Genomic DNA, 72,089 nt, shown 5'->3' with positions numbered 1-72,089 from the left:
TTAATCCGTGAAGGTAAAGGAGTTATCGTTTTACTATGTCGCTTGCGAGTTGCGTAACCGGAAGAATACCGAAGAATGCCTGCATTGTCAACATTTAAATGACCATTTATTAATTGATAGAAAAACTTAAGCCGGCAAGTGCGGTTTCTGTCCACAACGGGTTGCAGACCGCTTTTTACCAATAATTCAGATACGGATGTTCTACCGTAGGAGTTATAAATAAAACGTAAGCCCTTGTTCTGCACTTTTTCTAATTGATTAATGTTACGTTTAGTGAATGGATCCCATATTATTACAGCATATTCCAACATTGGACGAATGAGTGTTTTATATGCCAACATGCGTACAGACGGGGTAGAATATTTTAAGGATCGCTTTAGAAAAAAAAGTTTCCGTAGACATTTACCTGTAGTTATATCGACGTGTTTGTTCCAGTTTAGATCATTAGTTATCCATACTCCAAGGTACTTGTATTCTACAACTTCTGTAAGATTGACGCTATTTGTGCCGTACTGATAACATAAAGGATTTTTCTTTAGTGTTATTTTCATATAAACAGTTTTGTTGTAATTAATTGACATTTGCCATTCCTGGCACCAAGAGACGACCTTGTTGAATTGATTATTGAGCCTTATCTGATCTCCAGCAGTTGATACCTTCGTGTATAATACACAATCATCAGCATAAAGCTTTACACTTACAGAAAGGTCATTCATTATATCATTTATATATAATAGAAAAAAAAGAGGTCCGAGGACCGAGCCCTGAGGTACGCCGGAATCCACAGGTAGTTTGCTGGAACAACTGTCATTAAATGAAACAAATTGTTGCCTGTTTTCAAGATACGCTCGTATCCATGCTATAAGTTTCGGATTTTTCAAGATATATTGTAATTTATGAAGTAATTTTTTATGTGAAACTTTATCAAAGGCCTTTTGGAAGTCCATAAAAATGGCATCTAGCTGTTCACCTTCATTTAGTGCGGTAGCAAAATCATGGATGGTTTCAACCAGCTGTGTAGTGGTAGAACATCCACGTCTAAATCCATGCTGCGCTTTTGTTAGTACTTTGTGTTCATCAAGAAATGTAACAATCTGTTTGTGAATTATGTGCTCGAGAATTTTACAAGCTGTAGAGGTTAACGAAACTGGTCGATAATTTTTTATTTGAGTTTTATCACCTGCTTTGTGTAGAGGCTTAATTCGGGCAATCTTCCAGTCCTCAGGGAGTACACCTTCGTTCAAAGACCTAGTATATAACACACACAAATATTTCGCGCACCACTCTGCGTACCGTTTTAAGAAGGCATTCGGTATCTCATCTGGTCCAACAGATTTCTTAACATCCAGATTTAGCAATAAATTAAAGATACCCTCTTCAGAAATAGTGACATCTGATATTGGTGGTAGGTTCGCATCGAAAGGTGGGAGATTATTATTATCTTTTGTATAGACGCTGTTGAAATAGTTATTAAAGGCCGTACAGACAGCTTTTTCATCACTCTCTAATTTTCCATCTAAAAGAAATACATCGGTAGAGCACGTGCCCGGAGTGACCTCTTTCCAAAATTTTCTTGGACACGTTTTAATAAATGACGGCAATTTTTCGTTAAAATACTTTTCTTTGTCACGAAAAGATTTTTCTTTAATTTCTTCACGTATATTGCAAATAGTTGTTTTTAAATTAGGACTGTTAGCCTTGTTCGACCTTTTTTTTAACCGTTTCAACTTTCGCTTCAGCTGTAACGTCTCTCTTGTTATCCAGGGATTGTGATTCTCTACTTTCTTTGTAATTAAAGGGATAAAACGCTGCACACAATCTTCAATCATTCTCTTAAAGCAAAGCCACAGATCTTCAACGCTACGATTACTTACATTGAAATGATCATATTCAAAGGCCAGAACATCAATTATAGATTCATCATCTGCTTTTGAAAAATTGGGAAATTTCTTCACCATCCTCTGCTGACTAAGTTCAACTCCCTTTAGCTTTAGTACCACAGCCTTGTGATCCGATATGCCATTTGTGACGCTGCACAACATGCTTTCTTTTATATTGCCACTTACAAGATATATATCTAGGATAGATTTCGTCCCCTGATCTATTCTGGTAGGGTCGGTGACTATTTGCGTCAAATCATATTGAAACATGATATCGGATATTTGAGTATCCGCAGCTTGACATGGGTCTGATATAAACGTTTCCCAATTCATATTTGGCATATTAAAATCTCCCGCTATGATTAATTTATCTTCGGTTTTTACGTGACAATGAAGGTAATCCTTAAGCTTTGCGATAACATCAAGGGAAGCATTTGGTGGCCTGTAAACGACACCAAGAAGATATTTAATATTGCCAATATACACTTTACAGAAGATGCTTTCTATGTCTTGAACGTCTGGCATTTTTACGACACGTGTATTATTCCTAAAAAGAATAGCAACGCCCCCTCCCCTCCCATTTCGATCCTTACGGAACACTCTGTAATTTTTCGGCACAAACTCACTATCAAAAACATCATCTCGTAGCCATGTCTCAGTTAGTAATACAATATCTGGGTCATGTGCTAAAAGCATGCCTTCCAACTTCTCAGCCTTATTAACAATACTGCGGCAATTTACATTTAACACCACTAAGCATCGTTCATCTAGTTTCCCCGAACCTTAATTTGGTTAGATAACTTATATCTTGTATTCTTATTATCATCCCAGCAAAAAAACTTTCCATCAATGCTTATTTTGTCAAAAACTAACTTCACTTTAGATCCACTTGCACGCTCGCGCGACGAACTTTGCCACAACTTTTTTCTGATATCACGTACACGAGCGGAAAAGTCTTCACTAATCGACAGCTCGGTGCCCTTCAGCTTGGAACACCTCTGCAGAATAGCTACCTTGTCTCGGTAATCGAGTATTTTTATAATTACTGGGCGTTTTTTGCCATTCTTTTTTCCCAATCTGTGACATCTTTCTATGCCCCTGACATTCACTCCCAGCTTTCCCTCAAACAAGTCCTTTTTTATTGTTTCAGTAAGGTCAGCAGTCGTTTCATTAGCTTCTTCCCCCAGGCCAAAAACAGTCAAGTTATTTCGTCGACTTCTGTTCTCTAACTCGTCAATTTTTTTGACCGCGAATTCAAAGTCTTTCTCAAGCTGTGTTGCTCTTTGCTTTAAGTCGTTTACATCTGTTTTCAGTTCAATCAAAGGTTTTGTCTGTATTTCGACGGAACTCATCCTTTCAGTCAAGCTAGCAACTTCTTTTTCGATTTTTTCTTGTTTTGATAAGACACTGTTCATCATATCAGTGATGTGTTTTTGTCCTGAAAGAAGCTGCTGCAGTATTTCTTTATCTGAAGGGCCTGGGTTTGCTTCAATATCCCCGCAAACTAACAAATCCACGCCAAAAGCACAAATGCATGAAAAAAAGCTACCAAGTGGGCGTGGCAGCAACACTAAAAAGCGGTTTTCACTGCGGTAACATGGCGTAGGCAAGTAGGAACTAACCTGCACCACAAAGACGAATGGTTTGGTGAGCATTTCGCCCTGAGTGCCGCTGCCTGGCCCACTGAAGTTCGACGGAGGTACGTGGCTTCTTATAGCCGTTGGAAGGTCCGAGGTTGCTGACGTCACCGATGTTGGCGCATGCGTCGGAGTCGGGACTAAGGAAAGGGCGGCTTCTTCGATAAGACAACGGTGACCACGCAGCGGAATCTCGATGCCGTGAAGCTCCTTCCAGCCATGTGATGGGTCTGTCAAAACGGATTTATATTCAGCAGCTTCCGTTCCGAAGATGGTCGCCACAACCTGCACCACAAAGACGAATGGTTTGGTGAGCATTTCGCCCTGAGTGCCGCTGCCTGGCCCACTGAAGTTCGACGGAGGTACGTGGCTTCTTATAGCCGTTGGAAGGTCCGAGGTTGCTGACGTCACCGATGTTGGCGCATGCGTCGGAGTCGGGACTAAGGAAAGGGCGGCTTCTTCGATAAGACAACGGTGACCACGCAGCGGAATCTCGATGCCGTGAAGCTCCTTCCAGCCATGTGATGGGTCTGTCAAAACGGATTTATATTCAGCAGCTTCCGTTCCGAAGATGGTCGCCACAACCTGCACCACAAAGACGAATGGTTTGGTGAGCATTTCGCCCTGAGTGCCGCTGCCTGGCCCACTGAAGTTCGACGGAGGTACGTGGCTTCTTATAGCCGTTGGAAGGTCCGAGGTTGCTGACGTCACCGATGTTGGCGCATGCGTCGGAGTCGGGACTAAGGAAAGGGCGGCTTCTTCGATAAGACAACGGTGACCACGCAGCGGAATCTCGATGCCGTGAAGCTCCTTCCAGCCATGTGATGGGTCTGTCAAAACGGATTTATATTCAGCAGCTTCCGTTCCGAAGATGGTCGCCACAACCTGCACCACAAAGACGAATGGTTTGGTGAGCATTTCGCCCTGAGTGCCGCTGCCTGGCCCACTATGACGACATGCTGTCTTTAAAGGCGTCTTCGTCATCATCGGTCTAGTGTAACCGGGGGTTATGGCAACTTCGTCGACGGGTGACTCGTCGGCCGATGGTGTGCGTCTGCCTCGTGTCTTCGTCGGGCTTGGGTCAGTGTCGTGTCACTCTAGTGTACTAGCTCATTTACCCGTTCTATTAACGTACTAACACGCAGGTGAGAATTCATTTTTCTTTGCGATTTTATTTGCAGCGTCATTAGCAGTAACGACTTAGTCAATTTTAGTTTTACGTTTTTCATAGCTGACGGCGAAGTGCCAACGTTAACCTGCACTATAGAGGCTAGCGTGAGCGGAAATTACAAACACGTTCCAGCGGTCGTACTTTTAGGCAAATGATGCTGACTAGCCGACGCCAAACACAGATTACAATCTTGGGGTCTGCAGCCATCTAGAGGTTACACGACACTAAAGAAGCTTACCGAAGAATTTCCGCACGTAGACATAGAGGACACCCATGCCGTGTCTTAATAAGGTACCGTGTGCACGAAAAGTCTTCAATCGCTTCGTTTACGGCAATTTTTCAGTTCAGTATTTTTTTCTTGCTAGCTTGTCTAGAACTGTGTACTTGGCACTTTATTGAAATTGAATGCGCTATTCTCAGTGTGATTTTACATACCTAAGCTGTAACGCGCCTGCTAAGTAAAAGTTTCGTTGCGCGTTACAAAACCAGCGTTGCCGCCACTCTTTCTTGTAGGGTCTCGATAAAAATGAGTAAAAGAAAAAGTTTAGGTCGTACCCCTCTCCTTTGTGGCATTTTAAACGCAACAGTATTATCGTTTCATGTGTTTTCTTTGGGTGCCTTTCCCCGCATTTGACAGTGGTAGCCATCGCCACCTTACTACCCGTTTTACTACAAGGCTGGCGCGGTGGTGCAACGTGGTAGCACAAACTCCAGCGCGGGAACTTTCTTAGCAAAGCAGTAGTTTTTGTGCATTTTTCGCACGATTGGACTGCCCGTGAAAACGCTTTCTCTCGGGCTTCCTTGTCACCAACGAAATGTCCATTGGTGACAATTGTTGCCCCCCCCCCCCCAATCTCTCCGAAGGATATACGGCTCTACAAGAAGCAAAGTGACAAATATTTTTCTTTTTTTCTGTGTCAGTACAGAAAATGGAGCGAAGGCAAAAGGCTGAAAGCCTGACAAAGGGCCTTTGCTCCAAACACAGTGAGGCCGACACTTACTTATCACTAACTTATCACACTTTAGACACTTATTAATCACACTTTGAACAACGTCAAATATACAGGGTTCCCCGCATGCAAGTTCATGTTACTGGCGCTCACTAAAAACCCTGAAAATTAATTTTTATGAACGATAAATATCTTGCATTTGTACAGTCCAGCACAGCTCCTCATGTTCCGGAACAGAATGTTTGCTTGGAAACTTTTATTACACTCAGTGGACACGGGAATGCCGCCGAAGTTTCTCTTCAATTCAGTTTTATATTTCTTTGCTTGAAGTTTCCTGGTAAAAAAGAAAAAGGGTGAATTATTGTAGGTTTAGAAAGTTATTTTTTTGTTTGTTTCAATGCACATGAAAAGCGTCGCCCTGGTGGTCAAATTGTGCACTTTTTAGCTGCTCTTGCAGACGAGAGCGGCAAGTGGTAGAGGCGGTGCGGGTGCGCATCACTGTAACAAAACCAGTGTTGGCGGTAACGCGTTTCAAGTAACGCCGTCCTTGGTATCGCGTTACTTTTTTTTTGTAACTTAGTCAAGTGCTCGATGCGATTTCAGAACTGCAACAGGTAACGGCCTTACGTTACAATTTTTCGGTAACCTGCGAAGAAACGTCCCTCGTTACTTTTTTTTATCTTGTATAGTGCCATAGTGCTACTTTAAAACTTATGCCTCCGCCTTCGCTACTATAAAAGCAAAAGGGAAAGCGGGCCAAAAACACGACCTGATCTTCGAAGAATATTTCTACCGTAACAATACCTTCAGGTTTTCATTATTCCCTCGCGTAATAAGGGAGTGAAGTGCGCTTGATTGAGCTACTGTAGCACAGCCAACACTTCAAAAATTTTTAGAAAGAGTTGGAAATCTCATGTCGGTGCCCCCAAGTTCTATGTGCTATCTTAATTGCATACGTGTGAAAGCACCCATAATCTCACAATTTATTTTATTTTCTTTTTGTTAAATCGCTGCCCATCCACAAGACAGTGGGCAACTTAGGGGAGCACTGACATCAAATTTCAAGATTGAGATTCACCCATCATTCGATCGCTTGGTATGCTAAGGCCTTCTTTGCCAAATTCAAATGGCATCCGTCACGTGCAAGTCATTTTAATTCAATGTCAAACAGCGTGGAAAAGCCAATGAGAAAAAAACAAACGGGAAATCGAATGTCCTGTGACATCGACACTACTTCTACGTGTTCGGTAATACTTTTCACAAATACCATCTTGAGTGACGATGCCCTAGTAGTAATGACGTGTACAATCCGAGTGTTCTTATCGTGGCGCCGACTGGTGCCGAAGCACAGAAACGCACTCGCTCATCGCCCCGGTTTGAATGACTTCGTGAAATTATCAAGATAAAAGCACCTTTAAAAGAACGGTGAAAGAAAAAAGCATGATTAAACGTGTGCTTGTCGGTTGTCACAGACCGAGCGCTAAAAATGGGCGCGCCGCCAAATTCTTGCGATAACGGGCGGGAGAAACGCCGCGAGGTCAAAAGAAAAAAAAAGAAAACAAACATCCAAGGCTCGCCGGGCGCGCGCTCTCCCCTCGGAAGCGTGGCTTCGCCGACGAACCTCCTCACCCCACAGCGGCGGCCAGGCAAGCACTGGAAAGTTCCAGAAGGAAATAGGCGTGATCATACGGAGATGAGTCATCTGTCGGGAACGGCCCCCGTACAGTCTCGCGCCTCTCCCCAGCCTTCGCTGCGTATCGCGCCGACGAAATGACGAGAACTTTCTGGAATGTGGCGCGGAAGGTATTTAATCGAGCGGCCAAGACGAGAGAGCAGGAGAAGACGGAAGTTTGCGCCAGAGCGCGTAGGGTATACCGCCGTGTAGTCGGCGAAGGTTTTGTCCGTAGGGACGAAGCAGGAGACGAAGAGGATTTCCACCTGAGGGGTGAAGGCCCGAGCTACAGGCAAGAGAGTGTGTTTACCGCTATCGAGCGAAGACGCGTGGCAACAGCTGCGTGTGTGAAGCCGACGTGTTTCGGGCGAAGAAGTCTGAAGCTTGGAGAGTGGCCTATTGAAGACGTGGAGTTTCCTGGAAGAGAAACTTGGGCGAGGTTTTCTGGAAGAGGAACTTCGAGGGCTGTGGAACAACAACAACAGTGGACTTTGAGTGAGTGATTTTCAGAAGAGTATCATCTAGACTTTGGTCCCAAGAACTTCGGACTGAATAGGTTTTCTATCCTATTAGTCTTTAAGTGTCTTGGTCGTTCAATGCATGCGACTGCATTGTAGTGCGTATTGTTGTATGTGTCCGTTGTTTCGAGTGTGGCTGATTGTACTGTGTAGTAGGTTGTTTGTTTGGTGACATATTGTAATCAACTGTTGTGGAGTGTGCATTTTTGTGTAGTGTTTTCGATCTGCCATTATTGAGAATATAATTTTGTTTGTTTATCAACTCTCGGCTCTGACTTGTTCTTTGGGCCACAGCCGGCGTTCGCTGGCGCGCCAAAAAGGACCACTTCTAAATGGTCCACGCTTTCGTGGTGCGGTTCGGGGGGCTGATACTTCGGCCCTTGGAATTAGCCCGGCGATAGCCTCCCTAATTAACGAGACTCTGTGACATCGGTCAGCATGTCGGGAAATCGTTGTGACTTGCACGTTAGTTGCAGTCGTCTTGTTCGAAGCTCAGAAAAATCACAATGAGGTTGTCTTTTCATATCACGTATGTGTTACACATCAACACGACCACAAGCTATCGAAAGTTGAACAGCGTATAGTCAGATATATCGCTAACAAGTAAACAAGAGAATACATATGTATCATGACTTGGCATGAACATGAAAAGCAAAAGTCAATAAGTAGAGTGACCGAAATTCCGGGAGATCTACTATTCGGGAAAGTGAATTAGCTGGACTAAGCATCTAATGTGGCGATTTCGATTATTTATAATTACGTATATCTACAGCGCTATAGTTGGGAATCAATCGTAAGAAATTAATTATACATAATATTATAATGATGTGTCAGAAATCATCAGGATCAAAACTATACACTGATACACATAGACATCACAGTAAAAGATACAATACAGTAACAAGAATTATTAAAAATGCGCAAGACAGCCAATCGTAGTTCTCAAAGGCAGAGGGAAGGACCAATGGTCAATGTCTTCGTGGTTTAGGTGGCTGATAGGTAGGGTAGCCTGTAGGACCATGTTAATCGTAAACGCTTCTAGGAACAGGTAAAACACACATTTAATTATTCGTGCCTGGTGAGACAAACACTTGGGTTTACGTTTATCTTAGCAAGATAGATTATGGTACTACAACTATGTTTAACGAATGCTTTATGACATGTCAGTTATAAGTACGAGGTTTATTAAAAATATATTGTGGCTTCCGCAGTGAGGGTGTATTGATTCAAACTTCTGATCTTGGAGTATAATCGATAAAGAACCCCAGGTGGACCAAATTTCTGGAGCCCTCCACCACGGCGTCTCTCTTAACCATATGGTAGTTTTGGGACGTTAAACTAAACATATCAAGGTCTTTTCAAGAATGGTTTTCAGAGATGAGACTTTAAAGTGCTTAGGTGCCATGTACTGCCTACACTTTCTCGACCAAAATGATTTCACCGAAAACGGGTCACCACTACTCAGCGTGGGAGCAATTTTTGTGGAGAGCGGAGCGCGCTGTCTCATTTGTCTCCTCCGCAAAGTTACCAAGGTGCATACAGCGCCCCAAGCGGCATCGGCGCGCTTTGGGGACCGGTTTCGGCGGCCGCTTTTCACACCTCGCCATTCTAGCCACCCTAGCGTCGACATGACCGCGAGGTAGCGCTGACAGCACTAGAACTTGGCAGGCTTTCGACCATTTTGATCCAGGTTCGATAGCAGATAGATAATCAATATTACAGATAATCATTCCTACCTCATATGCGTTTTAGGTCGCAAATTGCTACTATGGGGACGATAGCTACTTGTTGACGCAAAAATCTTGACATGAGTAAATTGTGATGTCAGTGCTCTTTTAATAATGTTGCTCAGTTGGTCCTGAGAAAACTTTACTGGAGACGATTTCATGCAACGAAGATTTCTTCAATGTTTTCTAAATGCCACTTGTACAAAAACGATGCTGCTGTGTTGCCTAAAGCCGAAAAAGGTCAGGTGTTCTTATCAAAACATTGTCATTTGCTACCAAAGTATATTATTAGGGTGTAAAGCTTCAAACTAAACTCTCACGCCCACTCATGCACTTTGTGCAGAGGATTGGGAGGCGAAGACCATCTTCTGTTTCTTTTCAGCCTATCTATCAATCATGTCCAGGACTCCCTCCTACAGTTGACTTTCGGAAGGAGCCTTGGCACTTTGCACTGCCTTTTGCATCGGAAGCATTAAAAAACTTTATGCAACACACTTGGTTCTGCACTGCTTTCGTGATTGGCTCACCTTTCGTCCAAAGGCGACGTGGTGCTATAAGGTTATAATCAGACGTCATGGTGACGTAGAACATTCGGCAATATAGGATGTCCTTATGGCATCTTAAGACGACGTAATTCCGTCACTACTTTGGCATCTCTCTAATTGACGCCACCGAGGAAAACGCTCACTTTTTGAGTTATATGAGTTATCTAAGGTTGTCGCCCTGATATAATGAAGATTAGCGCATTGATCGAAGGAAATGAATAAGGAGTTGGCATACATCGCAGAGCGCATAAGATGACGGAAATAATCGGTAACGAACCTGTGGCTTTGGAGTCTGCCACCATATTATTTTGTGATGGTAATTCACTTGTGTTAGTGTGTGTGTCTGGGGGAAGGGGGGACTGTCACAAAAAACTATTTTATTTGCAGGTAGCTTTGTTTGTTTTCATGACCTGGCATCACTAAAAAAAAGTTTTCTGTCATCATTACCTGTATAACTTTAGAATAGAAAACACTATGCAACGTTGCAATAGTTTACATAATTTCATTCAGTAGGCCCGCAGAAGCATCATGAATGACCATAGATGCGCGTTACGCTTATTTAGACTGATCGATATTGTGCAGCGTAAACACTGCCTGATGATAAAATAATTACCTTGCTAATCATGGTGGCTTCCTTCAGCAGGCTTTCTACACTGGCGATATATATTGCATCATCAGCACAAGGTGGCTTCAGAATTCTCGCGTGCTTCAGACCTCCGGTTGCTATGCAATTCATCATGACTTCAATTGAATTTTCGAACACTGCAATAAATATGCATTGAGAAGCCTCATCACTGTATAGCATTTGCCATACGATTAACATTGTCACAATCGCCCTTTAAAATCTTTTGACATAGCGTTTTTTTTTTCATTCAGATCAAATGGTGTTCACTGCAAGTTGGGGCCTCTACGGAGGCAGGGCTTGTTCCTGGCTCACCACACGCCACAGAAATTGAGAAAAATTAAAACAGCAGATGGCATGTCACTAGGTGCAACACCAAATGTGCAAGTAGTCTAATCCCTCATTGTGGAGAGCAGTGCTGGTTTGTTTACGTCAGAACACCACATATAGGTCACACAATGTATCCAAAGAGACCGTAAAGTATGCAATGACATCAGTATTCAGAGATTTTCAATAGTATTAGCAATGTCTGTCACATTTAAGAGAACGCTCGTGAGGTATTGTAACAAAGCAGGACAAATTAGGCAACATGCTAACACGAGAAGCGCTATCGAGTGCATTCAAGTTTCACTCACCTTTGGATAACTTGACTAGAAAATTCCTGGCGAGAACCTAACGCTGATTCGCTCGGCAGCCACCAAGAAACATACATTTACCGGCAATATTTGGGTGACTTCTCAGTCTCCCATGCATTGCACTGGCTTAAGTTTCTTATATGCAACCATCCTGTACAAAAAGTGTATGTCAAGGAAGAAAGACACTTACGAGTAGACTTGTCAGTTTCCACGGTCCGATCAGGGGTCTTCAATGTGCATCCAACGCTGTATGATGCACTGGTCTTGCAATAATGAGCGGTGTCGCCCGAGTGGTCGTTGTCACCAGCGAATGCATAGGTAAGTTGCCCCAAAGGGCTGTCGCACAGTCCGATAGCATTTCCTCGCAGGACTGACTGAAGAGTGGTAATGACACATAATTGATTGCCCAAAACACGGACGAAGAGTTGCGATGTGCTACGAATGACTTGCAAGCAGATGACGTCATGCGGTGCTGACTGCCATGTCCTACTTGTGGCCATGACGCACGCGTAGATCATCCCTCCACTCTCGATCATTGCGCTCGTTGTGTGACCGCCTGGGAACTGCAGCGCCGATTCCAAGCGCTCATGAAGAACAAACTTCCCAGTCAAAGCATCATTCGCAGGAGCCACACGATACTCTCTCCATGGTGTGAGGAGATTACGCTCTGCCAAGCAGCAATAAAACCAGGCCAAGCAGAACGCTCGGTTCTCGTCCACTGAAATAGCTCTTAGGGCTCCTAGAATAAGGTTGATGGTCTGCATCCGCGGCATGCCTCTCAAATCCGGCAGCCACCAGATTTCCGTTTCGCCAAGGGACTGAAGCGATTCGAGCGACAGTTCACACAACGTGATACGGAGTTCATCTAAGTCGGGCTCTGACATTATGAACAACGAGTACGGCTCTAATGAAGAGTAACACGCAGAGGTTTAGAAGGATGTGTGTTGGTTGCAGAAATACCAGAGGAAGTAAAAAAAGCGTCAAAAAGAAAAAAGTGGTTGTTGGAATATTTGTGGACAGACACGTGAGGGGAAAATAGAAGCGAGAGAGTAAGCGAGTGGACACGGCGAGATGGGAGATCAAGGAACTTTGTTTGGGTTATTGTTACCTTACACAAGCCATATCAAAAAGGGTGAGCAAGAAATGCTGGACTTTTTTCGCCAACTTCGTGTTCTCTACCTTCACGGCCACCAATGACATTGATAGTACGCCCGACGACCGTCACGAAAGTCAGTAGAAATACCTTCGTGTCGTTCTACGAAGAGCCGTTGCTCCCAGGTGAGTCAGGTTTTCAATATGCACCGAGGAATGTTCAAATAAGATCATATAAGATAACAAAGCAGACTTTTCGCGAAAAAGAAGCAAGAGAAGCACTGGGTGTGATGCCAGCTTTTTTTCTTTTTTGCATTGGGGTGGGTGGGGGGACACTCACAACACTTCAGTTTTTTTAGAGGGCGGAGAAGGAGTTAGGCAGCGGACAACTTATTCGTTGTTAAAAGGGTGAATCGGCGAAAATTTTGTGTCAATCGCATGCTTGGGCTCAAAACCAGCGATTACGTGGAGTATCGGTAAGCAGGCAGGACGACGGCCTTCTTGGCTGCGCGCATGACGACTTAAGAATGCATGGTTGCTGCCGGATAGTTTATGCCGGTTCAGAGCAGCACGAAGTCTTTGTGTGGCTTCTGTTACTGCGAGGGCCAAAAACATAAAACCTGCCTCACCGAACACCATGACGAGTTCGTTGCCCTTGTCAGCCTGAAGACCGGATGTCTCTCAGCAAGTCTGGTGGTGCAATGAGTCAGGTGATGAAAAACGGGCTTATTTTTGCAGCCCTTGAGTCAGCTGGGTGTAGGGTCTTCAGAAAGAAAATACGGGGAACCAAAGAAGAGGGAAGCGTGACTGGAGGCAGTCACAGACTATGCTGTGTGAGCGCACAAACGTGCCAGCTAAGTCCTTTTGCTCTCTTTCAAATTCTTGCCCCTCTCTGATTCACGGATGATCGCCAATCAGTACACCACTCCTTACTTGGACGTCCACAGAAAACAGCAACATCCATAGGCAAAACTAGAACCGCAGCCGGTGTGGTGGTCCACCGACCTCTAAGCCAGCCGTGCTAGAACGTTGTTGTAAATGAACCTCCAAGACCCGAATTTTCATTTTAGTGTCTGTATATATTTACCTTTATGTTATTAAAAGTGTCACGCAGTTTATTCACGTACAGACCTACTGGAAGGCCGAGGAACGCCAGAAGAGCGAGGAACGCCAACAGGCCGAAAATACAAAACAAACGCAAGCTCGGGTCGCGCGTGCACCAACGCTGTGGCTTGCCGTTTCATGCTGCTTCTTCGTCGTTCGCATAGTTCCCTACATTGGCCCCCGGTGAATAGCGTAGCCAACCTGGTGACTTAAGGCGTAGTCACTATAGCGGGGTCGTAATACGGCTTCAGGCGACTCACATGCACAATTTCTCGGCCACGACGGCGTAAGTCATGAGACTGTGTCAATGGCTCAATCTCATAATTGATGGGTGACGTACGGGCGAGAATGCGGTAGGGCCCGTGGTATCGTGCCAGTAATTTCGACGAAAGGCCAGGAGTGCTCGGTGGAACCCAGAGCCAAACGAGAGCACCAGTCGTGAAAGTAGAGATGTCGGCCGGTGTCAAGCCGTAGCTTCTGGTGGCCTTGGTCCTCGGTTGTCAGAGAACGGGCCAATCGTCTGCAATCTTCTGCGTACCTGGCAACATCAGAAATTGCAGTGTACTCAGAGGAGTCGGGCGTGTATGGGAGGATAGTGTCTAGCGTGCACGATGGTTCACGTCCGTACAACAGAAAGAAAGGGGAGAATCCTGTTGTCGCGTGCGTAGCGGTGTTATACGCATACGTGACGAATGGAAGGGCAGTGTCCCAATTAGTCTGGTCTGAAGCTGTGTATATTGTCAACATATCACCGAGAGTGCGATTAAATCGTTCTGTGAGGCCATTCGTCTGCGGGTGATATGCTGTCGTCAGGCGATGAACCATGTTGCACTGAGCGAGCAACGCTTGAATGGCGTCAGACAAGAAAACACGCCCCCGGTCACTCAAAAGTTCGCGGGGAGCACCATGGCGAAGAACAAAGTTGCGCAAGATGAAAAACGAAACTTCCCTCGCGGTTGCTGCGGGTAGTGCTGCTGTCTCCGCGTAACGCGTGAGGTGGTCCACGCCGACAATTATCCACCTATTTCCAGAAGACGACGTGGGAAGTGGTCCGTATAAGTCGATACCAACGCGGTCAAACGGACGCGCTGGACAAGGCAGAGGCTGAAGTGTACCGGCAGGGCGTTGAGGTGGGACTTTACGTCGCTGGCATGCAGTACAAGCACGTACGTACTTGCGGACAAATGTGTACATGCCGCGCCAGTAGTACCGCTGACGTAGATGGTTGTACGTTTTGAGAACGCCAGCGTGAGCGCTTTGCGGGTCGTTGTGGAAAGCAGTACAGATTTCCGAGCGCATGTGGTTGGGTATCACTAACAGCCACTTCCTACCTTCAGACGTGTAATTCCGCCGATAGAGTAGGTCGTCTCGAATAGCGAAATGTGTGGCTTGACGGCGGATAGTTCTTGACACTAAATTAGCTAACGGATCAGTCAAAAAGGCGAGGAGTTGGGAAATCCACACATCTTTGCGTTGTTCCGATGCCATGTCTGTGAAGTCGATTGGTGTTATGACAGCTGAAGAAGGTGACGAGGAGGCTGGGTCAGCCGGTAGCGGCGAGCGGGATAGCGCATCAGCGTCGGAGTGCTTGCGGCCGGATCGGTATACAACACGAATGTCGTATTCCTGTAGGCGAAGCGCCCAACGACCAAGGCGCCCCGACGGGTCTTTGAGCGATGATAGCCAGCATAGAGCGTGGTGGTCCGTAACGACTTCGAAAGGGCGGCCATAAAGGTATGGGCGGAACTTCGTCAAAGCCCAGACAATTGCGAGGCACTCTTTCTCCGTGACGGAATAATTACACTCGGCTTTCTTGAGGGTTCGACTCGCGTAAGCGACCACGTAATCTTGGTGCCCTGGTTTTCGTTGAGCCAATACAGCACCAAGACCGACACCACTGGCGTCGGTGTGGACCTCCGTAGGCGCATCAGGGTCAAAATGTCGTAGAATTGGAGGTGATAATAATAACCGCCGAAGCGCGGTGAAGGATTCGTCGCACTCTTTTGACCAAGCAGAAATGCCTTTGGAAGTTGTCAACAGGTTGGTAAGAGGCGCGATGACGGAAGAGAAGTTGCGCACAAATCGACGAAAGTATGAGCACAGGCCGATAAAACTTCGAAGCGTCTTGATGGAATTGGGCTTCGGATAGTCGGCCACGGCGCGGAGTTTCGCCGGATCCGGGAGAACACCCTCTTTGCAGACGACGTGACCCAGTATGGTGAGCTGACGTGCGGCAAAATGGCACTTCTTGATGTTAAGTTGAAGGCCAGCAGAGGTGAGACACGTGAGAATAGCACGAAGACGAACAAGGTGAGTGGAAAAGTCGCGAGAAAAAACGACGATATCGTCTAGGTAGCAAAGGCACGTGTTCCACTTGTAGCCGCGAAGGATGGTGTCCATCATCCGTTCGAAGGTAGCTGGGGCGTTGCAGAGTCCAAACGGCATGACGTTAAACTCATACAGCCCATCAGGTGTTACAAATGCAGTCTTCGATCGGTCAGGATCAGCCATTGGAACTTGCCAATATCCTGAGCGTAAATCTAAGGAGGAGAAATATTCTGCCCCTTGCAAGCAATCGAGAGCGTCGTCGATGCGTGGCAACGGGTACACATCCTTCCGAGTTATCTTATTGAGCCGGCGGTAGTCGACACAGAATCGGATAGACCCATCCTTTTTGCGCACAAGTACAACAGGGGACGACCAAGGGCTCTGCGATGGCTGGATGACACCACGCTTGAGCATATCGTCGACTTGTTCGTTGATAATACGGCGCTCTTCCGCTGAAACTCGATATGGTCGTTGGCGTAAGGGAGCATGAGTACCGGTGTCAATGTGGTGCGTGATGTTCGCTGTGCGACCCAAAGATGGTTGAGCGCAATCGAAGACAGAACGGAACTCTCGAAGAAGGGACAAGAGTTCGCTTCTTTGTGTCGGCGATAGCTCAGCGGCAACAGAGGGCTGGAATGAGTCTGGCGCGGGCACTGTGGCCACAGGTGGCGTCATAGCATTGAGCTGGAGGTGAGGTGCGTGTTCGGCGAACTCTAGAGGGCGCAAGAGGTCAACGTCTTGTATGTTACCCAAACATTCTCCGCGAAGTAAGGTAACTGGCGACGATAGCGAGTTCGCGACGAGCATGGCGGTAGCACCGGATTCCACGGTGAGTACGGCAAAGGGCAGGTGTAGGCTACGGCGGCGGGTAAATACGTCAGACGGAGTGAACAAAACAGTTCCGGCTGGAGCGGCCGTACAGGTCAGGGCTACAAGGGCGGATGTTCTCGGAGCTATTTCCGTGTCTGCAACAACGACAAGTTTGTAAGGTTCAGGAAGAGAATCCACAAAACAAGAGGTTGGCAGCGGTGTAAGGGCAACTTCTGCACGTGAGCAATCTATGATGGCCCGATGACGCGAAAGAAAGTCCCATCCAAGAATGACTTCGTGGGAGCAGGATGCCAGCACAAAAAATTCAATGGCATAAAGTTCACCTTGGATAATGACACGTGCAGTGCACACAGCTGTAGGTTCTATGCACTGCGAGTTGGCCGTGTGGAGCATCAGGCCCGAAAGAGGCGTCGTCACCTTTTTCAACTTGCGGCATAAGGGCTCACAGATTATGGAAACGCGGCCCCTGTGTCGATAAGCGCTTGTGCGGCGGTCCCTTCAACATTGACGTCAATAACGTTTTGCGGCGAGAAAGATGGAGGCCTTAAGCAGTTCGAATTGTATGCAGCTGTTGCCTCCGGAGCTGCAGCGATCAGTTTCCCTCTTCCGTAGCAGGTCGGCGACGCATAGGTGACAGGGAGCGTCGTCGTGGCGATGGTGACCGTTGGTTTGCGTAGGGTCGAGGACCGTCAGTGGTGTACCTTGATGGCGTCCTAGACGACGACGCCATTGGCCGGCCCACGGCGTCGACTGGAGGGGGATCTCGGCGACAGTGGCGGGCGACGTGTCCAGCGATACCACAGGTGAAACAGATGGGCCTATTATCTGGCGTCCTCCAAGCGTCTGAGCGACGATAAAATGGAGCTGGAGATCTCGCGTAGGGATACGGCGCCGCAATTGGGGTTGTAGGCACGACATAGGGTGGCGTAGCAGGTTGAGCATACGGCATACGCTGTTGCGTAGGCCGAGCAGCGACGGCGGCGTACGTGAGAGGCGTTGTGACTGGTGGTTGCTGATGCACCGGCGGAAGGGCTTCAGCGACTTGGGTCCGAATGACGTGTTGGAGGTCCGGTGCCAAAGCTTGCGTGGGCTCATGTGTCAGTGGCAGCAGTGACAGCTGGCGCGCTACCTCTTCGCGGACGAAGTCCTTGATTGTCGAAAGCAGCGGCTGCTGGTCGGTAGGATGGGCAGCCAGGTGCAAGCTTGCGAGCGTGTCTGGCGTCGTGATGGCTTGACGAGCAATTGTGCGCTGCCTACGCAATTCATCGAAGCTTTGACAGAGGGAAACGAGGACAGCAATGGTGGGGGGATTTCTCGCGAGCAACATCTGAAAGGCGCCGTCGTCAATGCCTTTCAATATGTGCCTGATTTTTTCTTCCTCAGGCATGGTAGAGTTGATGCGGTTGCATAGATGCAACACATCTTCAATGTAGCCCGTGTAGGTCTCGCCTGGTTGCTGTGCACGGTGACGTAAACGGTGCTCGGCTTGAAGCTTGCGTGCCGCAGGTCGTCCAAAGACGTCCGTAATAGCCGTCTTGAATGCAGACCACGTAGTAATGTCAGCTGCGTGGTTATTAAACCACAGCTGCGCGGTGTCCGCAAGGTAGAATGTGACGTAGCCAAGCTTACTTGGGTCGTCCCATTTGTTACTTGCGCCCACTTTGTCGTACCTCGCCAACCAATCTTCGACGTCCGACTCAGTGGAGCCCGTGAAGATAGGAGGGTCTCGTTGAGGATACACGGCACCGCAAGTGACATGGACGGTCGAAGGTCCCACCTGGAGAGGCGTCTCGGTGGCCATGTTCGTGTCACGTAGAGGGGGAAGCTTACGGGAGCGAAGTTCCAGGTTTGTACGGGAGTCCACACACCTCCACCAGATGTCACGCAGTTTATTCACGTACAGACCTACTGGAAGGCCGTGGAACGCCAGAAGAGCGAGGAACGCCAACAGGCCGAAAATACAAAACAAACGCAAGCTCGGGTCGCGCGTGCACCAACGCTGTGGCTTGCCGTTTCATGCTGCTTCTTCGTCGTTCGCATAGTTCCCTACAAAAGTAGTAATATAGACACGGGGAGAATACAGGCCACAATAGCTTTCTTTTTTTGCATTTCACTAGCATGGTGCTATTGCTGAATATCATGGTGTAAGAACATATTGCTGCTGATACGTTCTCGTCAATATCATATTCTCTTCAACATCTGTAAGCGATGCATTGATCCAAAATAGAAAGCCCGCCTGCAACTCGCCTAATAAATTTATTATAAATACCGCCTAACATATACTTTCGTCATCGTTGGCTGCTTATGTGTGTGCAGTGTCGACACCTGAATATTCTTACGACATGCTCACTATGTGGTCAAGGCGCAAAGAGGGTGTTCAGGCCCATTGAGGCAATGTTTACAAACGCATTCAGCTTCCCGCTATTTCTTTCTGGCCAAGCCAGGGTATACGCCCAGCGTTCGCGTGTTCGTTGAATCTGCGTGATCAGTCAAGACGACAGTTCAGAAGGAGCATAAAACCTAACCGTGCAAACCTGATTGTTCCCAGCCTCGTGATTTCAGTTGGTTAGAATAAGGGGGTCAGTGTGGGGAAGAGACACGGCCGAAGCTTTGGCTAACTTTTTGCGAAAAGACAGCTGAAGGGCACACTGAGCTTAAACCACACCACTTAGGGAAATGCATGTGCTACCCATGATTTCATTCCGGCTGAAGCACCAGGAAGAGAAAGTGAGCGTGAGGAGAGGGAAACACGCTATTCCTCTAAACCTAACAGGAAGTATGTCTCAGTGTCTGCAAACGTTTAAAGCAAAGAGAATATAGACAGGAAGAGTCGAAAAGAACAATTAAGAATAGGAATCAAGGGCTGAGAACTGGGAGAGCGCCCTCTAACGCCGGTAGTCTGGTCTAGTGTCCGAAAAGAATGAAAAACATCCTTGGCACTTGTGTCACAATTTTCTCAAGTGCAACTTTAAGAAATTGTGGACAGCCCCGCCGCGATGATCTAGTGGCTAAGGTACTCGGCAGCTGACCGGCAGGTTGTGGCATCGAATCCCAGCTGCAGCGGCTGCATTTCCGATGGAGGCGGAAATGTTGTAGGCCCGTGTGCTCAGATTTGGGTGCGCGTTAAAGAACCCCAGATGGTCGAAATTTCTGGAGCCCTCTACTACGGCGTCTCTATAATCATATGGTGGTTTTGGGACGTTAAACCTCACATATCAATCAAGAAATTATGGACACTCGGAAACTGTGCAACAGAAGAAGGGAACATCGCGGAACTTGCGAATTCGTTGCGCTTTGGTATGATTCACTGGGCAACAGATAATGCACGACTGTTCGTAGATCTGTTGGGAACACTTTATCGGCTGCTATATTGAATTGCTCCGACGGGAACGCTCTTTATTGTGGTCATCAAGTGAATGTAAACCGATATTTTGACCCTAGCTAGGGGAATGCCGATCTTGATCAAACAGGTTACACGTTGTTTCACAACGAAAGAAAAAAAGCAACCCATGCAAATGAATACGGTATATTACCGTAATATATAACATTCAAGAAACGGATGGCCCTCGTGTAAACAGTGCGCTGGGTCTCCGATTAACAGAAAAAAAATGGAAAGAGGAATCGACGTTAGCTGTCAGGCCCATAGCAGACTAGGGGGAGTAGGACTAGAGGCCCGAGACCTCTCGGTGTCTAGATGGAAAAGTGTTTTACCAAGGAAAAGTAATTGAAGAAAGTCGGTGTTTTTCAAAGTTTTGAACAAGTGCCCCCCCCCCCAACCCCGAAAAAAAAACTCCTGGCTACGGGCCTGCCAGCTGTGTATAGTTACCACATTGCGCCAATGCGATGCCGTATAATGCAATATGTACACAAAAAGGTTTTATTTACGAGAAATATTCGCAGAATAAGGTTGGGAATAAACAATGTCAGTTACACTGATGAACATTGCTGACACCTGGATTCGACAAGTTATAATAATTACTTGCATAGAAACGTGACAGACAAACACCATTCACTGTTAAATTTTGGTACGAAGAGCAGCGTGAAGAGCTAATTTCATAATGGCAGTAGCCACAAATTCATTCCTAAGGAACACTCGTGGCACAAGTATCCCGTGCAAAAAAAACAAAAAAAAAACAGTCTCTGACGAGGAAGTTCTTAACTTTCGTGTAGTCGAACTTCACCACACGTCTTGTCACGGTATGCGGCAGGTATGCTTCAAATTCACTGGTTTGCGATCGCCACAATAAGAGCAGATTCGAGATCAGCGTAAGTCCCACAGAGAGACTTGTCAGCGTTACCGAAAACAGATTTCAGGAGGTACGAATAGGAGGCGCCTTCCGCGGCGTGGTAGGCGACGAAGGGCAGTCCGGGCCACACGCAAAAGCACACTGGCACGTACTCCGGTGGACCGCGGGCCTCGCTTGCCATCAGGACTGTCACAGAATAGCAGGATCCGGTGTCGACAACGCCGATTTCCGCGCAACGACCGCTGAACTTCACAGCTTCCTCCAGACGTTCACCGAAAGCGCTGACATCCGACGCGGCTTCGCTGGTGTTCAGGCGATAGAGGACCCATGGTGCGAACACTCCTCGCGGCACGAGCCAAGCATACAGCTTGGCCATGCAACACAGGCGCTCTTGTTTCCCTTCGATGGTCACGACGCTGGCGTAAATGGTTTCGACGGCTTGTAGCAAAGTATGCCCTTTGAGTGGCATCAGCCAGGGAAGCCCTGCGAAATCAAGCGCGTGCAGTTCTTCGAAACGCAGGAGGTAGAAGATGGAACACAGACGGCGTATCTCCTCGGCCGACATAGCTGAACTGCGCACCAGTGTGAACTGCCTTGGATGCCGGCCGGACTGGACTGCCTTCGCAATGCGTCGCGAGTGAAAGAAATTTTTCTCGACACGGCCGGGCTAGACTGCACTTGCACGCTCAAGAAGGGAGCGCGCAGCTGCAGCCTAGTTCCGCCGTGGTACAGAAAGGTGGTAGTGGGGCGGGGGAGGTTATAAGAAGAAGAAAAAGACACCTAACTTCTGTAAGGCGACACGGCCCAGTGCCTGTAATGGTTAGAAGAAGACTGCAGCCGGGAGAATGGCGCAGGGCCTCTACAGAAAGGGAATAATCTCCGCCACACCTTTTGCACCCTCTCGTCACTTCGCCCTATAGTGCCCGCATGTAGCACCGGAGCTTTAGGTTCGACAGGTTGCCTGCTAATCCTTATGACCCCTCCGCTGTTTTCACTCTCTTCTGAACGCAACGCCTTTTAGGCGCGTAGAAACCTGGTGCACGCGTGTGCAGTGCATAATCGTTTTTTTTTTTCTTTTTTACAGTTTACAAGACGCCATCGGCCGCGCAAAAAAGTGCACTTTCTGTTCTGTGACATTTTAGGTAAAGTCGTCTCGCGCAGTTTTGATACCAACGAACATATTTTCTTAATGGACTCGAAAAGTTATTTTACGTTCATATCCTAAGCTTTTGTAAATAAATTTGAATTGGTAAAAAAAAAAGAAGCGGCAGGCCCGCGTCAAAGGTGCAGCACAGTCACAGTGAAATCTAGAAGAGCGGCCTGTCAGAGCCTTTTCTAACACTCATTAGGCAACTGATGGAAGCACAGTTGCTAAGTACCCACTATGGCACTAATAATTATAGTTTATGGGTGGTAGGCTGGCATTCGCCTAAACAATTCTTTCTATTCGGTGCCACAAAGACATGATCTTATTTAAATTTTCTGCGTACACTCAAAATAGCAGGCTATGTGAGAAGTACCTGGTGTACCATGTATACGATGCGCATACAAAGAAACTGCTAAATAGGCTCAATTTTACTCCATGCGGAACACTTACTCGTGCACCATGTGTACAAGATACAAAAATATTATATAGTGATATTATATTTCTTCGCTTAGCGGAATTCAAAACTACAACAGTCCAGTATGCTACGCGTAACCATGAACTCTGGCAAGTACCCTTTTCTAGAAACAAATACGCTGATGAAAGTGTTCGATATACCCTTCCTGTGTTGGTAAATATATATTTTAACAAGGAATTGATAGCACTAACATTCAAAAAAAAAAGAATACGCGCAATTGGTTGGCAATAAAAATAATACTTCACAGATGTGTAGCGGCTACCACTGTTATCAGCGGACAGACGAATAATGGCGTAGACGGTGCCACCAGGCTTCACAAAAAGTGTGATTTTTGGCTAAGCGGATACCTCACATGCATTTGTTCTAAGACATTCCGCTCTAAATTCGCATTAGGCACTGTCGTCAACGTCAGTGTTTTTTTTTTTTTTGCAGCAATGACAATAGTGATTGTAGCGATAAATATCGTGCTGTAATAATTCTGTGAGGTAGTATTTGGCAAACAGAACAGAATACTTTCTTAAAGCGTTTTCACTTAAGGTATACGTGCCCGCTTTCCTTAAAGCATCCAGAAATGATCCAGAGAGAAAAAAAGTAAATGTTATCTTCCTTATTGCTTCCTTGTCTCGCCGTATCCGAAGCCGCGTCCCTTGGTTTCAGCCGAGACGACTGTACGCTTTCCTCCGTTTTGCGGACTGCCGTGCCGTTAATTTATATGAGAAAACCAGCCTCAGTTTCAATGAAGAGCACCGTAAACCTCCGAGGAAGTAATATGAATGAGAAAAACAGTATTCCTTGAACGTAAGCTTCGGTATCCACCAAGAGTTGGTCGCTTTCAAGTTGGTGGCTTTCATACTCTACTCGGTAAGTTGAACGTTAGTCCCTCTCAATCTTAAGAACGATAATACGAGGAGCAGACGCGTCTTGAACAATTTTTCATCGACCACAGCATAAAATATTTTTAAAATGTAATCTAACGAAATGTAGTTACTTTTATAAGTAGGAGTAAAAAGTAATTCCTGCTATCTACTGATCGGGTGGCTACAGAAGCTCGCCTAGTAGGTGATTTCGTACTCGCATACTGACAAATTCAAGAATAAAATGAGGCTCCACGCTTATTGAGCAGCCATGAGACACTCAACGGATGAAGTAAAACGCGTTTTCACGCACAAGCACCCCCCCCCCACCCCCCACACACAAATTGTTAAGAGTAGCTGTACTAGCAGAGAAAATTTCTTGACAGTGGAGGGAAGGTTATGTACCTTGTGGGCATGTGTTACCAATAAAGAACATTAGGTTCATGTTTTTTTGTAAAATTTATATAAAAACGTTACTTTATTTTCTTCGCCTAGCACGCACCAAGTACATATATATATTTTTTAATTAATGCAGTGTGGTTTCGTGTTTTTTTCGCGTGTCAAAACATCGCACGTTTAGCGTTCACGTAGTCAAAAGGTTGTCTTCGTCTTTACAAGAGTGCTCGTCACCCTCCTGCTATAGAGCTTTTTACTGAAGGCTTCCTGGGCGCTGCATTAACATGCGTGACCCCCCGAAAATGCATGGCTGCAGCTGTGACGTCAGCTTGTGTACTCCCGCGCCACAGCCCAGAAAGGAAGGGATCCTTCTTTCTTGTAAATACGTCTATTCCGACGACTCGCCGAAAGAGCTAGTGACAAAGTTCACTCAGAAGTGGCTGTCTGAGCTGATGTAGCGAATCGCGTACATTGTTGCTATTGAAGACGGCCGTCATTCGAAGGGCGACCAAACCAAACTGCTTGGTGGAAGAGTACATGCGCTGTAGCATTGGCCACGTGGCTAGGCGAGATTCCAGCTACCATTTGAACCAGTGTGTTGACCTATGCCACATTCCAGCCAAGGACAATGTCGTCCACTGTGGTGTGTGGTTCCCGAGGACTGATTCGGGACGGCTGTTTGCGCCACAGTGACACGCTCCGCAGTGACGAGTGCCCAGGTGGAGCGTGACTAATGGGTCTCGCAGCTCTATGCAACGCGGCTGTTCTCGGAGCATACCCTGACGTCCATAAGAAACCTCGCGGTGGGTTGACTTTCCCTAAAACGCCAGTGCAAATGTTCAACGCGAAGAGAGAGCCGGTTTCGAGATTGGCGATGCAGCAGCAGCTCTGACTCATTGACCCCTTTCGTATGGCCACCCCTACCTTTTGTGAATTAGTCGAGACAAACAAAGTGAAGGGGGGGGGGAGGGAATCGGAGGACGTCAGAGAAAACGGAAAGCACAGGCACAAGAATGCAGGTGTCTGAATTGCTGTTCTGGTGAAGTTTCCTCAATGGTAATAAACCAGCTTTCCCAAATTACAACATTGGAGTTATGACTTGACCAGCAACGACTAATCTTGGTCAGCACACAAGAACTCACACGCTACATCTACTTAGCATTTACAGGGCCTGTCAAATGATCCGACTGGCCCTGCAAATGATGACGTATATCTTGAAACTTGGTGCTGTCGATTTTAGAAAAATTTGTATATCTGAGCCCATTCAGCAGGGCTGAAAGGACGGCGAAAGCCAGCGGCGCCTTGGAATAGGAACCTAACCACGTGGTATTGCCTCAATTTAGTGGCAATGCTGTCGTTTGCACAGGTGAAGCTTTGTTCTTCGAAAGAGCGTTGAGGGTAGGTGGATAAAAAAAGAAAAGCTGGCGTATGTTTAGTTTATTCTATCTCAGTGACTCTCGAACTCCGTAAGTCCTTATATATCATTACCAGTAATTTCATGGACGTCTGAATTGTAATTGCATTATTACTAGTATGGTCGCACTAGCATTAATACCTAAAGAGCGAAATGTGCTGTGTTGGTGGCTGCCAATACTAACAGAGTTGGCATAATATCAATATTCTTATACACAACGCACCGTTGTTTATGGCAAAAAGAGCTGAAAAACCATTGTGCATGCAACAGTCAACCCCAAGAAAATTTTAGAAGCACCATCTTTTTTTTTTCTCTTTCTTTGAGCAAGAATGGGGTAAGGGTCGGCTCGTCTGCATTGAATGACGAAGCCCGTGCGGCAGGTGGCCAAGGCAGCTTTTCCATTCCTCACTAAATTGAGCATCCAAAAAATTTTTTGTGGCTGGTCGGGCATTTTAGCACACTGTAGCTTAATTTCATGTACTTCAGCAATTCTGGCTCAGCTTGTACAAAAACAAGCAATTTTCATTGATTTCGCGCAGCTGTTGCATACATGTATCTTGTATTACTCAGCGATAGATGTGACCTTCACAGATAAGAAGATCGCAGAGTAGGTCAGGGAACGAACTGGGGTTAAGGATATCAAAGTTGAAATCAAGAAAGAATGGACATGAACCAGGCGCGTAGGCACGATAACCGCTGGTAATTAAGGGTAACTGACTGTATTCCCAGAGATGGGAAGCAAGTGAGGAGAGAGAGAGAAAATTAGGTGCGCAGATGAGATTCAGAAGTTTGGGGCTATAAAGTGACAGCAGCAAGCCCAAGACGGGCTTGATTAGAGGATCATGGGAGATGCTTTTCTCGTGCAGTGGGCATATTCAGGCTGCTGATTCCATATTTGTAAACAGGGACAGGCACCTCACTAAGTCAATGGTGCCTACGCTTGCTTAAAAACATGGAACAGGTGAGTATATTACGGACTAGTTTGAGTGCTGCCAAATTGAGCTGTTGACCTTAAAAATATTATTGCAGACGCATGCCGCTGGGTTGGCGCATACGGTGTTTCGTAACATTAACGTTAAACATGGTGTTTGGACGGCCGTACTCCCAGGTCTCATAGACACTAGAAAGTATTAGCAAGCTACGCAAACAGGTTACGAAAATACGACATGGTTCCTTTCCGTATGCGCGTATACAATGGTCGCGCATGCGCACTCATTAGCCGGTTCCGTGTTGCCGTCTTTCCGTAATCTGTGGCGCAATTATGTAAAAATTCCAAATCCGGACGGAGGCGGTCTGTCGGTGACGTCAAAAAATGGGCGGTCTGCAGCGGTCGCGAGGACGAGAGGAAGTGAACAGCCAATGAGGGAAATGGAGGCTTGCGTCATCATTTTGACGTTGACTTGGGGGCCGTATAGCAAAGTGAAAAGTGTTTGTAACATGTTCAGAAGTGTTTGACTATTATTGCGCACTATTAAAATGTGTTGGCACTAGTTTTCAATTGTTTAATAAGGAATACAATACAATCCAAACGTATTTTTTCTGTTATTGTTCTAAACAACGCTAAATTTAGCGGGACGATTTGTGGTGGCGCTAGGTACAACTTTGTTTCAAGCAGTTACTGTTTTCAAAACTCCACTACTAAACGGCGCAACTTTCGAAGTCGTTGGCTCGGTCGAGCGCAGTCATGGCGGAGGGCAACGGCACCGCTAGCCACCAGCAGCAGCGGCTCATCCGCGTTTCCGAGGGTCAGCGCGCGCTGGTGCTCGCCTTTATGAGCGAACATCCGCAGCTCGCGGCGAAAGCCATTGAGCTGCAGCATGGCGTCACGGTCGCCGACCGGCGGCGGCTGTGGCAAGAGCTCAGCGACGCGCTGAACCTTGAAGGCCCTGCGCAGAAAAGCGCGGATGACTGGCAGGCTTGGTGGCGCAGGCAGGTGCACGAGGCCCGCCGTGACGCCGCCGCCATCAAAGAGGCACAAACGTGAGTGACCGTTGAATGTGCGGACGATTTGTTCTTTGACATTGGTGTATATTTCCAGGGGCACTGGAGGGGGTCGTCTGCCAGGCTTCCGGGGTCGCGTGTTGCAACTCACCGGGTTGGCGCGCTTCGGTGGCGTCTTCGGTTCCCTCGAATATCAACAGGTAAGCACTCTGCCGCCGCAGTATCACGGGTTCCTGAGCGGTGCCATGACAGAGTTTGCCCATTTTGTAAGGGGTGCCTTTAGGGGAACCTTGTTGAACAGTAAGATAGTGCAGGAAAAAGAATTCAAAAGCAGGTAGGTTTGTCAACTGAAATCTCGCTTTGCAGCCCTTGCAGTAAAAGGCGTATTTATTTATCAAGCAGACACGAAATGCCTGCGGGCAAGTGCATGCACTAAAATGGTAATACTTGATATCATTGACCACTGAATAGCTGCAGAACGTTTCCGCAGATGTTTAGTAGGTAAGGTTGTAAAATAGCCAGAGTAACGAATACCCTTTTTCTGAAAGATTATGCCCACGACACTTTCCAGCAGGCGGATGTTCCCGCTCCTGCAATGGAGGTCGAGGTGGAAGCCACTGAAGCGGCTGCAGCAGCTGACAGTGACACAGCCACACGTAAGCATCTGAGAACTTAGTGTTTTATTGATTATAGGACGTATGTGCGCCCAGTTCGTGAACTTTTATTCTTTACTCCACAGAAGCCCCCCCAAGTTACCTGGAAAGCGGCCCCGCTGCACCGGGTAAGTTATTGATCATCAAAGTGTTTTGAGAAAATAACCTCTCGTATGTTATTCGAATTGCCCAATTATCCACAACATGGCCATAGACTTAAAGCCTACCACAGCATGCGGTGACGAAAATGCTGCATGTTTGCAGTGCCTCAGCCTCCTGTGCGGCCTCGCCGTCAACAGAGGCCACGGCGCACCGACACCTTGTTGCGGGTGTCTTCCCAGTGCGACCAGAGCCTCGAGCTGACTGAGAAGTTGCTTGATGTGAGTAGACCGTTTGTTTAAATTTTACGTAAAGGGTGTGAACATTTTTGATGCTCTGTTATGATGACTGAAACCAACTTGGGCTGTAAATAAGAAACATGCATTGTATTGAGGGCACGGTATCTGACATCTGCAATGATAAACTGCCGGGCAAAAGGTTGGTTAGCCCTGAAAAGGGCTGTTTGATTGTAAGAGATGCATTTGAGGAGATGAATGAAGAGTAGTTCCAGCAATTGTTTGTTGATCCAAACGAAGAGGGCATAGCTTGTACACGAAGCTTCACACTTTCAAAGGATGCCACCAGGCCAATGAATTTTCAACTGAGGGGAAATTGTTGTTCACGTTGCAATTCTCCGCAGCAGCAGCTTCGAGCCACGAGATGGTCGAGAGTTCTTCAGCAGCTCATGCAAACATTTCCACCATGATGATTCACTGCAGGAGGTGCGGGGGATCAGAAGATCAGCCTTGCACTTAACTTCTCTGGCGCGGCGTATGGTAGCAGCACTGGAACGGGCGGCCGCAGCACAGGAGCGGGCGGCCGCAGCACAGGAGCGGGCGGCCGCAGCACAGGAGCGGGCCGTGGCTGAGGGCCCTCTGCGGGAAAGAGATACATAGTTATCTATTTTGATGTTCGATATATGCGTTTATTTTAAGTTTTGCATCATGTTTTTAATGTATTAAATGTTTATCATGCATTATTGGTTTATTAGTTTTTATATGTTTACGTGTTGCAGTCAGCGTACCATTTCATACGTTGTTTTTTACATTTAATACATATTACTACCTTTAAGTTAGCATTTACTTTGTACAAGGAGTACAGCATTTTTTTCTTCACATGTCTTTCATCTATTTTGATGTTCGATATATGCGTTTATTTTAAGTTTTACATCATGTTTTTAATGTTTTAAATGTTTATCATGCATTATTGGTTTATACTACCTTTAAGTTAGCATTTACTTTGTACAAGGAGTACAGCGTTTTTTTCTTCACGTGTCTTTCATCTTTTTTGATGTTCGATATATGCGTTTCTCAATTTATGTTCGACCTACTCGTGAGGCAGCGTCTCCCCCCTCCCCCCACCATCTTAAAGGTGTCTAGTCATCCACACAAAGACCAAGAGCGTATAGTTGACATTTTTTGTGAATGTTTTTAGCACTGTGATATTTGTGTTGCCTCACTGTTTTCTAGCTCACTGCGCTTTTTATGCAGCATTACCACATAGTGTTGGACTGTGATATTTTTTAGCCTCACACTGTTTCGCAGCTCGCTGCATTCTTTATGAAGCATGTTTACCTGCCGAAAATTGCTTACACTGTGATATTGTCATTTCAGCGCAATGAGGCTAAGGTACAACTACAACCAAGTCTTTTTTGAGATCACTAAACTAGCAAGTGGGTATGTCGCACAGTTTCACTAATGAAAAGGGTCATCATCACAGCAACATTCCAGCGACTGTTTTCATTGTAAATTACTCATTGCAGGAATTAATTTTGAACGTGGTATGCTTTGGGAGCAGCGAGATTGCTGAGCCAAATATTCATGCCGTGTGTCATTAAAACAACCCACATGTTATTTGCTGCTTTGATTTACGTAATTTGTAGCATTGCAGTATAACTGTAGTCGGGAATTCAAATCAAATGAAATATTATTTAAATATTTATACAATGTTGAGGACAATGAACAAAAAGCCGGCACGGCATTGTGCTCGGCAAGCCTAAATGTGTACAATTGAATGCTTGCAGTCAATGACTATGAGAAGAGACGGACATACGTATCATGCGTTCTTGCAACATGTTTTTAATGTAACTGCAATTTTTATGCGTTTTCGTGAAAGAAGTTGTGTGACGTTGCTGCATTGTTCCCACAATCTTTTGATGGCAACAGTCAGCACAGGGTGCCCCTCATATGCGCTTGATCCAATCTAGTATGTTGTGACTGTGATCACTGATATAGAAAAGGGTGTTTCCGTTGCCTAATTCATGTGACATTTAAAAAAAATGCAGCATTTTTCTATTGCCACCATGCATAATGTTGAAGCACGAGTAAGTACTTTGTGTTGTGGCAAACACAGCCCTGTCTTGCCTGGGTGCACTGGAATTAGTATGAATAAATTATGTGTGTGATATGACAGCTTACCGCGTTCCTGTGCACTTCAAAAAAGGCCCACGACAGCGCTGCGCTGCTGCTGTCCTCTGAGCAGCACGTTGCGGGGTGTGAGCACATGGCTCTCTCCTGGCTCCTTATCGTCATCCTCAACTGGTGGCATGTCCCCAACATACTCATCCAAGGTCCAGTCCCCCGCGTCCAATGCAATGTTGTGGAGAGCAGCGCAGGCATAAATAATTCGCCCTGCTCGATCGGGGTTGTAGAGCATCGTTCGAAAGTGCTGCAAGCAGCGGAACTTACTCTTCAACACTCCGATACATCTTTCCACAACATTGCGCATGGATGCGTGCTCCTTGTTGAATCGGCCTTCGGAGGTGTTGCCGGGGTGACTGCCAGGAACTGGAACGAGGAGCCATGGCTCGAGGGGATACCCTGCGTCTCCTGCAATAGATAAATGGCGGCTGAGTGCTCTACCCCAGTTAGTTCACATTAATACTTACCAAGCAGATATTCGCCAGGCTGCAGCTGTGCAGCTAGGCGTGAACGCAAAGGGTTGTGTTCCCAAACCCAGGAGTCGTGGCACGAACCTGGGAATCGTGGGTCCACGACAAGGATGCGCAGCCGTGCGTTGCACACCTGTAATGAGTGATACAAAATAGTACTGCATCTATGCTCCAAACAAACCCCTTCTTTCTACACATAAGCCGGAAACAATGCATACTAGTACAGTCATTGGTACATGCAGTTTCACCTAGAGGGGAACACAGGGACAGGGTGTAGCAACTGAGGAGGGAAGGGGGCAATGACCATTCCCCTGTACACATGGCTAGGACTTCCACTGAATGATCGATAAATGAAAACCTACGCCATGCTATTGGGAAAGAACACTCGTACATACCACAGCTAGCCTATGCAATTGTGGTTATAAGTACTTTCGTGTTTGAAATACTTCCCTATCGTGTGTATAATTCTGCTACGACTACAGCCCATATTCTTATTACCTTCAAAATGCTCAACTTCATTGCGCATGCATGCCAGAACGAAGACAAAAAATACGACAACTGGCTCACTTACACAAACACTTGCCACTTATGATAACCGAGGCCATGAGAGCCACCAACTAGCACGCACCCGTTTATCCGCATGTTCTCCCTTATTCTTTGAATTGGTACTTTTCCCAGCTCCGACGTCAAAACTGAACAGCTACTCCGATGGGCGAGTAAGAAAGGATCCGAACGGTACTTACGATCATGACGTTCAGGGCATAATAGCCCTTTCTGGACATGAAACTCGCCGTGTCGGCCAGGCTGTATCCCTATGGCTTGCGAATGGCGACCAACGTGCCGTCGACACACGCCAGCACGCCTGGGATGCAACCACGTCGTGCAAACTCCGCCTTCGCCTCATCCTTGGCAGCTGTGGTCAATGGGAAGTCCACCACCCTTTTTCTGGCAGCCACGGTAATAATCGCCTCCGTCACCTCGTGGATGGTGTTGCTCACCGCCGGCTGAAACATGCCGATGTGTTCCTCGCGACCAATGCTCAGCTGGAAGCTACCGGTGGCGAAAAATTGCAGCGCGCACAACACCTTTCTCTCTGTGGAAAGGCCACTGGCTCGCTGGCATCCGATGATAGGGTCAAGTTCGTCGCACAAGCTACGCACTGTTCGTTTGGACAGACGAAAACATTGCCGGAACTCTTCTTCGCTGAACTCTTCAAATGCATCTTTTACGTCGCGTTGTCGCCTCTGCTCGGTGGTTGAAGCTACCGCACAGGCAAGGCGAAGTACCATGTCAGTGGGAAACGCCATGTTGTCTAAGTGCCCCGGTGCCGAAAAGTCGCGCTTTTTTTTCCATTTCAATCCAATCCAGGCCACCTTGCAGCCATTTCAATCCCTCCGGTTGCTTTCGGACAGTCTCTCCGACCGTTCCATCGCCTTTCTCCGAAAACCGTAAAGAAAGAGTCACGTGACACCCCAGTCCACGTCACTCATAACGTCACAGCATTCGTCACAGCTTGTATGGGCCAATCGCGTGCGACTCAATGGAAGAGACCGCCTTTGTCCGGATTTGGAATTTTTACATAATAGCACCACTGTTTCCGTAGCTTTAGCTCGCATGAATACCTTGCGCTCGTGCTCTTACCAAGACGCTGAGGTTATAGCAACGAGTGCATCCCTTGACAGGGATCCGCCGTTCGCGTCGCTGAGCCTCTGCTGTGGCACCTTATTTAGAGTGACTGCCAAGCGAAGCAATCACTCCTTTTACATCACTAATGGTTGGCAAAGTCGAGACAATGGACATTTTACAAAATTATTTATGGTGGCTTTACCTTAAGTTTTTTTTTTTCACACAAAACCTTCCGTTCACAGAGTGCTTTTCTGGCTCATTGTGTTTTTGCCTTTTCCTCACGAACGACAGGTTCTATGTCGTTCACCACGCGATCGCTGAGATTACGTACAAAGCGGGACAACACCATTGTCATAGTTGGGGGAAAAGACGTTTAGTTGAAAATATGGTTGAAGAATAAGGAACTATCTTGTGCAGCTCTCACAAGGCCGTGGCTCAGCGCCTTAACGTTTTCTTGTACTCGCGTGCCTTCGCTAGAATTCACAGGTAAAAGCACAATGAGCGAGAAAAGCAGACTGTAAACAAGAGTTTTTGGTTGCAAAACAAAGCTTAGAGGAAAGTCACCTAGCAAATTTTTTTGCAAATTGTTCATTAACCACGTGTGCAAATCTCCAAGTTGGCTTTCCTGCAAGGTCAACTTGCAACCAAACGGTCTTGTTCCCAGACTGCTTTTTTTTTTCAGTCATTGTGATTCGGCCTTTCCCCACTCCCTTGATTGGAACGACAGGTGTCTTGCCAGCCGTGCGATTTGAGGGTTCGTTTCAGGCGGGTCAACCACACAGTCATTGTTGGGGGCAAACGTCGTCTTTTTCTCACTCGCGTTTTTTTCACTTGAATAGGAGTGGTAAAATCACAGTAAGCGAAAAAAGCAATCTAGACATGACGTTTTTTTTTGTTCCTTCGGCTAGAAAAACAACCCACAAGAATGTTGCCTTGTAATTTTCCGCAAATGATGAATAATTTAGCCTTGAGCATTTGCAATGAAGCTCAAAAACAGTCAAAATAGAGAAACAGAATTTAATGAAGTTGTTAGATCAATCGCTGTGGGTTAGCGTACTGTAGAGTAAGCCTAAAGCCAAATGTGAGCAGTATTGTCGCATTTAAAGATGTGACGAGATTAGGGCTTGTCTACAAGATTGAACAGTCCTAAGTATCTCCGCGCAAACCCTTGAAAATAGTGTTCGCACGGACAAGCACGCACAATACCCACAGAGCTACGTGCAAAAGAGATTGGCTCCGGGCAAGTGGTCGAAAAATAGCAATCCCGTTGAAAAACAAAATTGCACCGCCAACCACAGCTATCGTAGTGCTACTTTCGTCCAACACTTTCCAAGCAAGTCAAGAACGCGCAACGATAATAATTTGCCGCAAATATTCACGCACTTGTTGTGACGGGAGCAACATTTTGGTTTTTTATTTCTGGAACATATTGATTTCTTGAATATAATATATCTGGAGCCATTTGGAATGTCAAAATATCCCAAATTTTTTCGGTAGTCTAAAAGAGCAAGTTTTTCATCAGTATAGATATTCATTATGAAACATGTAGCAAAACAATTATCACTTTAAAGTGCGAAGGAGAAGTAATTACGCATTTGAATCGCTATTGAACACAAAGTAACATCAGCAACATATATTTAAAATAGCGGAACTTCTAGCAGGAATGAAACAAAATCAATATTGACGCAACGCAAATTACAGAAGTAGTCACAGTCACGTGTACTTATTAGTACAAAGCAGCAGTTTATAATCGGTACGAGTTGAATATGTTACGTTCATATGAAATAAATGAGCTGTGCACATAAATGGGCAGTTCTTGCAGCATGAATAAAGTAAAAATGTGACAAAGTAAAAAGAAGTGATTCACATATCAAGGTGGCAGTTGGTAATCAGAACAATTCCAAACAAATATTGCACTCCTATATCACCGAAACAGTGCAAGTCAGACACGAAGGTTTATTCTAAATCAATGTATATGACAATTCTACACTATATTTGCATTCGCCAGAAAATATTGAGCAGAACATGACACAAGGATGTTCTGAACGTTACGTGAGCATGCCAATTACACAGGAGGGATTCCAAACTTGGCTTTGGAGAAATGGATGAGATCGTGTTGAAGATATATTCTATACATGAATGTGCCAAACATAAACAAACGTTATGAGAGTATCTTAAGGTACATCTACGAAAGTGCGCCTTGTAGCATGAACGAAGGTCAGTAAGAAGAACACCGTGCAAATTCGAGTGCAAAATACACGAGTACAAATGTGGCAGTATAATAGCAGCACGCTAGTTGCCTCCTGCGTTGTTGTTGTTTTTCGTCCCGTGTCCATGTTTAAGAGATCACTTTTGAAGATCAATCAGCACTTACTATAGTCGGCTTCATACATCAGGTGCAACACTGTGGGATTTTTACAGCAAATTCGCTCAGCAGATCACTTTACTGAACGCGTTTCGTGCATGGATTTTGTCGTTGTAAACGTGGCCCCGCCGAGAGTGCTGGCGGAACTAATATCATGAAAAAAACACATTACGGGTAACAAAATTATTTGACTATTTCTTGGTGTGAGCGCACTACTGAAAAAGGTCTCACTATTTTCCATAGTGCTGCACCTGATGTGTGAAGCCACCAACCTTATACAGCAGCAGCAAGATGATTCGGTTGACCTGTACATGGTCCTGGCATGTCAGTGACGTGGATCTGGATGACAGGCCGAACGAGCTGAAGCGAGACTTGGGTAGAAGCCGTAAAAACACCTCTCCAAGCCTCCGACGAAAGATTCAAACAGAGTCTGGTTGGTCGTATCTGAACCAGCCATGTCCTGGACGTGGATAGCCACAAAGGGTAAGCCAAGCCACACGTGGATGCTGATTGGTATGTGCGTGGAAGGTGAGTGAGCTCCTTGCGTCGTCATAATAGTCACACACCAGGCATCGTCCGATTCGGAAAGCCACTCTGCCGATCTTCTGTCGGTCGACCGCACCTTCCGCACCAGCTGGCGTGCAATCTGGGGCGCGTCCAACACTGATCGGATCCGGTGAACGCCGTACAGGGCCCACGGGGTTTGTAGGCTTCTCCGTAAAATCCACGAGTAGAACATAGCCATGCTTTGAACACGCTCGTGCTCAAGCTCGATGTCCTTGATGCATCCGTAGAGGGGGTCTTCATAGAGTTCTAGAATCGATGGATTCAGAAACGGGTAGAAGTAGGCCTCCATTGCTGCAATATGTTCTGGTGGGAGGTCGTGGCAGATACTGCACAGCCGGTGAATGTCGACGTCTGCCATGACGGATATCTGCTGTGTATGTCGCGGAACGGAACTTCAGCCGCGGTGACTTCTTGCAGTATTCGTCTTGTAGATGGCACCAAAGTTATGTGCACGGCGCAGTGTCTGTCTTGTTGACGGCAGGAATGGCAAGATTTCTCGTGGCAAGCAAACACGAAGCTCAAGTCGTAGTGCCCGATGTGCAAGACGCAGATGAACTGATCTTCAGTGTGGCACCTGCAAAATCTAAAACGATTTGCAGAGCTTTCTTCAGTAAGTACTCTCGTTCACAGACTGCAGGTGTCACTTCTACTTTTGCCACATTGAGTTGTAGTTCACCGACCTCCCCGAAACGACAGGGAACTGGTTTATCACGCCAGCACTGAGGGTTATATTGAGGTGTGAAAATCCCAGAACTTGGGGAAAGCATTTGGGTTCCATGCCTACACTCACTTCAGAGAAAGGGAAGGGACAAGAATGGTGTTTTTGAGGTACAGCCTTGCCAGTATAAGCCACAACATGGGGACCCAGAGTAAATTTCTCTAGAAGTCACACTTTTTTCTTTTTTTGAGAGAGAGAGGGGGAGGAAACGCTGTGTTGGCAAGGTGCGCGAAATAGTTGAGCTCTTCCACGTGTTCCGCGAATCTTCTCCCTTTCTTACAATGAGAGGAAAAAGACGACAGGGGCACGAAGACACGTCCGGCTTCTAGGGACCGGTCAGCAATGCGTTTTTTTCTTTTGTTCCCACCTGTGGGTTGCTCTTATTTTCACTCATAACGAGTCACTGCAGACACCTTGCGAAAATGTTACTGCAGAGGCCCGAGCAAGTGTGATTTTCCAACACACAGCGTCAGTCGTGCATCATAACACATTTTTTTTTCGTATGAAATTCGATTCTACCTTACTTTCTTTCAGTTATGCATGTACTCCGTAAAGCCCCCAGTGAGGCTTGGTGTTCCTGACATAAATTTCTTCAGAGCACATATTGTAACGATGTGAAGGACTCAGGGTGTAATAAAACGTATTTATTAAAGGGGAACCTGTGCCCACAACTCAAAGGGACTATAGTCGTAGCACGTTACAGCAGAACACCAAAGATGTCTCTTTCTTCTACTTCTTTCAGAGGAGTTCCAAGCGCGTGGCGCACATCATCCGGGGCCAGCTGGGTTCTCGTGCTATCATCATCGTCTCTATGCAACACTAGACGGTGCACATATATGTCCCTGTGCGCGCGGTGGTGGGCACGTTGTTTGAATGCAGGCAATATGTCGTGGCATAATATGATTACTTATTAGAGGAGGAGAGAAAAAGGCAGCGCTTGTTTCAGGCCACCGAATGTCATGTGCAGTGTGCCATAATTGTCCGTTAAGTGAGGACACCTCAACTGATACATTCGCAGGGAAAAGGATATTGAAAGTAGGTTGAGAGTGAACAACAGAAGATAAGGTAAAAGAGAAATTATAAAAGAACAAAAAGACAAAAGTAAATGGGGGGGGGGGAGGCGGAGAAAAAAAGAGTGAAGGTGAAAGTGAAAAAAAAAATTCCGCCATATCCACGAAGTGAATGATGATGAGTGGGCGAAGCTCCGGAGGTAAACCTGGTAAATCATGAATCCTCTGTACATTTTGCCCACTCGATTTTATTACATCGCTCCCCCTAGCGTACGTCGCCGCACTAAATCGAACGATTGCCTTCAACCAATGACACGCGCCATATCTGACATCATTCCTATTTTATAAGATCTCGCGTCTTTCATCAACTACAAGTACCGCTTTCTAGTTTATAACATCTTGCATATTTTCATCATCAGCTACAAGTACCACCATCTAGTAAACACTACAAGAACTAAACGAGAGGTGGCTACATACAGGAGACGGTACCGCCATCTAGTGAACACTGCAAGAACTAAACTAGAGGTGGCTACTTACAGGGGACGGTACCGCAATCTAGTGAACACTGCAAGAACTAAACTAGAGGTTGCTACATACAGGCTACAGGGGACGCACAGCCCACGCCCTAAGGAGCTTCGCCCCTAAAAGAACTTCCGTGATGGCAACCGCCCAATTCACTATGGCCAGCGGTTTGCATAAGTCCCTAGTTCAGGTTGGCGTCCCGAAGAATGCCGAGTAGGGCCACAAAGGCAGAGCGGCGATGGTCCGAGCAGTCAGTGGGCTATCAGGTATTTTCCAGGATCCCACATGGCAGGCCGAGGAGAAGGAGACCGTAGTTCATCGCGAGCCACTTGCGCGCATCGCCGATAGCAGGACGCTCACGATAACCTAATCCAACGCAGAACTGTTTTTAAGGGACGGTTCAGCCGGACATTTTGTTCGCTGGTCCATGCCTTTGTATATGCGCAAACAAAACTTGCAAAAAATTCGAAAAGAGGCGGATGTGCTGTCACCCCCCTCTCTCCTTCCTGGCTATGCCAGGGACCTGGAAAAAAAAAGCTGTTGAAGCCATGCGATTACAGGAATAGTTGGCATCCAGACGGCTCCAATGGAACGTTTTCGCCAACTAGCCTCGTGCAGTTTATAGACAGTCCAGATAAAATTGCACCTTCGGCAGTCTCCCGGCCATGTTGAGCAATGTACGGGATACAGAGCAAGAAAAAAATTGGCAATTGTCATTTTTAATAATAATGAATGCAGTGAACATTCCATCCAGGAGGTAACACTGGAGGCAGTAGATAAATGCCAATATATTGGGGTATCAATGAGCAAGGGGGCTGAGCACCCGATAAAACTCGAAGGATACGTAAATACTAAAGGTAACAGGTATGCTGCTGTAATAGGCACATGAGAATTCCGGAATTACAATAGCTAAATTGAAGGAAAGAAGTGCAAATTCAAGGGCAAACTTTTCTGTGTTAGACACATAATTGAATACTAACATGCAACGATGCCCAGAGAAGTATAGGGGATGTTAATAAAAGTAATTGTGATCTAATTATGAGGCGGAAAAATTGGAATCAAAGATAGCTTGCCACCGCCAGAATCCACGCCAACGACTTTCGATTAACGAGTTTGAAGCTCGACCACTTAGCTACGGAAACGGTGACCTCTCCGTTGACTTTATGGGGCATTTTAAACGTGGGAATGTCAGGTAGCGCCGTCTGTTGGCATTGCGGAGAGCGGGAAGCCCATCATTCATTACTTGCGTACTACGCGAAGGCAGCAAGTCTGTCGGAACAAGACTCTCGTTATGAATGAAAAGGAAAAGTGGATAAGTTCTCTGCCACCCTCAACGAACTCACTTGCCGTGAGTAGTTCCCCACTAAAAAAATAAATAAAAACTGTCTCGGCATCGGCCCGGCGTGTCTCTTCTTTTTTTTCTGTTAAATGTGCCTTACATGGTCTATGTTTGAAATCTTACTCGCCGTGTGGCAATGGCTACTCGTAGAACGTGACCTAGATATTTGACGGTCGTATAGAACGTATACATGCCTTCTATTGACATTAGTTTGGTCGCCATTGATTCACAAGAGTTCAGACAAGAGCATGAAACGGTGACTTCAGATCATTGCGAGTGTCCAATCCCATTCTTTGTGTCCTCCCTTGGCGTGTCACTAACAGAAGAGAGGAGGCAGAGCACAAAAGAACGCAAGGGGTGAACAACTCTCTGTCCTCGGCTGCACTGACACTATCTAATGAGATAAAAAATCATTGTGGCCGCCATTTTAGGTATCCAGCTAAAAGAACCTGTCTGTGACATCACGTGCAAGGCTGTCGTGAAAGCAGGGCACTCGAAGCGGTGAAGGAATGTATGGTCACGGCCGGGCTAGACTACACCTGCGTGCAGAGAGCGCGCACATGCAGTCTAGCCCGGCCGTGGTCTAGTATTCCTTGCCCATTATTTTCAACAAGGCCAGTGTATAAAATCAAAGACAACAGCCGAACCACAGCTTCATCATCTCTTCTCATGCCAAATACATTCGCTCACTCTTTCGTTTCTACTTTTCGCGTCACGTGTCTCTTCACATATGCTGTGAAGCGCGCTGTCGGTAGCGGTGGATTGTAGAAAAGTGTAGCGCGGCGTTGATTCGAGGATTCAAAGTGCTGCCTGACCTAATACCCAGTTTCAAAAGATGAGATTGATGTAAAATTATGGTAAATATTCAGGGTTTTGAAGCAGCTTTAGAATAAATCTGCCATCTCACAGGGCTCCATGAGACTTCTTAATACCAACGCTTGCATGCGCTCTTTTCATGTGTGATTATTGATATATCAAACATTGTCCTCACCCAAGCTACATCAAAAATCTCTTCCAGCCGCAATACAATAGCCATTTGCCCCCCCCCCTCCCTTCAAGAGAAAATCCTGCTGACGACCATGTATCAAACAGCTTTTGAGTCTGTTCGATGCGTCCGAGAAACAGAGTATATATGTCTCAGTGACCTTATCGTGCCCGTTTACGTTCTTTCGATGGATTGTTTGGCGTTGGGCCATGTTTTTGAACGTTTGTGTCTGGTGTGTCCGAGTCTATGATGCACATAACTTGTCTTTTGTGATTTGACGCCAGCAAACAAGTATTATAATGAGAAATATGAGCTCGAACGCTTTAGCGCGTAGCAATTAGGATAAAAAACCGAGATAGGTTCGTGACACGTAGATGGCTCTGTCAAAAGCGGACGGATAAAGAGGGGTGCTCGTCAACTGTTTGTTGGCACTACCGCTTCGCTAGCGTTGCGGGTAAACGGCAGGTGATTGCGTGCAATCAGCCACTAGCGACGATAACACGAAAAAATGCACACAAAACAAATTCAGTGACAGACGTGCGCCAAAATGCGCGTCCAACACCACCTATGCATGACATCCCACCAGCCTACGTCACAGCTGATATCTCTGCAGCTACTGTGCTACATGGGTGATTCGGTGCGACATTGTGCGTTGTGCGAGTTCATATCACCGCTGACAGCTACTAACATGCAATTGGCTGCCGTTTTGCAGCAACGAGGCCTAGGCAAGAGTGTCGACAGATACCAGAAGTGCACCGCCCTTTCCACTTTACTTCGGACAACGGCTACTGCGAATCAGCCAATGTATAAGGTTCGAGGCTTTTCGCTACGCGCTCCCGTGTTCCAACCCATATTGCTCATGATATAGTACGTCGTTCAATGTCTTGAGGCCACCCCGCCATGGTGGTCTAGTGGCTAAGGTACTCGGTTGCTGATACGCAGACCGCGGGACTGAATCCCGGCTGCGGCGGCTGCATTTTCGATGGAGGCGGAACTGTTGCAGGCCCGTGTTCTCAGCTTAGGGTGCACGTTAAAGAACCCGAGGAGGTCGAATTTTCCGGAGCCATCCACTATGATGTGTCTCATAATCATATGACAGTTTCGTGAAGTTAAACCATACATATCTGTTGGGCTCGAACTTCGTGCGTTCCCCGAATACCTTATGTTACCCAACCAGTGGCCGGCGACCCCTCGCCAACAAGGAAGCAGGGCCACCGGAATGCGGGACAATGACTGTCTGCTGGCCACAAAGGACGCGACAACTCCCCTGGGGCTGTCAGGCTCAATTATGGCGCCTTACAGAAGAGGAAGCCAGGCTGCAGGTGGCCGGTACACGTGGCCGGTACACGTGGAAGGTACACGTACGCCTCCGCCGGACAATGAGAATCAGTGGAGGCGATGGCATTGGCGCAGGGGCCAATTGTATTGATGGCCTGTCAACCCGGCATCGCGGGAACGTTCTCGGAGGCGCTTTTCCACGACCTGGCAACACCCGTCATCAACCATTCCGGGAACCGGTGTGAAAGAAACCTGAGCGAGGGCGGAGAACCGATGAGTGGGCAAGAGGCGGTGGGTCTTGGAGGTTGTGGCGAGGAGAGACACATCTGTGCGTTTTTATTGGGCTATAAGAGTGGTGCGTTTTGATTGGACTGTAAGAGTGGTTGAATGGGGGGACAGGGGATAAAACCAGGGGTGCAGGGACAGTGAGGAGGGAAGAGAAACGAATAAACGTCTCTATCTCCAGATGATGTCGGAGCGGTCATTTCCTCAAGGTGCCAGCAGATGAAAAGTTCTCATCTTCGGCTTCCTTAGCGGCAGCAGCAAATATCGCGCAACAAGCGAGAGGCGAGTGGAAAGAACCAAACGGAACGTAACTGGCGCAGTCGGCAGGATCTGCATGGCTGAACTGAGGAGGACAGCGGGGAGCGACATCGGCCGAGACTGACGACAACCACCTTCAACTGACTACCACGCTGCGGGATCAACGAAGCAAGGCTAGTCCACCGGATTCCGAGGAGGAAGAGCACACCGCAAGGCTACTTCAGGCGGGTACCTCTTGATTTTCTGTTGGGCGCAGGCGATGACAAAGCATTACAACTTGCGAGACAGAGAAAGGGACAACTCGGAAATGAACGGGGACGGGGCAGGAAACTTGCAGGCGTTGGGAGTTACCGACAGCGGCACGGGGGGTCATGGTAGTGTCACGTCAGATACGGCGTCGGAACAGCAGCTAGCGCTGCTCCAGCTTCAATTAAAAATTGCTGAGGTGGAAACAGAGAAGCAGCGTTTGATGCTGGAAAGCCAGCGGCTACGAGCCTGTAATGGGGCAGAGTCCACCGAGAGCGATGACAGCGTAGCGCTTGGCGGAAGGTCAGAGGAAGACAGGCGACTGAAATTCGCAAGCTTGTTAAAGGGTGTACTGACACCAATGCCGAACCAAGAGGCGCTTGTGCCAATGTGGTTCGAGGATGTTGAGGCAACGCTCGAGTCGTATGAAGTTCCGAGCGAATGGTGGGCCGGGCTAGTTTTGCCACAGTTGAGTGAAAGGGCACGCGGGCTGCTGTGCAGGCTTACAGCAGAGGAGCGCAAAGCTTATGTTAAGCTTAAGTCAAGCATTTTAGAGGGCCTCAGGCTTTCGGTGGCGGAGTACAAGAGGCTGTTTGCGGGATCGGAAAAGGTAGAAAGGGAGTCCTGGGATCAGTTTGCCGTACGCCTTGAGAATTATTTCGACTATTATGTCCAGAGTTCAAAGGTAGGCACGTTCGAGGAACTCAAGCAGCTAGTCGTCGCGGATCGCTTGAAAGAATGTTTAAGCCCGGAAGCGAGAGCGCACGTCATTTGTAATCAACAGGAGTCCTTTTTGCTGCCCAGTGGCGTGGCTAGGCTCGCGGAGAGATTCGAGGAGAGCGAAAAGTGCAAGGCAGCACAAAAGAAGGCAAATGTAGAAAAGTAGCAAAAGAAAGCTAAAACAGCGGTAGATACACCCACGAACGGAAACGGGAAAAGGCGATGTTTTGAGTGTAAGGGTGCCGACCACATTGCCAGGAATTGCCCCAATAAGGGCTCAGGTGCAAGGCAAGGCACCAGGCCAGCAGGACAACAAAACGGTCCAGTGGTCGCGAGGGTGACGGCTTCTGCATTCGGGTCAGAAATAGCAATGGCAGACAAGTTGTGGCAGCGCAAAGAGCAGAAACAACCCTCACTGGAAACTGTAACGGTTAAAAGCTCAGGTCGATCATTAAACGCCGTGGTAGACTCAGGATCGGAGGTTAGCGTCATCAGAAAGGCGGTGGTACCTCAGTACGATGGTACGGGTTCGCAGATAACGTTGACGGGAGCGTTCGGGCAACAGGTAACCGCTGAGTTGGCTTACGTGCCACTCATAGCTACTGAAGGAGGTCCTTACGTGATGTCCAAGGCGGTGCAGTCGGCCGTGCTTTGTGCAATCACAGATAAGCTGCTAGATGGCACCGACGCGCTGATCACGCCCAACGATTACGCACAGCTTCTCGAGGAAAGGGTTAAACGTGACATAGTATCAGACGAGTGTTCAGCAGTCGAGGAGACCGAAGCTATAGTAGAGCTGTCAGATGAGGCATGCGAGGAGCAACGGGCGATGGCAGGCATCATAACCGCGGAGAGCAACAGCGAAGGTTCCGAGCCGGTCAAAAGCAAACGACAGGAGTTTCATGAGGCTCAGGAAACAGACCCGGCTTTGCGAGATGCTTGGGCGCAGGCAAAGGCCGGAACGCATGGCATGCTCGTTCAAGACGAGCTATTATATCATCAGGAACACCTCGCGGGTCGCATCTGCAAACAGTTAGTGCTACCATCGCACAGACACAAAGAAGTGCTGAAAATGGCTCCCGATTCACCATGGGCAGGTTATTTAGGAGAGCGGAAAACACTACAACGAGTGAAAAGCTCATTTTACTGGCCGCATATGTCGCGAGATGTAAAGGAGTACGTAGGACGCTATAACTTGAGGGCCACAGGCAAACAGTTTGTCACAGGGGACCAAGTACTATGGCTCGAGAAGGAAGGAGAGGGGAAGCTAGTGGCGAAGTGGAAGGGACCGATCACAGCGGTCGAAAAACTGCGACCGTACAGTTATTTAGGTGAGCTCGAGGACGGTTCACGCAGAACCATTCACGCTAGCAAGCTTCGCGCATATCACGCCCGAGTAACTGCAGTAGGAGTGATATTCGAAGGCGATCCAGAGAAGGTCAGGGCGATAAAGCAGATCCCGGATCCCGAAACAAAGGGACAACTTCGTAGTTTCTTAGGGCAAGCCAACTATTATAGGGGCTACGTGCCCGAGTACTCCAAAGTCGTTATGCCTCTGACTAACCTAACTGGCCGACGTATTCCACAGAAATTAACTTGGAATACAGAGGCGCAGGAAGCTTTTGACAAGGTGAAAAACTGTCTAGTGCAGGCGTCGGCGTTGCAGGCACCAGACCCGGGGAAAGAATTTATTCTCGCCACAGATGCATCTGATTACACCGTGGGTGCGTGCCTGGCACAGCAGGATCTGGTGGGCAAGGAGCGCCCTATCGCTTTTCTGAGCAAGAAGCTTAGCCCAGCTCAGACCCGAGGGGCCACAATAGATAAGGAAGCTTATGCAATCATTTGTGCACTGGGGAAGTTGGATGTTTGGCTGTTTGGCGCTAAAATCAAGGTGTTTACCGATCATAACCCACTCAAATTTCTGACTCTAAGCACTCCGCAGAGCGCTAGGCTGACACGCTGGGCGTTGGCACTACAGAAGTATAACCTGGAAATTGAACACAAAAAGGGGTGTCTAAACGCTAATGCCGACGCAATGTCGCGGTTAGTGACTCCTAACGATGACGCAGAAAAGGGACGGCGAGTTAAGAGGGGTGTATGCTTTGTTAGCACGTGCGCGCGACGGAGTCAACGAGGTACGAGTGACAGTTGGTGCCTCACGTGTCGAGCCAGTGAACATGGGTGCATATGTGGTTGTGTTTGTGTCGCATGTCATAGATACAGTGCAACACAGTTGGAGGGGAGGTGTTGGGCTCGAACTTCGTGCGTTCCCCGAATACCTTATGTTACCCAACCAGTGGCCGGCGACCCCTCGCCAACAAGGAAGCAGGGCCACCGGAATGCGGGACAATGACTGTCTGCTGGCCACAAAGGACGCGACAGCTCCCCTGGGGCTGTCAGGCTCAATTATGGCGCCTTACAGAAGAGGAAGCCAGGCTGCAGGTGGCCGGTACACGTGGAAGGTACACATACGCATCCGCCGGACAATGAGAATCAGCCGAGGCGACGGCATTGGCTCAGGGGCCAATTGTATTGATGGCCTGTCAACCCGGCATCGCGGGAACGTTCTCGGAGGCGCTTTTCCACGACCTGGCAACACCCGTCATCAACCATTCCGGGAACCGGTGTGAAAGAAACCCGAGCGACGGCGGAGAACCGATGAGTGGGCAAGAGGCGGTGGGTCTTCGAGGTTGTGGCGAGGAGAGACACATCTGTGCGTTTTGATTGGACTATAAGAGTGGTGCGTTTTGATTGGACTGTAAGAGTGGTTGAATGGGGGGACAGGGGATAAAACCAGGGGTGCAGGGACAGTGAGGAGGGAAGAGAAACGAATAAACGTCTCTATATCCCGATGATGTCGGAGCGGTCATTTCCTCAAGGTGCCAGCAGATGAAAAGTTCTCGTCTTCGGCTTCCTTAGCGGCAGCAGCAAATATCGCGCAACAAGCGAGAGGCGAGTGGAAAGAACCAAACGGAACGTAACTATATCTATCTATCAATGTCTTGAGGCCCTCGCTGTTTATTCCCGCTTCTCGCATTGCTCTTTAGGGTAGCTGTATAGTTTGTAGTGACCTTTGGTGAAAAGTTCATCCCTGTGTCCAGTGCCTTTTTATCTGCTTCACACCTATTGTGCGGCAGTTCAATCTCGCATTCATTGCGACACACGGCGTTGACGGTAAATGCGAGAGTGACAGTGCTTGACTTGGCGTCGCCTGCTGCCATAGTGTTTTGGGATGGCAGGCGCGTACCAATATTGTGTCCCAGAGTTTCGCGGTCTGACGTACTTGCAAATTACATATATACAGCTGCACACCATCTATGTATGTGCCCAGCGCATGTTTTCTCTAGTAAGATCGGCAAGAACAGAAACCCAAATAAAAAAAAGCTGGGCTGTTTATTTTAACCAAATTTCACAATGTGACGATATTGACTAGTATTATGTAAGCTTTTTCATTAAAAAAAATCTGCCTATTAAAGGAATAACTGCCGTAACGGTATTATTTCGTACAGATTTGTTGGCTGGAATGTTCGAAAATTACTTTTTGCATGGCGTAAACTCAATGTGTGTTATGTAATCTACATGCATGACCCTCATCAGTGGCATCCAGGGAGTGGCACACCTGGCACGTGCGCACCCCCCTTCCTCGATATTTTTTTCACCGTGACATATAAAGCAAGAATGACCATTTCAAGGGGTGCTCCCCCACCTTCTCCGCAATCAAAGAGATGCCCTTCAACTCTAAAAAAAAAAATCTGCGTCGCCCATGACTCTCCATCAAATAGTAACTGGTTGGAAGCAGCTACCTGCCCGCCGGAATTTTGTATTTTAAATTTGTGTGTATCATTGTTTTGGAGTCGCCACTGCGGAATCGGAACCACTCCGCAATCCTTCCACGTGTCCGAAACCACGCAATAGAATTGGTATAAAAATGGGTCAAGGCTGAGAGTAATAAATTGGGATTAGAATTTCAGCCTTTTCTGAATATATATCCCATTTTTACCTACGGGACCCGTTTTCTACGTATGGGAGGTTTATTATCGTCGTGTAAAGTCATGTAAAGAATTTATATATTGTAAAAGGAGCTACTGATATTCTTTCATATAGGTCAGTAGATCTTGAGAACTCCATCCTCGCGGGAACATTAGCAAAGAACGTGTTTTCAATCTTCCCAAGTGTTGCATATGGTGTACTCGGAGAGGACATCACCGTGTAGTATTTATAATTCACAGAGCTTATCCGGACGCCATCATCTTCTGCTGCGTCCAGTTCCAGCGATGACAACGTTCTGAATGACTCGAAAAAAGTTGTCGATGAAGCGATTCTTCAGCTAGGTAAGTACACCATTAGTACTGTTCTGGTCGTATATGAAGCAATCTTTGACATTTTAGGTATACTCCAAGGCAAATTGGTGTGACATAAGTACAAAATGTGGGGTGTATTTTGTAAAGGCGTTCCTCGAAAGGTAGTTAAAGGCGCTTATTGCATTTTGTTTACAGAATGTTTATTAACCCTCAGATTTCTGTATTGTGTGCGATAAAGTGAGAGCTAGCGATCGTGTCGACGTTCGGCCCTCACAGAAGCGCTGGTCAAGTACGTATTCTAATTTCGTACGCGCCATTTTTCATTAAAGGCCTGACCACACGTTTACCCGTCGCAGCGCGTCGGCGTGCAGTTTTTTCTTACCTTTTGACGCGGCATCGTGCAATTTTCCTAGAGAGACAGAGAGAGAGAGAGGTACGCAATGCTGCGCGCCTAGTCTCTGTGTAGAGTGAAGGCGCCACATCGCGTCGGATTTGAATTTTTTGTGTTCATAGGCGGCAGCACTTACACACCATAAAAAGTTGGGAAGTTCGAGCACGCTCTAGGTGTCTAAATCTCACCGGGACATTGAAATTTAATTCCGCGTGTCAAAGTAGCACAGCTGAAAACTTGCCCAGGACTACTTGATAAAGCGGTGACCATTTTGTCTGAAAACATACCAAGTTTTTTCTGTCTCAATCGTAGCGAATGATGGGTTCAAAACTATTTACGGCCTAGCGACCCTCCAACTTCTCGCTTTTGTTGCACCACCTGCAGCTTCAACAATGCTAATTATGCGCCTCGGCAGCTTCCTGCTGCTTATTGTGACAGGTTGTCCCACATTTTTAGCAGCCCTTCAAACAAGTTGCAAGAAGGTGCTATTCGCTTCCTCAGGCTATGGGGACAAGGACCAGCGCTTTCAGTTGTGGTATGCAGAATGCATGGTGGACGAGATCACTGCTCTGAGCACCCTTTGTTCTACGAATTCACCCCGATGGGGGACTGGTTCTTGTTGATGAACTGCCCGAACAGTATTGTAAACACGAAGCAATTGATTCCACCAGTAAAATTTTGTTTACGCTCGAATACCTATATGGCAGACGACCGGCGCGGCTTTTTTAAGTACGCTGAGCTATAGCAGTGCTTGTTTAGAGTTCAGTGTGTAGCGAAAATGAGTATCTGCACGAGGCACTGAACGTAACCAAAGTTCATTCCTGTTTGCAACTGTGCTGATCAATCGAGTTACTGGGTGATACACGCTGGAGAAATTACTACAGTGCATACGACTTCTGTTTTTTTTTTTCATTAAATATAAGCTATACACACTGTGGCGCGGAGCCAGCTTACACATTTCAATTTTTGGTATATAATCGCTGATTGCGATGGTAAATGACACAATTGGTCATACTAATAGACACCAACATTTTTCCTGCTTACATATACAATATATGTCTACTTGAAATGTTACTTCAATGAAAATGAACAGGTGAACGCAAGGAATGTAAAATGGGCTTGAATTGTACAGCTTTCCCTGTATTGGAGTAATCGCGATCCAAATGTGAAAGCAGTAAACTAGATGACGGAATAAATAAATAAACTTATTTTAAAATTCATCTGGCTGTTTTCTACGAAAGTTAAACTTTTTTGTGTTTTTGTATATTATACTTTTTTCACGTATATTTCACAATTACTACAACACAGTTAAAACTGTACAATTTACGTCGTTTGTATATTCCGTGGCTTATTATCCGTTGGGTTTCATTATGTTCTGAAAACGAAAGAAATATGATATATGTTAGTTGACTACGTACATATCATCCCGCTTTTAGGCTTCTGCCGTTATTCTGTATATATCATCGAGGACGCGCTATCGAAAGGCGTGTAACCGATGTCGAGCTTGTGTTGTATGGTGATATATTTTGCCTATTTGGGCAGTGCCGATGGAAATGCACGGCAGCCAGCAGAGGTGACAAGGATTTACAGGAAATATATTTTACAGGAAACAGCTCAATCTAGTTTCTTTGGATAAATTTAGCGAGTCTAATTCCCTGTATTGTTTTTTTTTCGATTTTTTTCCGCGTTCTCAGTTCCACCACAGACATTTCGTTACGCAAAAGTACTTCGCTAAGAACAGGGCGATGTCGTCTGCTAGCGTCCCAAACAAAACGCCGAAAATCAAAACGCCGAAATATTAGAAGGTCGAACGTCAGAACGACGAAAATTTAAATGCCATACTTAAGATGCTGAAAATTTAAAATACCGAAAAGTCAAAACACCGAAACGCGAAAATGCCGAAACATGAAGACGCCATCGCCAAGCTATGGTGGAGGATAAAGTATATTGGCAAAATGAAGGTTCCTTCACCCTCTTTTTCAATAACCATATTCTCTTGGCGATTAATCTTCAGAGTAAGATATATAAACATATATATATATATATATATATATATATATATATATATATATATATATATATATATATATATATATATATATATATATATATATATATGTATCATTCGAAAATCTAATTTGAATTTCCTTATGAAGTTTCTAAACAGAATTGATGTCGCGCTTGTCACTGAACCTGCGTCATCCCGATCGCCCGAAGAGAGCAAACGTGGACAAGTCTCTCTGCTGTAGAAGCCAGGGCTGTTATTTTCGCCAGCGCAGCAAGCCCCTGCGCCGCTGAATACCATGATTAGGCACGGTTCAGGGTATAACTGCTTTCATAACAATCATCGCTAAACACCAAGCATTTCTGGACAACCTGCTAGGGTGACCATGCTTCGAGGAAGTGTTCATCCAAACGCTGCTTTGTGTTTGGGGCGCACACACAGCATTCCTCTTCATTGTCGCGTGGCGCACGCCCGACAGATGACATGAAAGCAACACAACGAGAAGAAATAATCAATTACAACCCTTCCCCTCCTCTGCTGACCCACACACAAAAAGAAAGCTATTTCAGCACAGTCAGCGCGTCTATTTCTTTTTTCAGCGCGTCTATTTCTTTTCTCCGGAACGCACGAATACATCCACATGAGCGGTTGGTGGTAGCGTGTAGTATTGCTGAGTATAGATGGCACCAGGTGGAGCCACGTGGCGCCTGATGAATTTGGCGTTATTTTTAAATACACACAGAAAGCACACACAACACTTTTCAATCCTGTAAAAGGCGAACCGCTGGAATGACCAGCATAAATCTTATACATAACAATCAGGAATGAAAAAGGAAGGAAATGTTGTGGAAATATTTTCATTAATTGAGTTAGACCCGCCGTGGTGGTCTAGTGGCTAACGTACTCGGCTGCTCACCCGCAGCTCGCGATATCAAATCCCGGCTGCGGCGGCTGCATTTCCAATGGAGGCGGAAATGTTGGAGGCCCGTGTGCTCAGATTTGGGTGCACGTTTGGTGGGTGTTGGGTTTACAGGGGGCAGGCGCTTTGTCAGGCTTTTATGCCTTTTCGCTTGTCCCCTAGACAAAGTGTACCTTTCTTCTTTTTTTTTTTTTTTTTTGCTTTTGCCTGAAATAAACTTCAACATCAAAGAACCCCAGGTAGTCGAAATTTCCGGAGCCCTCCACTACGGCGTCTCTCATAATCATATAGTGGTTTTGGAACGTTAAACCCCACATATCAATCAATCAATCAATCAAATCATCAATCAATGAGTTATCGTCTTTAAGAGACAAAAAAGAGCGAGACTACAAAAGTGCAATTCTTCTGGATATTTTCCTCTGGTTTGTAGGAAAGAAAAAAGGCCTGAGCAGGAAATCCCTCAGCAACATTTCCTCCATAGACTAAAAAGGAATACAGTGCCGAAAACCCCGTGTATATTTGACCAAATTTGGACGAGCTTGAGCTTCAGAAAGTACACATGTATTTTCTATGTGCGCTCGCACTGGTGAGCCCTCTCAAGGGCCTATTCTCGCGCGCTATCCGCAGAGCCACACCGCCAGTGCGGCACACGTCCCGCCACTTGTGGTGCGGCTCTGTGATGGTTGCTGTATCACACAATGCAGTGATGATAGCAACCACTGTGAGAGCACAACCAAATTAGGACACACCGACTCGCACAGCAGTCAACTCTCTTAAAATTCTGATAGCACGTATACGCTCTATAACTGACGCCATCTCGTTTGCGGGCTTGTCAGCAATTGTCGTCTCCTGATGTGGCACCCCGATCTAATATCGACGTCAGTTGCCATGCCACGTCTCATGGCTAGGTTTCATTGTTTCATTTCGTCGTTTCACGCATGTTCGTCGTTGTTGATTGATTGATATGTGGGGTTTAACGTCCCAAAAACAACATATAAATATAAGAGACGCCGTAGTGGAGGGCTCCGGAAATTTCTACTACCCGGGGTTCTTTGACGTGCGCCCAAATCTGAGCACAAGGACGTACAACATTTCCGCCTCTGTCGGAAATTATGTTGGGCGTTGTTCCATGCAAGAAAGATTTAGGACGGTGCATTGCGTATTGCTGTTAGAAAGAAAGAAACGCAGAACCTCAGCCCACACAAGCCGAGCTTTTCTCGCCCACTACGACATGACACCCAATGGCCGCCAAGCCGCGTCAGAAACGGCACGGGACTTTTGTTTCCTGTCCACGGTCGTTCGCGTTCAATGATGCCAACGTTCGCTCTTCGCCGTTGGCGATACACTTCGATGAGCATTGTTGTTGGTACGCGTCGATAAGCATGTAGCGACCACCAGAAGATAGGTAAACGATATTGATCATGTTCCAGTATCTTGCTACTGGCTGCTTGTGCCCAGAACTTCCAGGCTACAGACTCCAAATCTATATGCCTGCGACCCTGGAGGAGTGGCTGGCGGACTCCTCTCCGGACTTCATGAAGACACTGCTCCAGCATTTGCAACTTCTAGGCCTGTCTGATGGATAGGTTTTTTTTTAGTAGACCTGGACTGGGGTTCTTTTATTGTTAAATAATGTTGTTTTCTCTCTCTCTCTCTCTCTCTATATATATATATATATATATATATATATATATATATATATATATATATATATATATATATATATATATATATATATATATATATATATATATATATATAGAAGCGAGTGATCGCGCGATATCGGCTGCGCAACACGTTGCGCCAACAGCCCGTGTTGTCGGTCACAGCGTCGTTCGATGCCGTCGCACGCATTATAACGCACATGAGCTAATTTTTCGTTTTTCAACAAAAACTTTATTCAGGATCGACGCACCTTATTCTTTGTTGCTTTATAATAAAATTATGCCTAACAAAGAAACTTCAGCACTAATTATTTTCCTTCCTTCGGTATACACATATTTTTGCTTGATTTTATGGAGCAAGTGTATGTTTTGTATCTTGCGTGATCTACTTTTTTTATTGACACAAATTTGTGTGAACCTGCAGTTTCCAAGTTTGTTCTTTATCTGCAAGCCTACCTCCCTGTACCTTTTTTTATATTGCCTGTTTGGGGACTATTGCATTAAATAAAGAAAGCAGAAGAAAGACTAAAATTTTCTAACTGGGTTGTTCTACCGTGTTTTTCAGAAAATCGTTGGCGCAGGTGGACGCCCATGGGAGCGGAAACGGGGTCCACTGCAACATAGACGGATAATTTTCATAATCCCGGAGGAGGCGAGGCATTCGAATTACTCTCCCACATTTTTCTCTCACTCTTTCTTTCTCTCCACACACACACACGCACGCGTACACGTGTGTGTGTATGTGTAATCTGGCAAAAGAGGGAGGAAGTTATCCAAATTATTGAGAAGATAATGAACAAGAGGCATAAACACCCTCTGTGAAAAAGCTGAAAAGACAGGATGGCCAACATTCTATTCGCGTAGGGTCTGAGCCATGCTCTGAATAAATATTCTGATGTCGCTCCAAGGAAAGGCCGGTTCTGCCCCCCATTATACAAGAAAAAGAAACGGGCATAAATTGCGTCTGTGAAATAGCTGGAAGACAGCATGGCCAACAAACAGTTGGCGTATGGTCCAAGCCACGCTCTAAATAAATATTCTAAGCTTGCTCCAAGAAAAGGCCGGTTCTGCCCCCCCCCCCCCCCCCATAATGCAGCGCCGTCCCTGTCTTCGCTTCATCAATGCGATGCTGATTTATAATTTAAGTCATGTACATTCTTCACTGTGAAGGACTACTGCCTCCTTCATCAATGAGCTAGCCATTGCTCCGTCAAGCTCCAGCCGCGCATTTGTGAACAGTGCCCAAGCAGGACTCCATCGCGAACTTTGTCGCAACCTGAACGCTAGGTTGAGGACCTCCGGCTGAAGCCATGACCTGCAAGACTCCGACACCAAACCAAAGCCAAATTTTAAGCGACTCGGCGATACGCGCACCATGCACTTGAAGTGGCCGCTGCATGAACGTTTCGATCAAACAATTGCATTTGTAATTGAAAAAAAAAACGAGCGATTGAAATAATGCATTCTAAGCGCATGGTTGCTGTTGGTTCTTGCCACGGCTTCGAAACATCGTCGTTTACGGGCTGCCGTGCCACGAGTTACCGTGTATCACAGAGGTATATCAAGAACGCCTAAGCAGACGATATACAAAAGAATTATTATACAAACGGGCACTGAGGTGATAAAAAGAGCGCTCGTTTGCACAATTCTGCCTCTTATATCTTGTCTGCTTACGCGCCTTTAATACCGTTATTGATCATTATAAACTCGTCAAACTTTCTATGATTCTTTGGCGTGCACGAGAAATGGTGTCGCCCTCACTATCATCCTTTCCACGGGCAGCCACACACTCCGAGTATTGCGTTGCAGTCGTAGAGCGCTGTACGAGCTGACCAGGTGGCAATTAAAACCACGGAATCTGGTTTTCAAAGATACTTCGACCCCTCGCCCGCCCTCTTATTCCTTTATTAACTTTATTCACTTCTTAAAAGCATGCCTTGCGGGTAAAAATTATACTAACGTGCTCGAAGTTGGGACGATACAAGACTCTTTATTTCCATCATTTCCATTTTGCAACTCCTGAGCACCGATGGTGGACCTATTCTTTCTCATCTGGGAGCGTTTAATAAGCATATTGTGCTGCTGGTTATATGCCATGAGCTGTCATTATGATTTCCTTTATAATTGTGTTGAATAGACTGCTATGCCAGTTTTGTTCAACTTTAGACTGCATTTTCCATCTTGACACTTTCGACATTGAAGTATAATTGGTGCATGATTGCAATTTCAGAGACATTATGCAACCTCACTTCCCAAGTGCAACCGAAAGTGACTGCTAAATCTCGGAACCCTCAGTTGTTCGAATGCTTGTTGGATGCCTCAAACTCTGGCATGATTACGTGCCGGCCAAATCATTGAGAAAACTATATACCACATAAGAAAACTAGGTTTACCTGGCGATGACGTAGTGTGCCAGTGTGAAAACCTGTGAAAAAAATATGCGATTTTTTTTTTATTCTAAAAGTCTACATACGCGGAAACTGCACACAAACTGCACTAAGTCTTTTCGTACCTTCCTTGTCACAGGTAGCTTCATTCCCACGTAACATGGCAGCGAGTTTTCCTCTGTGCCATATGAGTTCTGTTGCGGTATCTCTCTTACAACACCACGGCCAATATCTCAAAGTACGCGCAATTTTAGGGTATATCAGCGTCATCATTCACATGTTCTTTTTATGTCCGGAGGAGTACAGTGTATTTACCAGAGACCTAAAATTTTGCATATTGCCCCATGGTTGTGACGTCTTAGACAACAGTCGGTTTGTCCAAAATGTAACCCTTCATTTAGCCAAACTCATGGCCGGTAAAATCAAGGTCAGGTTGCGGCAATACACGCTGTACATTGAGAGCGATGAACAGAGCATCGGCCGTCGACACACTGATCACCATTCGGACGCGCTGTCCTTTATACCTCACGCATGAAACTTTCCAGACATCTCTGTGGGTGGGTCAAGCTCTGAAATGAGCTAGAATGTTCGCATCTGGAGTGCAATTCTAAGGGAGTATGGTAGGGTGAATTGTATATGTTTGTTTTAGCGTAATGTGTTAGAAATGGCTGCAAGTATTCCCATAAATTATTACGTGCTCACAAAAATTGCATCTGGGTATCCAGTGGCACCTTTTTTTATTTTTAGGTTGCCTATCCTTCTCCTGACCCACACCTAATTTTAAAGGGGTTCCACTTATTTGATGTACCTTTTCTCTGCCACTACGGAAAAGATTGTAATGATATACACCCGTGTTATTGTCGAGACTTATCGGTTACATCTTGACTACAGAAATAACATTTTTCATGAAGGTTTCGTAAAAATAAAAAGTACAGCATGCACAGAGCCACAGAGGTGGCGGATGGTTGTGTATTGTTTTACAGCTTCACTTTATATGGAGTACTTTTTTAGTGTAGATTGTTTCTAGCTTGCTGTAGCTCACGCATATAATGTCTCATCAAAATTAATTTCACACTTTCTGAGAAAAGGTACACTGAAGTCCAAAAAATATATAGAAAAAAATGCTACTTCAGAAGAACGACATTCTATTTGCGCATATTGCTTACGCCAGAGGGCACGCGGTACACTTCAGCGCTAGAGATACTGCATATGCGACCAGTAACTATACTCAGCGCGGTATTTAAACCGTTGGGAGCAGCTGTTCCTCGTCCGGCTTCCACAGGTTTCTTCCTCAGAGTACAGTGGATAACTTGATGCCGAAATCGGAAGGTATATTTTTGTGGTAGTTAGCCTACCATACGCCCTTAACAAAACAAACGATGTACTACAGTTGTGAAGCTTCTCGAACATTGAGGTGTGATCAGCGCCGAGCATTACAGACATTCTTCGCTGACGTAAACCAGATACAGCAAAATTGAAACGAAGAACGCACGTGGCGAATCCCGTTTTGTTCCAATGAGCTTCTGAATTTCACTGCTACATGCAACTAACTGCCATCTCGCACTGTTCTTCCCTCCTCTCATAATTACTCCAACGCTCTAATGGACCATCATTTGTCTGCCCCCGTAATTACTTCCCTGAAAGTACCTGCTGACGTGCCTGTCAAAAATCACGTGTAATCACAGAAGCTTTTAAACATGCAGAACACATGATCTTTACATTTGCGCCGCATCTATCGGTTTTGATGATATCTAGGCGGTTCAAAAAAAGAAAAGGAGGGAAGGTGGCAAGTATTTGTAATGTGTTGATGCGTGCACAATCAGGCGACGTGCGCTTATTCATTTCTATTCAATGAATTCGACAAATGTTAGTTCAGGGCCTGTCAATTGTAGTTCTTCTCGCGCCTTTGTACTTCTGCCTTGCTTTTCAATGAAGTTTAAACAAAGAGCCCAGTTTCGCACGCAAGTACAGTTCATTAGAAGGAAAGATGCTATTCTGTGTTCCACTCAACAAAAAAAAATACAAAAGCTTATCGGTCCATGCCAGTATATGAAACCTACATCTGCACCTGGAAACCCAACACAGGGTGCTCCTTGAGACTCCTGGAGAGGACGAATAGGGAGCGGCCTCATAAACGACCCTGTTCAAATCTACGTTGTATGGCTCTGTTGGACGAACATATTACATATTTTACACACCTTAAGCGCCTTCGCCATCTTCACATTCCCGGGGGGGGGGGGGGTGCATGAGCATTGGAAACGCCTTGCAATAACTATAGTTCTCAACTTTGCTCTTCTAGTTTTTAAGCTTGGGTCATGTCTTTTATGTAACGATGCACGAACAGGTCAAACAGCGTAGTTCATGAACGTCAGCCTTTCAACAATTTTCGTGGTGTACCGAGGTAAGTCAAGAAGAAAAGAAGGAAATGCAGGTGTGAGTGTTAAATAAAAAAAAAACCTGCTGCCCTTTTGTCGAGGCTGTTCGTGCGGAATGGATGCTTGCTCGAGCATGAGTGTAAAGGGTTGTGGAATGTGTCAATAAATTTTCATGAGACCTCGGCTACAGTCACTGCAACTCCGCCGTGAACGCAAACCTGAACCCATGAGGACCTTTCACCGGGAGAATGGCACAACGGTGCTCTTGCCAACTCATTATTACCGGCATCGACCTTTCCGCATTCCAAGCAAATATGGTGTTACACGCCGCATATTCTTGGAGCTAAAAGAACACGTCGACGGGGTCTTTTTGTGCCTTTTTTGAAGGAAGGCTCCCGGTTTGCTGGGGTGGCTACTTATATCGTGTCGCAAATGTGATCGGTTCCCCCGAAATGCATTGCCAGCGGGTCCGGATGTCACGGCTTTGCTGGCTAGGCTACCAGTCCTGGCGCTACAGTCGCATTTCGAAATCCTCTTACGTTTTTCCCCCCAGTTTTAGTGTATGTGTGGAAAGACCCCGAATGCTTTTCAAAAGTTCTGAGATTTTCATGCTTCTTTGGAACCTGCACTGTACACGTATTGAAAAAGGACCCTGTTGGGGGGAGGGGGGGGGGAGGCACCTGAACTCGATCTGGAGGCTGTGAGAGAAGAACAAGCCACAAAAGCAGCCTGTTCCCTTCAAACTAAAAATAAGTGCATCGCGAAAGACCCGTTCACTGGTTTCTGTACTGACTTTGAAGTCAGTTCGACATCGAAGTCGGGTTCATTGGCTTTTGGCAGGTCTGTCACTTTTGGCACGAACGCCCGCAAGGCAAAGGCCACCTGCTTCCTGCGCAGCAACTGACCAGGCGACGTCCACTTCACGGACATACTTCGCAATCATCCACTATGGCAGACGAAGACATTCACCGCCTGTGTCATCTACGACGAGCTCCCGCTGGAAGAAATGGAAGCACTTGGCCCCCACCTGTTGCCGTTTGCGGATCCGCTTGATCTAGCATCGAACGACCACCTTGTCTACAGCAACCTCAAAGCCATCCGAGGTGATCACGAACGCCTACAATGCATGGCCGAAATCTACTCGTGGCTCTTACCACGAAGCCTACGAACCACATGGGCCCTGTATAACGTTCACAGGATGACATCAGTGTTGGACGCCGCCCAAATTGGAGTGGAGCTGGCGCGGAAGGTGCGCTCAGTGGATAAAAGCGCGGCCGAATACGTGTCTGATGTGGGAAACGCCTGGCATTCGACGATCATGACCACGCAAGGAGCTCGCTCACCTTCCGAGCACATACCGATCAGCATTAACGTGTGGAACGGTTTACCCTTTGTGGCTATCCACATTCAGGACATGAGTGGTCCCTATTCTGCCAACTTCCCTTTGTTGATCTCTCTGGTGGTTGATTTGGGCAAGTGCTTCTACGGCTTCTACAGCAGTCTTGCTTCAGCTCGTTCGGAGGCAGCCAACTACGTCCCAGATCAAAGTGAATGAATTCCACGGGACCACGTGAAGAGCCGACACACCAACGGAACCAGCTGTTGTGGCATGTACTCATTTTTTTTTCTGTTCACCATACTTTTTTTTTTTGTTTACGGAAACTGTTTGTACCATCTCGGACATCTTTCTTTGCTAAAGTCCTGTTGAAAATAACTGCCAAGTCGTTAACTACGTTGCGTACTCTTTAAATAATCACTAACTGAAAAATTCACATCTTTGATGCCCTGTAATAAATGGATGTTTTTGCAAATGCCTGACTCGTCTTGAATGTGCTGGATGACTGCAGCAATAGTTACATTGTGCAGTGTCGCTCTTTGCACGCGTCATTAGTCCTTTTCCAGGGCTTTGTCCGCAATTCAGCATCATATTGTATGTGAAGCTCTGTTTTAAGATGATCCTGGCTGAGCTATGATGTCCGTCATCCATCCAAACTGCCATTTGAGCCCACTGCACTTTGAAAGAGAAGCTGTAATGTGAGATTATTGCTAACTTCTATCAAGCTCCTGGCATTCGTTTTTGAGGTGGCAAGCTAATTCATTAAATTCTGGGAATCTATTTTCCCCCTTTTGTACGCACACTGTTCAAGCTATACGCCCCACTCACTGCAGTAGGCTCTTTTCTAAACAAAAGGCTGTGCGTGCCACGAGTGATGTAGATAGTGCGACAGCTTTGCCTGCCGCTGCTGCTAACTGGGCTGCCTGAGCAGAGGCTCTGTGACGCGAAGCCGATGGCAGCATAGTATTATGAACAAGAGGATGTCATAAGTGAAAGACACTTCTGCGGGCTAGAATATACGACAGCTGGCATATTCGCTCGTGGTCCAGCCATGATGGAAGTGATTGCACATACGTGAAGTTGCCGAAACTTCCTATTCTTTAAGCTTTGTTAACTTCAAAGCTTATGTTAAATTACAATGGCAGAATCAGAGCAGACGATGGACTGTGTGAGAGAGCCCTCGACTCTGGCGTACAGCAACGCTGCCGAATCTGCGATTTGAACACAACGCGCTCTGCCGGAGCAAGCATAGAAGCAAGGAGAAAGCCGTAATATTTGTGTTGCCTATATTTGCGTGCAGCTACTACATTCCTTTGCTCTCTAAATAGGTTTAATTACCGCTTGTACGTGTAGTTTCAGTGTCGGCGACACGATCCGATCAACTGGTTCTTCAAGAACTGGAGCTTTCCTACTCAGAGTTGTCGGAAAGCTCCAGAATCGCTCAAGCGGGCTTCTGTGTTAAAGTGCTGCGTCACGCCGAGTTCCGGTCCACTGCACAATTTTCGGCGGAACAACAATTCCTGCTCCTCGAAAACTTTCGCTCTGAATCCACTCTGACTATCGCATTAGAACACTTTACTCCCGCCCTTACTCTGCCGTTGAAAAGAACTTGCCACAAAAATAGCGCAGAAACTTGCTCTTACTCCAATTCAAGATTGCGCATTCTTCTCCTCCTCGTTGGCTGCTCCTTGTTGCGAAAATCGCTCCACCGATGAACTCCACCGATGAACTCTAATGAAAGGCTTAAAGTACACTTCTGTACTTTAAGCCTTTCATTCCCCGCGATCAAGCGTATTTGCTTTATTTGGATGGTTGGCCCACTTCAAAATTGTGTCGCGTCATGATTAAAAAAAAATGATGACATACCTTTCTCTGCACGAGCTATCGACCGGAACAGCAAAAAAAAAAAGTAAGTCTTTCCGGATACCTTCCTCCCTTCTCTCTCCTGGAAGAAGTTCTCTGGGATGTAGTGCTGCTGTAGTTCTTGGTCGACGATCATGTGATAACCTTCAAATCGTACTCGACTGTAGGCGGTGAGCCTGCTAAATATCAGCATTCGTGTGTGCTTGCAAGCTCACGGGAATTAATACTTTTTTTGTCGTCCCCCTCGAAACACTATCCCACGTTCACACGACAGCTTGAGAAAGGGTGTGTTCGCAGTCTCCTCTGGGAAAAACACAAAGCCGTCCTGTCTTTTTTTTTAGATGCGGAGCATCTTATACTCGCGCCTTGTAGTGCGCCGTCCGCACCGCTTCTCGAACATTCGACAGCTGACGCGCGCGCATGCGCCGTCGCGCCGTCGCCCACTCTTCCACCATCTGTGCATCCCTTCCTCCTCTACACACCGCGCGCGCTTCACTCCTCCACCATCTGTGCACCCTTCCTCTTCTACACACCGCGTTCGACATCTACAATTCTCCTGATTCTCCAGTGGACGCGCATGTGGCGTCGCGCTTCGATAACATTCAACAGCTGACAGTGCATGCGCCGTCGTGCTGTATAACTCAAGGTCGGCGCTCGCTCGCTCAGTTGCCGCTCGTCGGTTGGTTTGTACGGCGCGTCGACGTCCAAGGTCGCGGTGAAATGAATTCCAACGAATCCACAAACACAATGATCGACGTCCCTTCGACCAGCGCCGCCCTTTCGCATACGTGTGTACGTGTTCACTCATTTAACACCCCCTCCTACAACCACGTTAACCAATTTAGCCATCGACCCAAGTAAGTCGCAATTTAACACCCCATTTCACAACCACGTTAACCAATTTAGCCATCGACCCAAGTAAGTCGCACTTTAACACCCCGTTAACCAATTATATGGTCCGCATCCTCCTCAGTGTTCCCCCGAGGGAAGCTGCGGGCAATTTTTTTTCATTCGTTCTTACCATGATTTCCACTTATTCCTCAGCCTAACCCCACACACCACGCCTTCCACCAAACGTTCTCGTCCCTGATGGTGTCATCACAGTCTGTTGTGACGTCACTCGAGAGACGACTGCCTGTGTTTTCGAAAAAGCGTCGCTGATTCACTTCTAGCCGTCTTCACGGTTCGGCCTTATCGGCTTGTCCTGCTCAGTGAACTACCACTGCTCAGCCACACCCCGATTAGGCGCATTCCCGTTCTTCATCGAATTCTGCACTATGTAAGTACACGCTGTGTAATTTCCCACTGCTTCATGCTGTTGCTACTCGTAGAGTTGTTTATTCATCGGTGTATATTATGGTGGTTGTACTATTGGCTAATTTGTGTTTGATCGAAGCAACTGGTTCTTACGGGTACATCAGCGTGTTCATCTGTTACGAGTGTAGTACCAATAGTGTTCATCTTGAACAATTTGTAAAAAAATCGGGTAGAATGAGATCGTCTGTTATCGTTTGACTCACTAACAAATAGCCTCCTCATTCGGCAAGTGTAGCAGGAATGACAGCCCACCGCACCCGCTCAACAAGCTGTACTTTGTGTATTAAAGCAAAGTTGGACACTGTTGCTTCAACTTGTTCCCTATAGTGTGGGAATGAGTCGGAAATCGCGCAATGTGTTATAGATCACGCACGAAACACATGTGCACTTCGTGTGCGTGCGCTTTAGTGTTTCTAACGTGTCGACCTCTTCGCGTGATTTAACCGTGTCTTTCGAAACGCTAGTGGGCCCGTTCCTCCTGCCCACGCCGGATCTATTACACCATGTGGATTCACTGTATGCTACACAGCGTGGCACGTTAGTGCTCATGTGGTTCTTGTTTTTGGCTTAGCTCTGCCACGGAGCTTTGTCAGCAAACCACTCGTAATACTTTAGAACTCTTTTCCGAATCCCTACTCAAGATAATCGGCAGGAGTAGAAAGGAAAGGTTGTATATTCCTTACAAGGGATCTTTAAATTTTTATTTTTGGTCATGTCGAATTATTTCTGTGTTCTTAGCTTGTGCTATCTCTGACATAAAGCGTCGAATAAGCAAAGCAGCTGCCACAGGTATCAACGCCATTTGGTACTAACAGACGCAAAAAATGATATATTGCTCTGTTCGTAGCGCCCTTCAGCGGGCAGCCTAATTAAAGCTCGTCACAAAGGCGCATATTTCTTCCAACGTGATGGTTTAGAGCAAGCCTTTCTACTCAAAATATTTTGCCATTTGAGTTACGAGTTGGTCACTGGTACCTTACCAAATTATTCTTTGAATAAAGTCGTTATATTTGGTTTGGTGGAAATGTTAATTTTGATAATTCATGTTTACGACAATACCCATACACTGAACCGTATGGGCACTTCCTTGGAAAATCAGACTTCTTATTAGTGCATACGAGTTTGGTCACATCGAGTATAACCGTATTTGCCAGTTCAGCGCTTGTTCCTTCCGAGTCACTTTTATTGCATCGTGAGAATTCAGGGACGAACCTTTCTGTGCACGCTGCTGTGAAGCTTAGAACCGCGCGAGAACTGTAGCATTAGATGAAGTCAACACATCCGAGGCAACACATGGAGAGATGTATAGAGGCTGAGCAGACAACCAAAACAAAAAAAAAAATGCTGAGCTATGCTTACTGATCGACTGCAACCACTGTTGAAAGACCCGATCAGCTTCACAAGAGCATAAATATATTTTCATGAGTCGGCCCCAAATGTTTGCACGCGTTATCAAGTTTTTTTTTGTGGACGGCACAGGATGCGTCTAACTTGCATTTAAAAGCCTGCAAGACGCAATCTTTCAATCTCATTATGCAACTGTTTTAAGGAATATTTTTCGTTTTATTTTTAAGTCTTGACATTTCTCGCGGAGATCATAGACTGAGCCCTAACTCTTTAGCCTTAATTGATCTTGCTATGAATGAAGCGACGATACAATGTGTAAAATTCCAGTCAAATTATCTCCTTGGAATTGGCGGCAATCTACAATGATGTACACTGGGACTTTCCTCATTTTTCGTAATCTGCACTTCTCGCCCGATAGTGAGGCAGATATATATTTAGGCCAGTGGCGCATCTTAGGCGCGCCTCTTTGTTAGCGTGTAGTCACCAGTTGGCTTTCGCCAGTTGTGTTTCACTGGCAGTACGAGGCCTCTTCTCGAGGCCAGGGCTATCCCTACCGCGTGCCTGCAGCTGAAAGCAGCGATTTTCTCGCCAAACGTCCGCAACATGAGGTGCGTAGTTGGTCTTCCAGAGCTCCGACAGTACGGCCGGGACTGATAAATACACTTCATATAACGCGCAGATTGTCAAGCAAGCATCGTCACGAATTGCGGCGATACCCAATTCCAGGTCGCTGTCATCATCACTTGCCAGTGTTGACCGCAACGATAGTGAGGACGACGATGTTGGCGACAGAGGCACGACTACGCCTTCAGAGACACAGTTGGACTGACTGTACGTGCGCTCCTAGCAGACGAAACGCCAGTGTGATGTCACCTTTTTTGTGGAAGTGGCATCATTTCACCTGTGCAGTGACCTCGACGTGGCCGCGAGGTAGGGTTGCCAGCACTGCCGGGCTTTCCGCTCATTTTGAACCAAGTTCGATGGTGAATATATTAATCAATATTACAGATACTCATTCGTCAATCGGATGCGTTTTAGTTCGCGAATCGCTACTAGGGGGTCGATAGCTATACTCGTTGACGTAAAAAATAATGACATGATTAAATTTGATGTCAGTGCTCCTTTAAGGTGAATGATTAACTTACTGGTAATTACGTCCGCTGTATTTTGACAGCATGAATGCACTTGCACTAAGGTTTATTTATTAGGTTTATTCATAAGTTCAACCTACAGGGCCCAAGTGCATGGGCATTATTGTAAAGGAGTGAAAAAAAAAACAGTATTACAGTCGAAAAAGGCGCACATTTGCGCTGTCGAAAGTGACATGCACATGCCGAGCAACCCTGCACATTAAAAAAGCAGTATGTGATTTTGATATTTCCATCAATTTTTATCCTTTATATCAGTGAGCAAGCCATGTTCATTGGTAAAGCTTACCCCTTATGCAACGCCGAATGTAAAAAAGTCAAGGCAAAAGAAACTTGACAAATGGCCGAGAGAAAAAAAAATATTCGGCGATTTAAAACCACACTTTTTTCTAAGCTAATGTTATTACAGTTAGCACAAACAAGTATTGTGCATGTTAATGCAATTATTGGACCGCGATGCAACTTATATTACAGCGCACTGCTTGAACTCATGCATTGCACAAGTCAGATTACTACTAACGCAACCGCTAGTAATACTTCGCAGGAAAAACTATTTGAATAGATTTTGACCAAACTAGAATTATTGGCACTCGGGAATAGCTGATTCGAATATTTTGTAGTCTATCGACTCTTAGCAAGAACCAGCACTACTGATCCTCCTTAAAGGAAAATAACTATTCAATACCAAATAATAAACGAACCAAAAACTATTTACAAGTTTTCACTCAAAATGCTTCAGTTCCATCAATACCTTAGTAGAGAGAAGTGTTTAAACGACCCGATACGAAACCAGATTTCATTTAGTGACGCGCGTGCTGCGGTGAAGTAATCTACCATATTGGTTTACTTAGGATGGCGTTTTGCTGCTAGGCCCGTTGTTCCAGTTCCAAGTGTGGGGACAACAACTTGCTTAACAATATAATGAAAACGAAACAATCCCCGATGTTTGGACGTATCCCACTTTTTGTTTACAGGAGAGGTGCATACGGCTGGTGTTCCATGCAATTTAGGATTTTCTACCGCGTGGATAGTTTCTATAGGCTTTCTAACGCTGCTGTAGCCGTCCATTCTCGAGCTCAATTAGGTCTGAAGGAAACGTTTAAGGCGTGCCATTTGTAGCCTTGTCCACTCAAAAAAAAAATTTAATGTCCCTGTGCACCCCAGTACAGACATGGAAGTAATGCGACTACAGCAATCAACTTGTGGTATATAAATTGCTTCTTAATGAACATGCTATTAGAATCATAGTTCGTAACTCATTGAAAAAACAGGGGTGCAAGTTTTAGACGCACTTAGAGCACTATGTGAACCGAAAAAGTTCCCGCATTAAACTCGTTGGCGTGCGAGAGAAACGCTTCGTTTTTAATCGCTGAACGGTGACACTTTATCATGCCCCTAGTAAGATGCCCACCACAGCCACCATCTTGCCAGAGGAACGGCTTTACTTCTGCGCAATCATTTCCACTCCAGCGTTTTTTTAATCCTCCTTGGCGCACACCCGCTGGCTCACGGCTTCTTCTCTCCGACAAGTAGAGAGAGGTGGCAGGGGTAAAATGATGCCCCCGTGTGGAGTGGGCTCGAGCGTTGGCAGTGGTGAAGAGGGTGAAGCAAGAGAGATGACACGCGGCGAGTGGTGACAGGCTAGAGAGAGAGTGACGTCAACGAGCGCGCACTGCGAGAGAAGGCGTGACCTACTTGGCACCGCCCTAACACCTGTGGCCAGGAGAGCGTGGTGCGGATGGAGGAACAGCGTTAGATGTCTAGTCAAAGAGCTGCTTCGCCTCTAAAAATATCCCAGGGTCCTTCAGGCATTAAAAAGCTGTATGATGTGATTAATTTCTAGTGCACTTTATTTACGTGACCCACGACTGCTTTTAGCGAAAAGCGAGTGTGGGATCAGAACGATGCTATTTTTGTCTTGCTATGAAATCGCAAACGTCTGCATTGGTCAGTGACATTATTATATCTCAAAAGAGCAATCCATGGAGCTTTCAGGGAGTCACAAAATGGCTGCAACTTGTGGCCGCTAATTATGTTCTATGCTCGGTGACAACTTTACTTGGCATTGGAGCGAAGGCTATACAGAGCCAAATTGCAGGCATCTTACCATCAGTGAATGTAGTTCTACAACAGGGCCCGTATTTTCCCCGTGACTTATAGAAGTTCCCTCTTCATGAAATGCCGATGTTACGCCTCCATCACTTCCCACAGCGTTACGAGACGCGCGTCAAAACGGACTACTTCGCGTAGTGATACATATGCAGAAGCTCCACCTCCATAGCTTTCCCTTCAGTGCCAAGAAAACATGTAGCCCAGTATAGAAGCATTGCATTCTTTCTACTTCCTCCTCCAGAACTCTTTTGATTGAGCAAAACTTTTCGGCCAAAAATTCAATCAGAAAGCATGACAAGGCCCGTGGTAACTTTAAAAATTGACTTTCTGTGCTAACTTGAAGAAAAACGAGAAGGGAGACATGAAAGAGACAGGAAACGGCGCTCTTCCCTGTCTCCCTTCTCGTTTTCCTTCAAGTTCGCGCAGCAAGTACATTTTTCAAGTATGAACCAGCTAGTCTGCAAAAAAAAAAAGAGCATTGTCTCGTGGTAAATGTGTAAAATTGGGGTGCGCAAAACGGTATATCGTAATTTAGGTTACCGCAGCCTGTATATTATGAGATATGAACACCGTATTGCCGTTCAACAAATTGTTAACATTTAACACAAAAAAACGATCTCTTGCTTGAACAATGAAACTTAAGCATATAGAGCTCCAACAAGAGCGGGATAGTCACAGAAGCAACGGTGATAAGAATGGCTTTCGATAGTTCAAAGAGATTTCAAAATAACACAAACTTAGCTGTCACTGACAAACGTTCCACCAATGGCTGTGAAACTGGAGTGAAATAAACTATTTACTAAGCAATAAAGTTCTTTCTCCGTTGAAGTTTCCAAGAAAACAAATTAAACTTTACCGATGGCGTTGTACGAAAGTACAACATTCATTATTTGCACAGTCAAAGACTGTGTCGCATTCAATGAACAAAGTTCAAACGTGGATGCAGGGCTCCAGAAAAGCGGGCTCTTAACATATGTGCCATTGCAGACAGCACCAAGCCGAATGTCGAAACCCGTCATTTTTGTCATTCAAGGAATGCTATACCGGAATGAAAATGAAAGCAAGAGTTTAAATGCACGATCTCACTGCAGGCTTACTTCGTTGCCACTTTGCAACAGCGATGTCGCTTCTAAATTCATGTCCCGCAGTCTCTTCTCCGGCTTTCTGGTTGAGCTTCCGTGCTTCCAATCTACGGCATCGAGGAGAGCCCCGGAGCGGGCCGAGCCGAGGCTTTCGTATATGCCACACACCAAGAGCGTGGGGTCGCAGTCCAGAAGCGAGGCGAGGGCAATCGAGAGCTTCGAGTGAACATTCTCATGTGGAGCGTACACCGCAAAGTAAGGCAAGAAACTCCAGAGGCACACACAGATCACGTGCACAGGGGCTTCCGGGTCCGTGTCCTCGGCCATAATGCAGCCAAGGACACACGTTACGGCTTCCGTGACCGTGAACGTGGTCTTGCGGCCGAGGATATTCATGGCTTTGTCGATGCTCTTCAGGAGTGTCATTAGGCCGTGCATTTCATTTGCCGCCCAGGTACTAAACCTCATCAAAGTCCAGGGACGAAGTGGTGGTAGTGGCGACAGCCAGCAGTAGAGAAACGCCAGGCGCTCCAGTCGGGTCTGGTGGAAGGGACATTTCTCCACCGCTTTGCGGAGCGCTCTGACGGCCGCCTTGCTGCTTCGTCTTCCGTTCATCCACGGAAGCCAACGAATTCTCAGAGTGTCCAGGGAGTACAGCTGGGAGTCTGTGACCATGGACACGAGCCGAAACAATGCATCCACGTCCTGGGTTGTCATCTCTGAAAAGGAAGCTCGGCTGGACACAGTGGCGTCTATCAAAGCTGCGTGCGGTCAAATGTAAACGTATTCGCGAAATGGCAGCCTTGCCATCACTTTAGGGTACTGAGTTGGTGAAGACCGTATACACGTCCCGATGAATGTGATAAGAGATCGATGCCTGTCGTTCACTTTTTGCAGAAAAGTTAAACGTCTAGGCAGAATTTCCGGGGGCGAATTTGGCGGTTATGATGAGCTTGAGAGCCGGGGAAGGACTAAAAGGGAGGATAATTTACAATGGCATTTCCACTGGGTGCTGCCTGTGGTACTCGATAACGTGTTGGGATGTCGCGCTGTGTATTGAAAGGAAAAACAACACAACAAAATGTATCATTTACCAATTGTTGCACAAAGATTGGGCTTAGTCAGGCAAACTAATCAACAAGGTCGTGGGCTGGGACACGTTTTATCATGGTTTAGAGACCAAAAAATAAGCAGGAAGCAAGATAAACGCTGTCGCAAAGAAACTCACACCCATTTACGGGCCACCAGAATGACATCGTATCTGATCGAGGAAAGTGGCACTTAGACATCAGTCGAGTCATTCAAAGTGGCCCACAAGTTCATGGCCCTAGACTGTACAAGCGCGCAAGATCGGCCGTATCGAGCTTTGCTCGCTGACAAAACAGAGAGTGTTCAATGGTTTATCTCTGCTGTTCTGACAATGTCATATAAGCTGAAGGCATCTGGTGCCACCAACCCTCTTTAATCATATTTGGGGAACAAGGTAGCATATATAGAAAGTAGCATGGACGCACTTTCAAGAGATCCTGGAGAAGCGTCTTCATGCTAGTTCTAACCGATGGTTTGTGGTATTATTTGGTGACCTTAATGCTGATTTCTCAAAAGATGGTCCTACTAAACAAAAAAAACCATTGGATAATTGTCATGATGTGGCTGCGAAAACATCATTATCACACCTACTGGAATAACAAGCAAATCAGAAACCAATGTTTATCTCTGTTTCAATCAGTTATCGCCTCACAATTCAGTAGCCGGACTATTCAGCGCAGGTATAAGTGATCTCTTGCCTTTCATTGCACTATTAAGAATGCCTGAACTGCAGTTTTCTCCAGAATATATGCATAGAGATATTAATGCTATAACTATCCTCCAATCTCGCTCTCTGATGCTTGACTGCAGCTGAGATGACTTATACCGAGAACCTGATCCGTAAAAGGCATACAACCTGTTTATGGCTACAATAATTGGCAATTACAATACTGTTTTACCGTGCGTCATTCTAGATTAATTTACTGCTTATGGAGAATGAGAGGCTCAAAGCGAATGAGCAAAAATATTTCGCACATCCCACGTACTCCAGTAATAAGGTTACGTAAAGCAAGCGGAGGGAAAGTGACTGTGTTGGAATTTTCTTAATGAGCGACGCGTCATGAAATGACACTGAATATATGTACAAATGTTGCACGTACAGGCATATGTTGAAGAGTAGCAGATGTTTACATAACCAATTGTTTGCACTTATGTAATGACGCCAACTGGAACATGCGGGCATTAGCAACACCAGAAGCTGTTATATGAAACACTGATGATCGCGAACATGCTGGCCCTGGACACTGCTACATAAATCAGCGTCAGCGCATGACACCTAACCACAATTCACGTTAAACCGACGTGACGGGCGTATCACAAGAGTACACATGGAATGTTTATAAAATTGGGTAGGCACCACTGTAACCAATATGGATGTTTCACGAATGTTAGCGTCTATTTGAAAAGTAGTTTGAGGCCTGGCGTAGCTCCGTGGTAAAATGCTTCATTGCCACGCAGAATGCTTGGGTTCGATTCCAGCTGGGACCCCGACATTTATTCTTTGCATTCATCGGGTTTAGTTTAGGATGTTTAGGCAGTTGTAGGTAGCCGGTGGATAGCCTTGCACAATTCGCAGGCAATTGCCCCGCCAGGTTCCCTTTTGCTAATTGTATCTAATGTCTTTTCGTTTGTTGTTAACTAAGCACTAGCAGGCTCTTAAAAAAATCGCGCATAGCGCGACGTAAGCCTCCATAAGCCGGTGGAATCTGTGCTATTCCATATGCGGTATTGTATCGGTACTCTATCTCGCTGCACCACACCCCAAACATAATTGTCACTGATCACCAATCAAATGGAAGGTCTGTAGCATTCGAAAATTTCAAAAAATGTCGCGGCACCTGTTTCCTGAAGATCGAGTGACCACGCGCAAACACAATATCAGTCACGCTACCACATGGCAAGCCCTGATGTTGCAGTTCCTCGACTCAAATAAACCTTGCCGTTCCTTCTTAAGCTCACGACACTTATGTAAATAGTGTTCTATATCACCATTTTCCTTGCACTTCGGGCACAAGGTCATCGCGCAGAGTGATCTTGTGGAGACATGCTGGTGTACGCGCTGATCCCGTTCAGATGCGATGAAGCAAACAGGCATCATCTCCCCTTGATAGCCTTTTTGTCACACACGGCTGGTTATATAGGCGTTAGCCATAACGACTGAAAAAGCTTATTGACAGCTTCTCATCGGGTAGACGCTACCGATGTCGTGTATTATTAACACTCGCGCGTTCGAATTACCCATGTGTGTTTTCGTCGTTCCTTGGTAGATACTAAGTGTCTATCACCTGTGGCACATACCCGCATACCCAAGGCACATACCCACCTATGGGTATGTGTCACTGTCAGGCGGGAAGTGTTTGACGACGTACGCAACGAGATTGTAGCATTATTCATGTCTTGACCAGTGCGTGATATTCGTCAAACTATGTTACCCTCCCCTTACTATTTTTGTTTCACGCCAAGTTAAGGCGGTGACCACGAGATCACCCAAACGTAAGCGGCCAGATAAACAGACAGATACGCTCAAAGTTGCCTAAGTTCGCAAAGGAATGCTTCGTACTTAATGGGTAAAAATAACATCACCCGCGTTTCCGATATCTGTCGCGATCAGGTCCCTACGAAAGAAACAAGTTGTTGCGTTTACAATCTCATCAAATTTAAGTCGCTGAAAACTAACATGCTGTGTTGCCGACAAGGGTAAACGAAACTAAGAAAAACCGAAACGATCATGACGAAGAATAGGATTGGACCGCAAAATAATGAGCAGTGGAAGGAAAGTCAGCACTTTGTAATGCAGATTCAACCAGCGCTTTTTATCATACGCGATGATTCACTCCGCTCGCAATTTCTACGTTTGACTTGATTGATATGTGGGGTTTAACGTCCCAAAACCACCATATCTATATGAGAGACCCCGTAGTGGAGGGCTCCGGAAATTTCGACCACCTGGGGTTCTTTAACGTGCACCCAAATCTCAGCACACGGGCCTACAACATTTTCGCCTCCATCGGAAATGCAGCCGCCGCAGCCGGGATTGGAACACGCGACCTGCGGGTCAGCAGCCGAGTACCTTAGCCACTAGACCACCGCGGCGGGACAATGCGTGCTCCTCGACTATTGTGGATTCGCAGCGCACGCGCAGGTATGTACTTTATCATTCAGCGGCACGTTTTCCTCTTCGGCGCATGTTCACTTGCTCGTTTCAACCATTGGTATTATTTAAGGGATACTTAAGGGAAAACGAACATTGACTCAGTTAAGTTTTACAAACTACACTCCGAGAACTCTAATCTCGTATGTTTCGCTATCATATGTTCATTATTGGCAGAGAAAACAAAGCTAGATTAATATGAAGGTTTAACGTTAAAGCCACCATATTATTACGAGAAATGCCGTGGTAGAGAGCTCTGTTAGTTTCGACCACCTGGTGTCTTTAACGTGCACCCAAGTATGTGCACATTGGGCCGGCTCAGAGCAGTTTCAGAAAATCCAACTTTGGGTTTCTTTTTTTTTTAATTTTCACTCCAGAGTATCTGCGTTTGACGTAAGGAATTTTAAAATGTCTTTTTGGTATATTCGTGGTATTGCCTTCAGTCAGTTTTTTAAGTTCGCATCCTAAGTCTATGGCACCCACAGATTACATTTCACTTTACTTTTATCTATGGGCAACGATGTACGACCCAGTAGACACCCTGAAAGTTTCTTACGTCATGCTGTCAAAGCTTCTTACGTCACGGTGTAAAAGTTTCTTACGCCACAGGATTGTCAAGGAGGCGTCACCACCTACATTTTCTTTTCACATGTTTTCTTCCTAGATAAGCGTCGTGTAGTTGTAAGATGTTTTTGGGTTTGTGAAATTGAACTTTTCTAATATACGCGAAAAATCACTTCGCTCCTTAGTGTCTTTTTAACGTGCTCTGACGTCGTCCAGCAGACGGGCCTCCACCATTTCGTCTCTAACAAAATGCGAACGCCATGACCAGGTTTGAACGACACTGGCCAA

At 46.3% G+C, this 72,089-nt stretch overlaps 2 protein-coding genes across 2 annotated transcripts in view; one reads left to right on the top strand and one right to left on the bottom strand.

Annotated features, from left to right (window-relative positions):
* LOC142768911 (uncharacterized) overlaps nucleotides 1-4,458 on the bottom strand; it is a 16,708-nt gene extending 12,250 nt beyond the window's left edge. The window contains exon 1 of the mRNA XM_075871454.1: nucleotides 3,503-4,458. Within this exon, the coding sequence (XP_075727569.1) occupies nucleotides 3,503-4,435 (933 nt within the window). The 5' untranslated portion in view covers nucleotides 4,436-4,458. The remainder of the gene's footprint in view (nucleotides 1-3,502) is intronic.
* A 22,049-nt stretch (nucleotides 4,459-26,507) lies between these two features.
* LOC119172683 (uncharacterized) lies at nucleotides 26,508-29,801 on the top strand. The gene is made up of 6 exons (XM_075871462.1): nucleotides 26,508-27,225; nucleotides 27,284-27,386; nucleotides 27,758-27,842; nucleotides 27,926-27,967; nucleotides 28,104-28,219; nucleotides 28,658-29,801. Exons 1-6 carry the CDS (start codon nucleotides 26,930-26,932, stop codon nucleotides 28,832-28,834), a joined length of 819 nt encoding a protein of 272 aa, XP_075727577.1. The 5' UTR covers nucleotides 26,508-26,929; the 3' UTR covers nucleotides 28,835-29,801.
* The last annotated feature ends 42,288 nt before the right edge of the window (nucleotides 29,802-72,089 follow it).

The sequence above is a fragment of the Rhipicephalus microplus genome, chromosome 8 (assembly GCF_043290135.1).
Source record: "Rhipicephalus microplus isolate Deutch F79 chromosome 8, USDA_Rmic, whole genome shotgun sequence".
In the NCBI taxonomy this organism is placed as follows: Eukaryota; Metazoa; Arthropoda; class Arachnida; order Ixodida; family Ixodidae; genus Rhipicephalus; species Rhipicephalus microplus.
The sequence above is the reverse complement of the archived record's forward strand: the minus strand, read 5'-3'. Positions and strand labels throughout refer to the sequence as shown.

Bases quoted from the DNA above. Each gene is read 5' to 3' on its own strand.
- LOC119172683 (XM_075871462.1), top strand. From the start codon at position 26,930: ATGGCGGAGGGCAACGGCACCGCTAGCCACCAGCAGCAGCGGCTCATC. The intron at 27,968-28,103 runs GTAAGTTATTGA...GCATGTTTGCAG, and splicing joins AAGCGGCCCCGCTGCACCGG to TGCCTCAGCCTCCTGTGCGG. The intron at 28,220-28,657 runs GTGAGTAGACCG...GATTCACTGCAG, and splicing joins TGACTGAGAAGTTGCTTGAT to GAGGTGCGGGGGATCAGAAG.